Genomic DNA, 72,089 nt, shown 5'->3' with positions numbered 1-72,089 from the left:
AATCCGAGTTTGAAGTTATCACCGAGAGCAGAATGTTATTTAAGAAACGAATTAATACAAATGCTGTATAATCATTGTTCAATTATGTTTGATTACCTCCCTTTAATACAATCGAAACTCGTTTTCTCAAACTCCCAGGGACCGGCGAAAATACCTCGAGATTCAAAATATTCGAGCCAAGCCGGAATTTTAAATTTATGGTTAAATAAATTGATCCTTTAAATCCAGTTCGAGCCTTCGGGGAATTCGAGCCAAGCGAGTTCGAGCCAATGGGGTTCGACTGTATATCATATCACAATAGAAGCGTCATTATGGTTTTAAAAAATGTAATCCATGTAAACATATTATGGTTAATCAATATAAATTAAACATAGCAATACTATCGATGCTGCCTTCTTACATACACTTACACATCTTTGCATGCTAATGACGGATGGATTACCTTAAATAATATTAATTTAATTCATTTCATGAAAAAGTACAAACTACAACAAAAACTCAATATAAGCAAAACTTGCTGAATTATCAGAAGTTCAACGCTTATAAAGAACATGTTCTTTGGTATCATACAGTTTATTCCGTGGTTGTAAAAGCTGTACTCTCACAGATTTGCCGTTTTGATAACTTTTTACTTTTTGTCTTGGAATAAGTCAATTTTTGCGTAAATATCTGCAAGCAAGAAATAAAAGACTGCTGAAAAAAGATCAGATCGCAGATTTAGATATTTCCGTTTGATATTAATGTTTTATGGTAAAAAGCGTTACTAACAGTTTAAGAAAAATGCATAAAACATCATTTTTTTTTTAATTTTAAATATGAAAATCTGTGATCTTTTTTTTGTCAGCAGTCTTGTATCATTGGTTTCCATGCATGTTCGCAAAAATTGGCTCGTTCCTTAAACAATTGTCAAAACGTTTAATCTGTGAGAGTGCAGCTTTAAATTGATTTCGATTAAACATAAATCTGTATGTGTAAAGGTACATTACAGTTTCACCCACAGAATGTCGCCTGGCCAATTTGTGAATGCGTCTTTTATTTGTAGCTCTGTCATATCAAATACTTTGTGTGGCCTGAACGACCGCTCATAAAGATAATATAAAATGTATTTTCCTGATTCATTTGTATGGTGCATCCATTCCATCAAAATATAGCGGACGTCGACCTCTTTGAAGAAAGAAAAGGCTCCCTTCAGGGCCAAACCTTCATATCCTTCGATGTCAATTTTCATGAATACAGGATTATCACCAAACATGTTCACAATTTCATCGAGCTTAATGGTTATAATACTGTTTTCTGTATCTTTTGGTTCGCCTTTGGATGACTTTATGATTCTTGTCCCTCCAACATTGTCATCTACTTGCTTCAGGTTAACATACGACGTTTCATTCGAGATTCCGTTCCAGATCAGCGTAACATTATCTCCTAGTCTACCATATCGCAATGACGTTGATAGCATCTGTAGATTGACTTTGTTCGCATCTACGGAGGTTACTCGTCTTCCTAGTTTAGCTATTGGAATCGTAAACACACCTATGTTACAACCAAGGTCTAAAAACTCCATCGAAGCGTTATCCTCCATCAGCATCCACACGCGCTGCACATTGGCCTTCTCCCAGAATCCATCCGTAAGGATTGAATGAGAGATTACCGTGTCCTCTTTTGAATCGTACACACAGATTGGCGACTGCGATTCGTCCGGATTTCGAAGGTATGCAATATTGCAATCATTTGCAAGAGAAGCTTCTGCACTTGCCATATCAAAAAGTCTGATGTTAGTTTCTTTTCTTACTTTTGCTAACCCCATACTTTGGTTTTCAAATTTGGTGTGTGTTTGGTGTTCTTTGCTTGTATTCCTTTTCCCTTCACTGGCCCTCGTAATTTGGTTTTCAAATTTGGTGTGTGTTTGGTGTTTTTTGCTTGTATTCTTTTCTCCTTCACTGATTGAATCAACTTCTTTAAGCTGCCTTTCTGTTTTTATTTCTTGTATTCGCTCTAATATCTGGTAAGGAATGGCATTCGAACTAGGCGTCAATTGTTGTATTACAAGCACTAAAAATATGCACGATAAAAGTATTCCGAATATTGTCTTTTTAAAAGTGGACATTGTTGGATAATATTCAATCCTGTTTATTTATTTCGATATGTTTCAAATATACAACACTAAATAATAAATGAATGATATTTCAGAGATAAAGTTTAAAGAAAGGTGTACTGAAATCACAAAAATGAATGTGCACGCCTAATGGTCATCATTTATGAATCCGGAAATGAAAAGACAATTTTGACAACCTTGACAGCGTTTATGCCCCATACCCTTATGTAATCTATTGGTCAGCGTATCGATAAGACTTCTAAATTAAAATCGATTTCCACACACATGGATGGCGGGTTAAACAGTATAATTATTTATTGAGTAAATAAATATCATTAAATTTAACTAGTTATTATTAAAGTGACTCTCATATTCAAAATAAATACATACACATGTATAACAAACATAAATGTTGAGTGATAAACTTTAACTATTTACTTAATAATGTATTTATGGAAAATATTAATTACTGATAACAATATTGTAACAGTGTATTTTATAGCTGAAAAAAAAGTAAACGATTGGTACTGTGATGTACTATCGTCTCATAAGGTAGAAATAACGAGTTTTCTTCGCATTTCTTTCAACTCGGAATCCTTCATAAGAACCATTGTTATCGACATTTAGTCATCCTTTCAGGTATACAAATGTATTAATTGTGATAAATCTTATTTGAGTGTAAGAGTGCCTCTTTAATGTACAGGTCCCGTTACAAAATGATTTTGTGGCCACGTAGCTGTTAACTAAAAACATTTATTAAGGTTTTTTTTATCTGTACTTAAATCGTATGCTTTTGTTTTGTTTTGTTTTGATAATTTTAGTTGAATAAGTTAATCATGAAAGTGCATTAAAAGTGAAAATGCATGACCCAGTTCTTTCTTGCGAAACTCAGCCTAAAGATGGAACGAAAGGTCGACTGGTTTATTGAAAATGAACGCAATTTTTATCGTACAGATAATCAAGTGCGAATGAAAATATAAAGACGCATGCATGTCAAACAATAAAACATTGTTTTTTCCTCCCAACTTAATGGAAAATGACAACAATATGAAACAAACGCATTTACCCAAAAGCTAGATTTCGAAAGCTACAAAGTCGTTTTTCAGTTTTTTTCCCATATATGGTTAAATGCTACTTTATTTTATCACTATTTTAGAGGCTCAAAAATGGATAGATCCTTCCAATGTTTGGATAACAGTTACTTCTCTCATACATAGGGTTAGTGATGATGCTATGGATTGAAACATCTCAATGGCGATACTTTTTTGGTTTTTCAATATGGGTAGATTCATAGTTAAAATAAATTTGGATAGGGAGATATTTTTTTCCAATTTAAGATCCATGTAGAAAGCTTATAACCACAACTTTCAGACTTGATTTTCACCAACTCTCAAATCAGTTGATATCTTAACCAAATGCTATCGTTGTAAAACATCACAGCATCAGTTTAAAGACAGTTTACTTTGTTTTGCAAATGCTGTATATCCGATAGTGTACAGTTCGTGTCTTGTTTATGCACCAGTCAATTGTTACCACGTCTACCCCCCCCCCCCAAGCCCCCCCCCCCCCCCCAGGTCCGGGGGTATACCGGGGATAGCCAGGGAAATGGGCCGTGTTTTTACCTTTCAGGTGGCCCCGAAGGGCCGGGTGAATGTTTTGTCTTCGCGCCAAATATAGCGGGGAATGGGATTTACCTAGGGTCCCTGGGGTGTTGGGGCATTTGGCGGGGATTTTATCAGCAGTTTGTCCCCGCAGGGCGGGGATTTTACCCGGGCTTTGCTTGACCGAAAGTCAAAGACCCCGCTATTCCCCGGACCTGGGAGGGCCGTGGTTACAATTGATTGGTGCATTATATACTTTGATAATTGGAGAAAGTAATTTACCCTTAATAATTTCTTTTTGAAATGACAAAATGGTATATTGAAAATGAATGATATAATTTTCTAAAGTATCACACAAACACGTAATGTAATATTTCAAAATGTTTTGCCTTTATTAGAAAACTATCATAAAAAAAGTGACGGCATCGCTGAAAAACTATAAAAACATTGTAGCAAATAATACCACTTATTCGAACGTTATCTTCATCGTACTAAGATCTGAACCCACGATATCCAAAACATTGTTGAAAAAATGATGCAGCATAGACACAAGTTTATTAAGTTGAAATTTTGCACACGCGGGGCTGGTGCATATGACGGCCATAGCCATCTATAAACGTAAAAGCCTACGTGACATCAACATGTGTACCTGAAAACAACAACATTGTCCCCACTACAATTGCAGAAAATCAAATGCAATTAAGTGCGGTTCATATTACATATGTTTACAATAAGTATACTGTTAAACATTTAGTAAGGATCACCAGGCCTATCTGTACAAATAATACTATCACATGAAATAAAAATTTGTTCATGATAGCTATAGAATGAAATATATAAACCTTTCCCTATGCACAACGGTTCAAAAACGTGTTTGATTTTAAACAGAGTTTTGAATTAGCACAAGGACTTTTCCGAAGGTGCTCATTTCTATTATATGATAAATTAATTAGTGTCTTAATTTAAACTCATTTATTTTACAACGATTGTGAAACAAGTTATTACAACACTATATTGATCACTCTCGTTGACACGATATTACTCGAGAGTGTGGTCTTGTGTTGTGGGGGAAACCGGAGTACCCGGGGAAAACCCACTTGTCCGGCTTGTAGACCACAAACCAAACTCACATGCCCCCAGGCCGGGAATCGAACCCGTGTTGCCTAGGTGAGAAACGAGTGCTCTATTCGGACAACCGAAGTAGTAACTGCTTACTGCTGTTCACGCTGGTCTGATTGGTAGAATTTTAAGAAAATTCAGAATAAAATAGTCACATTAACATAAAAAAGGTCGTATTCGTACCCTTCTTCTTGTAAATTGTTTCTAAAAAATATAATACAATGAATTATGATAAATTTTATAGACTACCGCAGCTCTATAGAATTATGAACAGTGTAATCATCCTAAACAAACCAGGGTTATAGGTTATCTAATCAAGTGCATTATTTAAGCACTGGTTACACGGCATTTTTCGTCATTTCTAATATTGTATTACTAAAGTAGTCATGTTCGCTAACATCCGAGCTTTGATATTTGTTTGCGCAATTGCATCAACCAGTATGTTAAATTATTTAAATTTTATTTTTACTTAATTAAAATAAGTTTAAATTAGTTTTGATGAAAATAGTTTGTTTGGGGGTTACAAGCTCCGTTCCATTCAGCGTCATCTCAATTTTATACTCGGAAGGATTCACAATCGACTGATATAGCTATCAACATCTTTTAACATGTATAACATAAACTACAATAAAACGTGTGTTTTTATTTCAGTCAATACGGTCAAGCTCCAAGGTAAGAATACATACGTTCTAGTTTAAGATAAATCGGAAATTAGATAAACAAGTCATTTTAAAGTTTGAAAGGGATTTTTTTTTCACACTTTTGCGCACAAATGGGTTTCTTTTCCAACAGTACGCAATACTTCTAAATAATGTTGAATTAAGACCAAGAAGGAAATATGTTCAAGCCTTTCTACTCAGTGGTGAAAAGGGGATCATCTTAACGTGAGAATGTACATTGGCAGCCAATGTGTTAGTTTAAACTTAATTTATTTGACAAATAGCATACAAACATACATACGGTATATGTATAGAAATGATTTACATCAATGTGTTCGAAGATCAGAAAACAATATATAACTTATACTAATTTTGTTCCTCTACTTAGATAAAGTGCATAAAACAGATGATACATGATATATGCTACGTTGACAATAAGTATAATTGATATATATTTTTTCTTCTTAACATTATCTAAAAATGATAAGAAATGAAAATGCAGATGTGTTAGTAGGGAATTGAGGATAATTCACTTGACAAATTCAATTAATTCATTTATTGTTACAGACGTACATATTTTTGTATGAAAATTGGAATGATCATAGGGAAATGCGATTTTTCTTTTCGAAATGCAAAAGTTTATTTGAAATTACTTATTTGCGATTTCCCCACATTTCCCTAAATTTCCTGTAACATCACGTACCGGACCATATATAACATTCGAATATTATCTCATTCGCGTTTCTGCCGCTTTCAAAATGTCAATTCAAAGCAAGATTTAAAAGTTGCATGCTGCAATAACTCGTCGTAGCTTCAGTCGCAAGAGAGCGTATTTAACAGAACATGTGTTCTCATTTAAAATAGAGACAGTTCTTCGGGGTCCGAGCGATGGAAATACTGAATTCACATTTGATAAATTTGATACAAAATACACGGAATCTTTTGATCGCGTTATAATACAAACTATTGCCTGATACATGATCTAAATACTGAGATTAGCGGGGAGGGGAATGTTGATTGATTGACATCGATTATTACAATCTTTTTATGTGATCACAGAAAAAAGTATTTTCGTAATCATCTTAAAAAAGAAATGTCAGATTTCATGATGGAAATAGGAAACAGGATTGGTTTGACGATTTGTGTAAACATAAGTATGAAATATATAAAAATGCAGTACGTCAATTTAATCTACCCACTCTAATATTGATAGGGCATTTTTGTATCACTCGAAGAAAGACTTAAAGTATCAGTTTCTCAAGTCTAAAAATATATTTAACTTTGCACGTTGTCGTTAAATGAATGATCTCAGACGAAAGACCCTAAGATAATTTCGGAAGATATTTAAACCATCGAAAATTGTAAATGGTGCCGGTAATATCACTAACGAGGAATTTCGGACTTTTTTTAGTAACCTCATGTCAGGTGTTGACTCTCGTGATAATGAACACTATGACTTTTGTTGGCCAGTTTGATGCAGAGATAGAACATAATGTTACGTTTGATTCGTTGGATGCACCTATCACAAATGATGAAATTAAAAACACAATTTGGAAACAAGGCTGAAATAAGGCAGCCTCTATTGACAATTAATTACACGAGTATTTTAAGGTGTCAGTTCCACTAATCATTGGGCCATTGAATTCCTTTTTTAATCTTATATTGGACATGTGGTAATTTCCAAGTTCTTGGCTATCTGGTGTTATTTTCACAATCCAATAAAAAGGTGATCAATCAGATCCAAATAATTATTGGGGGATAAATCTTACTAGCTTTTTTTTCAAAGTTTTTCACTGTTATATTGAATGAAAGACTAAAAGCGTGGGCAGAGAAAAATAGTATATGAACAGACGCGCAGTTCGGGTTTAAAAATAAGTACAGTTCTGTGGATCCTGTTTTTATTTTGAACTCATTTATTCAAAAGCAGTTTGAAAGGAAAAAGAAGCTGTAATGTTGTTTTATTGATTATATAAAAGCTTACGATTGTATTGATAGAAAAATATTCTGGAATAAATTTATTAAGTTAGAAATAGATGGTAAAGCTTTGTCCCTAGTTAGATCAATGTATAATGAAATGAAATTCTGTGGAAAAACGCATAATGATCAGCTTTTTTAATAGTGACATTGGCCTGTTTCAAGGAGAGATAACCTTGTCGATTTGCTTTTGCTATTCCTTAATGATATTGAAATGCATTTACAAGAAAACCCTGCCGTCGGAATGAACATTGACCATATTTCAATTTATTTGCTTAAGTTTGCAGACGATGCGGTTATTTTATAGTAGACTAAGGCAGGATTGCAGAATTCTCTAAAAAGTTTACATTCATACTGTTGCAAATGGAACATCACTGTAATCATCGATACAACTAAGATAATGGTGTTCAGGAAGGGTGATAGACTAGTGATTAATGATAAATGGTTTTATGACAACAAGGAAGTTGAACTTGTTAGCTCGTTTAATTATCTAGGAATTGTATTTAGTAGTGGCGGTGCGTTTATTCAAGCTACAAAAACTTAAGCTGGAAAAAGGTTGAGATCACTCGACTCTTTGCATCGGATGGCGCTAGTCCGTAATATTAAAGTTCCAATAGACATACTGTTAATTCAGTTTGATGTATACGTATTATCAGTCCTTAACTATGCTTATGAAGTCTGGGGGTATATAGATTTGAACCTGGTAGCAAGAGTCCACAAAAAGTTTTGTAAATGGGTTTTAAATGTGAAACAGTCAACCAATATTTTGGCTTTGTATGGAGAGTTGGGCACGTTTCCATTGCATATCGAAAGACATGTAAGAATGGTATTTCTTAAAACTTCATATAGTCAAGAAAAAACATTGCATTTTAAATGTTATATTACAGGATCATATTTATAGTGTTGAACATCATTCTTCTACGAACAGGGCATCAACGGTTAAGAAGATTATCCAATCATGGGTGTTACCCTGGGTCGGTAAAAATGGACGTATTTGTTTCCGTACTAAAAGTAAACTCTTGGAAGTAGCAATTGGGTGTCGGGGTTAGACTTGTCTTCGTCTCTAGATGTGTTCAAAGAAATGAAGACAAATTTTGAACACTCCTCATATCTCTGTCTTGTTAAAAATACAATAGAAGTATTTTATCTAAACTATGCTTATCATCCCAAAAACTTGATGTAGAAATAGGTCGACACAATATGGTTTCTAGGAAAGAAAGAAAATATACACTCTGTAATTTAAATGATATCGAGGTCGAGTTTCATTTCGTCCTCAAATGTCCAGTATATGCGGACCTTAGACGTCAATATATTCCGAAGTATTACTACACTCATACGAGTTTGATGAAATATATTGTTAAACTGGAAAGTAATAACCAAACCATCCTAAGGAAGCGCTTAACTGTGATAGGTCCTTCAAATTACGAGATTCCTTAATAAAGTATTACTATTTGCTATGTTTTGCCCTCTGTGTACTGTTGACTGTATCATTAACTGTAGTGGTAAAACTTAAATCTGTAGATCCTTAGGGCATACGAGATGTACAAATAATCTTGTTTCTTTTGTGTTGTTGTTTGTTGTTTGTTTTGTTTTGTATTATTAATATCCTACTCAGTAATTAAACTCAGTGGAGAGAAAAAGCATATAGCATGGTCGCTCGTGATTATAGGTGTCTATCATATGTTTCCGGTTTGGATAGAAAATTTGGACCCTAGGGCACGCGCGTTAGCCGGTAACAAGGCTTGCGAAGTAACCCGCCATGAAGCGTGCCCGAGGGTTGGATTTTTTGATCGGAACCGGAAAAACATGATTGATATGTTTTCTTGCATATCTAAAATTTTCAATTTGTGGAAAATTGACGTAGAGAACGCACTTTTGTCCATTTCACTAAAACGCGCGTGCGACGTTGTTAACTGACGTAATAAAACGCAGTAATTTTAATCATTATTAACGTCAAATAGTTCCTCTAAAACTCGCGTTTTTACGACAATTTACTTTTAATTTTAATTAAAAGTATTGCATACTAATATATATTTGAATGCGCCTTATTGAAATGGCATAATATACTTTTCATAAACCATACAATAAAAATAAATAAGAAGTGGATTGTTATTGCGCGTGACTTATCTTAAATGGGGGGTGTAAGGCGGGGCTTTTTCAGCACTGGTCACATGACCGGAAAACTCGGTAAACTTCGTTTCCGCAAAATATCTTATCCTCGGTTTTGAATGCACCTATCTTACACTCTCCGCCATAGAAGATACTTTAAATATATGCAGTACTCAATTTCAACAAATTGACAGATCTGTTTTCGGAATCATCTTTTTTTGAAATCTACAACTGGCCAATCTGGTTTAAAATATTTTCAATAAACAATGTTTTTGGGTACAGAAAAGTTCTGGACAATTTAAATATTAGCCATTGTGTTCATTTCATTTCATAAGGTGATAGTGTGCTAGTGGTATTTGTGTTTGCGTCTTGACCAATAGGTAGTGTGTTTATGATCCACCAGTGATACTTTATCATAGCCTCCAAAACATTGGCTACCAGTACTACAATTTCAATCAAAGATGCATTATCTTTAATCAGCCATAAAATAAAAATGGTATGCTTCGGCACAATTTGGCATAAAGAAATTAACAATTATAGAATGTCATGATCTGGCCCCAATATCATGAAAATACTTAAGGCCAATCTCAATGTTAATCTCAACTCGTTGTATTGCATTAAAGCATAGTTTTATTCAAAATCTTACATTTTTTATACATTCTGAAAACTTATTTTCTCATAGAATGTGTTATTGAAAGATTTTGACAATATTTCAAAGAAAACTAACCCTAAAGCAAAACATATACTTGAGTAATTTTAAAAGGCAATGAATTGTACTCAAATACAGTTTTGACGGTAAAATATTTTTCACATGGAATCTTGACCAAAGGCCTTAATCAACATGTTCTATGATAGAATGCGGATTTAAAAGGCGTAAATACATATACGATTTTTAATGCTATGAGGTAAAATGAATTGAGTCTGAGATTGAGATTTGACTTAAGTATTTTCGTGATATTGGGGCCAGGTAGTGGCTTGTACTGGCGGTTCTCTTATAGATTCTAGGAGAGAACGCATATCGTTTGTCATGTAATTGTAATTCGGTTTTTTCAGCGTGTTATGATGACGCAGATTGCATCAACATCGAAGTGAGTTGTCCATGGTTCATAATTTGTATAGAAATAAGCTGTGTCTGCAGCTTCCACAAACGCCAATTGGGCAGCAGTGAAAAACACCAACTGAGCAACCGCGAAAAAAGCCAATTGGGACGCCTGGTAGCTTGAATGTTGTCCATTTTCGATGAGTAATAAAGTAACAAACATTAGATATCAAAGCTTACTTTTATACGTCCCCATATAGAATTTGTGTTACTCTCATCCCTGATAAGTAAACCATCTGGGTATTTGACCGTGCTGGAAATCCTTATCTTGCGAACGAGCAAAGAAAAAATATGTTGTATGTTGTTTATGTAACTAGTTGTTTTACTACGCACAAAAGAGTTACAGCTAGACAATACATTTAAACATTATTTTGATTAACTGAGGAGGGAGAAAAAGCATCTACAATAGCCACTCGTGTATGATAAGTTCATCCCAACCCTCGCGCAGGGTGTTTTATAGAATATCGGTAAATATTGTTTCCGCAAAACAATCTATGCTCGGGCCATGAAGGATATTTTTATCTATAATTTAAAAAAGGGACTAGTATACTAATGGCCAAAAGTCTTGTCCGGTCTACAACAACTAAAATATCCAAAAGTCTTGTCCGGTCTACAACAGCTAAAATACCCAAAAGTCTTGTCCAGTCTACAACAACTAAAATATCCAAAAGTCTTGTCCGGTCTACAACAACTAAAATATCCAAAAGTCTTGTCCGGTCTACAACAACTAAAATATCCAAAAGTCTTGTCCGGTCTACAACAGCTAAAATATCATAAAGTTTTGTCCGGTCTACAACAACTAAAATATCCAAAAGTCTTGTCCGGTCTACAACAACTAAAATATCCAAAAGTCTTGTCCGGTCTACAACAACTAAAATATCCAAAAGTCGTGTCCGGTCTACAACAACTAAAATATCCAAAAGTCGTGTCCGGTCAACAACAACTAAAATATCCAAAAGTCTTGTCCGGTCTACAACAACTAAAATATCCAAAAGTCTTGTCCGGTCTACAACAACTAAAATATCCAAAAGTCTTGTCCGGTCTACAGCAACTAAAATTTCATAAAGTCTTGTCCGGTCTACAACAACTAAAATATCCAAAAGTCATGTCCGGTCTACAACAACTAAAATATCCAAAAGTCTTGTCCGGTCTACAACAACTAAAATATCCAAAAGTCTTGTCCGGTCTACAACAACTAAAATATCCAAAAGTCATGTCCGGTCTACAACAACTAAAATATCCAAAAGTCTTGTCCGGTCTACAACAACTAAAATATCCAAAAGTCTTGTGAGGTCTACAAAAACTACAATATCTGTTTTGTTTTATATCGCACACTCATAAATTTGGTATCGATGGAAAGAGGACATTAATATGCATTCAATGGGAAAAGAATATTGGAATTTAAGCCAGTACTGCCGGTACAGTAATGTGTTGAAAATTGGCTTGAGGATTTGCAAGGCACAAATGAAACCCATACCGGACACGACTTATGGCCATTAATATATGTTAACATAATTACCAACAAGCTGTGTGATCTCATATGACAAACGGCATTCCGTGTTGAAAATTCCAGCTTGATCATTGACATTCGGCACTCGACATTACTATTGAACTGGCTCAGAATACGTCAATCAACAAATGACAAACTGCGGTCGACATGGAACCATAGGCTATCTATATGGGAGTAATCAATGACAATCTGCTGTCGACATTGAATGTCGAATAAGCCCGACAAAAGGCTATCTATATGATGGTAATCAATGTCGAACTTAATTAACAAATACGACATTTAACTGAAACTCTATGTCAAACTTGCTCGACAAAAACATCCGCCAATTAGAAAATGAATGTTGACTGGCTCCATAAACGACATTTATCATTCAGAAAACACTAGTAGTGATTAATTGTAGTGTTTTAACGTATATTTTGTATATCTAAGTTTAAATTGATTGCCAGTGAAATGTTTTATTGAATAAAGAATTAAGATTCCTAAGAATAAAGTCATTAAGTTTAACTGCTAAATTGAAATTATTAAGAGATACATCAATTTCAGTGTAGTTAAATATAAATCCGAGCTTGTTTACGATTGAAAATGGCCGAGGTGTTCTGAATGCTTTGCAAGTAAACATTTGGATTCATATAAGCTTGGATTTTTTCTTTTGGAAAAAAACGCTTTGATAATTTACAACATACGATAAATGCTTAAAAATGACAAAGAAATGACAAAATCAACATATAGACAAACATCAAAACACTGTAAGAAGTACACCTCATTTTAACTCTAGCACCAGGTTCGCGTCTAACAGGTGTGCTTATGAACATTTCTGATAACCAAACATATTTGGAAAAGTCGTGATGAAAAGTTCATAGCTTATAACTTTTTAATTTCGTTCACGGTATTGTCATTTAAGAACATTTTTAATTACATCAGAAATGTGCACTAAATAGAAGTACCAAGGGACCTGAAAACATGCACTTTTAACAATTTTACATTTGTATGACCTTTCTGAATAATAGGAACAGTCAGTTGCTTTTTCATCGTACAACACTCGGGATACGACATGATTCAAATCTGCTTTCTGGTTTCAAATATAAATTGTTCAGCTCTCGTTAATATAGCGTAGTCATTGGTTTTAACATGGTCGGTATGAAGTGTTATGTGGATCAAATCATTATCATTTCGCTACTGCTTCCTGTCAGAAATGCGATATGATCCACTTCTTAAATCGGTTGCTCAGTCCTAAACTGCTCCATGGCGCCGTATTAATAGCCTACGCCGGATATAGCTTACGCGGACCAGAATACGTTGACTATAAAACCGTGCACAGCTTACACCGAATACAGCTCACCGTTAGTACACGTTAAGATGTTGTATATAGCTCTCCGTATATAGTTCTAAATGATGATGATAGTGGTTGTTCAACGATGGAATGTAGGGGATCAGCCACAATGATATGTCAGCATTCGGAATGGCAGGGAGCCACGACTAACGGCGGTTTTTGTCACGTGCGCAAGCGGATATAAGGATACACATGGATACTATTTTGTTCAATATAAAACGATTAATTGTTCGTTTCAGTGTAACACCCGTTGGCTCGATATCGCTTGGCTCGATTTCCTCGTTGGCTCTAACATGATGTAAAGAAAAAATGTAAATTCTCACTCTATGTTATTCCTGCTTGTCTCGATATTCGCCAAGCTCGAAGTATTTTGGCCGGTCCCTTTGATATCATGCTTTGATATCGAGCTAACGGGTTTCTACTGAACAAATAGGTCGGGAATACAAATATGTTTTGTGTCAAAATGATTAAGACTACCCAATAAACAATGTCTCGTAATTTCTTGATGATAAGAACACTACATGTATTGACAACAATGGTAAAAAATATTGAACTTTAATTAAGATAGCGGCTAAACTTTTCGCCAGAGGGTTAAAATATGTTTTTTGGTGCAAAAAGGTGCATGGACATGTTCTTTATTAATACAATTACATTGATGGTTAGCTCCATGATTTATATTAGATTTGTGATTATATTTGCTATATATGCTTGCGTTAAACAGACTCGCTCATGTCTTGTAAAATGCACTTTATGACGATATAAAGTGTTAAAAATCATTAGAAGTGTTAAAACTAAAACACTTACGGCTGGGACCCTTCAATAATTGTTGATAGATGCGCAAATATTGTCTATAAAGTCCACGGTTGTGAATAAGTCAAGGTAAAATAATCCCTGAGCTCAACGTATGTTAGAGTCCTTGTTGGCGAGCTGTTTTGTTGTTAGTTTTGCCTTCGGAACTCCTCGGCCATTTTTTTCAAAAACAACCTCGGATGTATGCAGGTACATCAGATGAAGTAGTTCGTAAAAAAATAAATTATATCATTAATTAATTGTAGTGTTTTAGAGTTGTATTTATTGATCTAAGTTTACATTGATTACCATTGAATTGTATTATTGAATCCCAAGAGTTAGGTCACAAAGTTTAACTGCTAAATAAAATTACTACGCGGTTTACTTTCGGCGGACTTAAACGTACCACTTTTTGAGTATGTAAACCGTCCAAATACATCCGAGGTTGTTTTCGATAAAATGGCCGAGGAGCTCCGAATGGTTAGTTTTGTTATTTTTTCTTGACTACACAGACGTGGGTTCGCTCCCCACTACAACCAATGTATTTTTTTATACTTAACTACTTATTCTAATTGTTTTGCAATTTCGGTACCAAAGTTTACACTATTTATGATCAAACAGATAAATTACCGTGAAAAAAGTTAGTCCTAAACATGAGCTCGTTCCTTCAAACGATAATTTTGTTTTGTTCTGTTCATAAGATCATGTGTATGATATAAGTTTACGTTATTCGTCACATTTTCAAGCGAGCCAAATAATACAAAGAATTCAAACTTGTTTGTCCCCTTTTATGATACAGCATATAGACACAGTTTGTTGAGTGTAATTTCGGCATACGTGGCGCTGGTGCATACGACGGACATCTATGAAAATAAAAGCGTACGTGACAACAACATGTGTACCTGACAAAAACATTGTTCCCACTATAGGTCAGAAAAACAGACGCAATTCTGCTGTTCATTTGACATATGTTTACAAATAGTATACTGTTCAACGTTTACTAAGGATCAACAACCAACAACGCACTTGCATATCTGTACTTTGAAACTTATTAAAGTGACGCTCTCAATACATACACATGTAAAACAAACATCACTTGTGACTGATAAACCATACCTACTTACTAAATAATGCATTTATGGAAAATATTGATTACTGATAACAAGATTGTAACCGTGTGAATATTAAATGGTTGGTGAATGCTCAAAGATTTACTGTAGTCTTCTATATTCGCATAAGAAAGAAATACCGCGTTTTATGCTCATTTCCTACGAACTAAACTCGGTATTCTTCATAAGAACCATTGTTTTCGACATTTATTCATCCTTTTTGGAATATTAAAAGAATGCTATTAATTGTGGTAAATCTTATTTAGGAGTAAGACTGCATCTTTAACTAAAACATACATAAAATACAGTCGAAACCAGTAGGTTTGACATTCCAGTGACTGGCTAAAATGCTTCTAGCCTCGCGAATATCAAGATAAGCGGGAATGCTTACATACAACAACTTTGTCCTTTACATCAAGTTCGAGCCAACAAAGAAATCGAGCCAAGCAATATCGAGCCAATGGGTTTCGATTGTCCTATTATAGCTTTTAAACACATGAAACAAAGGGAGGGAAGAGAAGTCTATTGGAATACATGCCTGTCACCCAATACGTTGTGAGCTAGAACCATGAGTAATTCACCATGGCTTATCACGAAAGGACACCAGTACTCGTTTCGACAAAAAACGGACTCTAGAGTGATTGGTTTCTTCACAATGGAGCCAAAATAATTTCGTTTAAAATAAAATAAGTGCAAGGACGCTGCGAAGATGCTTATTTTTGTACATTATACACGTGTTAGTATATACTTTGTTATAGTTAAAGATTTTAAGTATGTACTAACAAAAATATATAGCTTAATGCCACACAGTTACATAACCAATTATTCTGCGTAATTTCACACTAAGTATGATGGTCTACATACTTTTATGTAAACCATCCACTATATGGGCCAGGCACTGTGTATCTCTACCGGTTCACCTGATTTAAATCAAGAACGGATACTGCTGATTTACTGATTGAAATGAGTTGCACATTGAAGTATACAGCCTTCTCATTGGACAAAACAAATGTTGAACACTGACTTTTGATTTGCTGGTCCGATTTGTAGCATTGTAAGAAAATGAAGAAGAAAACAACATTTTAAAAAGATCCTGTAAAAACTCTAATAAAAAAGTAATGATTAAGTTGATACAATTATCGTTTTCTATTATTTTTTTGCAAAGTGTAATCCACAAAAACAAACCAAGGTTGTTGGTTATCTAAGTAAGCCAACTATTTAAGCACAATTAACGGAATCTGTCTTCATATCTTAACTTTTACTAAACGTTGTCATGTTCGCTGAGATCCGAATCTTGATATGTGTTTGCGCAGTTGTATCAACTGGTAAGTAAAATTAATTTAAGCATTAAGGGAATGAGTGTTCTAAAAGATTTCAACAAACGTTTCGTGTTTCAGTAGATCTACTTTCCATTTAGCACATTCTTTATTATTGAATTGTTTTGTCGGAAGCCTGCATAACTTACAATATTTGTTATAAACATCATGTATTATATAACACCAAGTCTTTTGTTTTGTGTTTGTATTTCAGTTCTGGCCCAGAGTTGCACGATGCTATCTGACTGCCAGCAGGAGGAGTGTCCTTCGGGTCACATTATAAGATGTGAAGATGGTTATTGCATATGTATAATAGAGCACGGAGCAGGTAATAATGAGAATGTTTTATTTTTTATAAATAAGATTCAAGTTATTTTAGAGTTTACAGTTTGGTATCCAAATTGAATTCCTCAATAGTACGCAAATACACATTTATAATATCTCTAAATACTCTTGAATTTATAATCAAGTGTACGGTGGATACCTGCTCAGTACAGTCGGAACTCCTTGGCCATTATCTAATAGATATGACCTCGGAAATAATACAGTTTAAATATTAAATGGGCGGCGCCCATATAAGAAGCGTGTTGTCTGTTTGGTTTTCAACAGTCCAGGGGCATATTTAAAAATGTTTTCGGAAGGAAGTAGTGATGCTATACGTTCGTGTTCGAAATCAAGTTTTTCCAAAGAGTAATTAAAGGAGCTCACTATCGGTTGAGATAAAGACACGAATCGAAATCATTATTTTTATTATATTTTTTTTTCCGCCAGCGTACTGATAATTGAGTCAATCGCTATGAGCGGCCTCGTAAATTTTCATTTATCTTGAAGCATATTTGCGAAGTATATCCCGCAGCTTGCCGGAGATTGCCGAGTTGCTTCTCAGTGGTGAAGAGGGAAACATCTTTTCAATTAATCGGGAAGTTGGAGGATTTTAAGTTTTTTATATATAGGTTTTCATATATATATTTCAGTTTTACTTACGCAAATGGGATAAAAATCGAACGCTTTCCTTATTTATATATATAAACATTTCTTAAAGTTGCAAGCTGTCAAAAACTTACTTCTAACTGTTCAAGCGATTTGCCATGCTTTAATTTAAAAAAGGAACTATTTTTCTTTAAAAATGCAATTAACTTGAAGAAGAACGAGTCCCCTTAACCGATCATGTTTTGATGTAAAAGACTCGCGATTTGGAATAGACCTATGTTAGTAAAATTCATCAAATGAGCAGGTTTTTGTCTATTCAGCGCCCTTAAAGTATATGAAGACGATGTTCTATTGTAAAAAACTAATAAACCGTCTAGCAGACAGTATTTTCGGAATCATTATTTTTTGGAATCCAACAATTGGCTAATCTGATTTGTTTTTAGATATGGCCTTTTATAAACCTTATTTTTATTTGTTCAAATGTTTAAATATACAATTTTTAATAAAGCAAACAACTAGACAGGGTTGATATAATTCATTTTGTCCATTTCATTTATAGTGGTATTTGCGTTCGCCTCTTACCTGAGATATAGTGGGTTTGAACCCCATAATGCATACTTTTTCATGGCCTTCCAAAATTGGACATCAGAATAACTACCTATATTCAGCTATAAAATAAACGTAGTCCCGTTCGGCACAATCGAGTATAAAGAAATTAGTATGAAAACAATATACTATCGTGATCTTGGTGTGGCTAGTACTGGCAGTTCGCTTGTTGATTCTAGTTGAAAACCCTTATAGTTTAACATATAATTGTTATCGGTGTTTTCAGGTTGTTCGAACAGCGCAGATTGCTACTTTATTATTGTTGTGAGTTGTCCATCCGGCTGGGTCGTAATTTGTATACATGGACGCTGTGCCTGCAGCTTACACAAACGCCAACTGGGTAGCCGTGAAAAAAGCCTATTAGGACGCCTGATAGCCTAAATGTTTTCAATTTTTGATGAGTGATAAAGTTACAAACATTAAATATCAAAGCTTACGTGTATACGTTTCCATATAGTATTGTGTATCTCCCACCCCAGATAAGTAAATCATCCAGGTATTTGACCATGCTGGATTCCTTATCTTGCCCACGAGCAAAGATAAAAATGTACTTATGTGGGAGAAAAAGTATTTACCATAGCTGATCGTGTAAGATAGGTTCATTCCAACCCTCGTGCATGGTGTTTTGTGGACACTCGGTAATCCTCGTTTCCGCTAAAAACCCTACGCTCGGGACAGGGTTTTTTATCTTAGTTTTTAATGTTAAAAATTGATCCTTCATGCGTTAAACAGAAAATATAATTCTTGGGGTCAATTTTCAACGGGGTCAAAATTGAATGTAACACCGGCGTTAACATAAAACACACTAAGATAGTTAGCATTGCATAATGTGTTTAATTTTTTTTCTGTTGACATTTCAACAACATGATTCAATCTGAATTGCATTGATTATAAATAAACACAATCATTGAATCGTTTCTATAATCTCATCTCTCACACACGCACACACATGCACGCACGTATACGCCCTCATACTTGTGCGCACGACCATACACACGCACGCAATAAGATAAAATATGTATTTAATATGGTTAAGATGATGAACTTAAAGGGGTTGCACGTGCGTGCCTGCGTGCGTGACTGCCTTTTTGTGTGTGTGAATGTGCCTGTGTGTGTTTGTAGCAACAACCCTTAACAAAATGAGCTGATAAAAACTATTTAATATTATATAAATATTGACTGCCTTGAGGGTGACAGTGCATATTGTCAACCTGAGGTAAATACTGTCGACCGAGGCGAAGCCGAGGTTGATAGGGTTTTCCGAAGGTTGACAATATGCACTGTCACCCTCAAGGCAGTCAATATCTATTTTATTATACCGATCAAAAACTGTAGTATTTTAAAGACTAAAAATACCATTTTCACTGAAAGCTGCAAATCTTGCTGCCATTTTGGCAAAAATTGTCGGCTGGTAAACAAAGCGCTCAGGTGATATAGACTTTAAGTAAAATACTATCAGTTAATCCCGTATTCGTACCGTATTACCAATTTCATATGTTCTGTAGAAGTGAGGTTTTATAATTAGTGCATTTTAAGGTTGCAATGCAAGTTTTATATTAATCATAATGTTTCACATACAAATCCAACATGGCGGCGTATTTGTAGCGTATTTTCAATTTCATGACGTCAGAGGGTGATAGTGCGGGGTGATAGTCGAAAATATTGCCCTGGCGTTTTTACAATATGTTCTATAGAAGTGAGGTATAATAAGTTCATTTATAATCAGTGCAATTCTGATTTACTCATGTCTTCCATTCGGATTTCAACAGAAAAAGAGATAGTTGAATTATTAATCGAATAAAAAAGTAACAACAATTTATCAGAGTTTTATACAGAACTAAACCCTCTCAAGTTTCTAACATAACCATCTTATAAACATAAACAATAATTATTTCGATTTCAGTCAAACTTTGTAATACAATAGGTCTTAAATTAAAAACAGGTATAGGAGTAAGATTATTTGATGTTGCGCGTCGGTAAGGTACACATTTCTTGATGTCAGGTTAATTGTAATAAAATTTTGATTAATATATATTTATAAAAAAATAATTGAATAAGCAGTTTTTCAAAAAAATCAGCGAAACACCGCGCCGTTGACATTTTAGATGCATTTAAAATAAAACACGTAAAATAAGAGAAAGAAAAACACATGTCCGTGAACGTTTTCACAGGACGCACATGAGGATGAAATTACATAGCGGAAAAATCTAGTATGCAAATATCGGTTATTGTAGCTGCAACGCAAAAAAATGAAATACGTCTCACAATATTGACGTGAAGACTCGTAGCTTCAAAACTGTTTAGAGTATTGAAAATGTAAAACAGTCCCTAATTGGAATTGGACATATACTGTTTTGTGTATACCAATTTTAAGACATTAACTCGAAAATTCGCTCTGGGTCGGCTCACGTTCCACCTTAACATAAGCAATCAAGCAAAAAACAACGTCAAATGACTCCGAGTCTAACGCGGCTGTTTATATGCCGACCCTTTATATGGACTATACTTGACCTTGGTACGTAAATCATTTCTCACATTTGTAATAAGGTGACTTCTACGCTCATTTGGTCAGTTGCAGATAATCGTTACTTCGACCCTGTTGTCCCAACTTAAGACAAATGGCAATTTTACAGTCAGGGGAACTTGTCCATGATTATTTGGAGCTAGCATTGACAAGCTCATCTTTAGTTCCGTAATCAAATTCTACTTTTATCGTATCGCGTTTTGAACTTAAGCAATAGACACATTCCGATTTGCAACATATGAAGACAATTTAAAATCAAACGACGTAACATTTCAGTGATAAGCTGACATTTACATGTTTAGTTTTGTAATCGAAATCCAGTTAAGCGTATTTCGGTTTGGAAGTAGGCGTTAGACATATGGCGGTTTGGAACATGTTGAAATAAGCGAGCCTAATACAGACAATGTCAATTCAAGAATCATGGAAAACGAAATATAAATAACGATATTACACTTTATTACAACGAATTAAACTATGCATGAATAGAATGTATTGTAAGACATTATAAATCAAGCAAACTAATGTCAAGAAATTGCCGACTTCATTTTTGAACCAAATACCGCTCCATAATTCCTGAGCTCAAAATATGTGAGAGTCCTTGTTGGCGAGCTGTTTTGTTGTCGGTTTTTTTTTCTTGACTGCCCGACGTAGGTTCGCTCCCCACTTAAACCAAGTTTTTTATACTTACTTCTTTTTTATATGTTTTGCAATTCCGGTACCAAAGTTGACATTAATTATAATATAAGAGTTTTAGATAAATTACCGTAAATAAGTTGGTCAGAAAACATGAGCTGGTCCCTTTAAAGATGCACTCTTACTCCCAAATAAGATTTACCACAATTAATAATATTGTTTTAATATTCAAAAAAGGATGAATTAATATCGAAAACAATGGTTCTTATGAAGGATACCGAGTTTATTTTGAAAGAAATGAGCATAAAAGACGGTATTTCTACCTTATGAGACTATAGTGGACCACAGTAAATTTATACTTAATAAACTGTGTCTATGCTGCATGATGTAATTGGACAAAAAAGTATGAATTCTTAGTATTATTTGTCTAGGACATACATGTGTAAGTATCTACTAAGTTAAAGATTGTAAGTATGTACCTACAAAAATGAATGGCTTCATGCTACATAGTCGCATAACCTATTATCCTGAGTAATTTCACACTAAATTTAGTGGTCTACATACTGCTATGTAAACCATCAACAATATGGGCCAGGCACTGATTATCTCTACCGGTTCACCTGATTAAGAACGGCTGACTGCTGATTTACTGATATAAATGAATTTGCACATTGAAGTATACTGCCTTTTTATTGGACAAGACCTATGTTGAACAATAAATTTTGATAACGCTGCTCCGATTTGTCGCATATTAAGAAAATTAAAATACATACTTAAAAAAGGTCCTGACAAAAATATAATAAAAAAATCATGATTTAGATGATACATATATCGTGTTCTTTGTAATTTGGCAAAGTGTAATTAACAAAAACAAACCAAGGTTATTGGTTATCTTAATAAGTCATCTATTTAAGCATCATTAACGGATTTAATCTTCATATCTTAACTTTTCCTAAACGTTATCATGTCCGCTGACATCCGAATCTTGATATGTGTTTGCGTAGTTGTATCAACTGGTAAGTAAAATTAATTTAAGCATTAAGGGAATAAAAGTTAATAATTTTAACAAACGTATCTTGTTTCTGTAGATCTACTTTCCTTTTAGCAAATTCTTTATTATTTAGTTGTTTTGTCGGAAGCCAGCATAACCAACACTTTTTGCTATAAACATCATGCATTATAAATAATGTTAAAGTATAACACCATGTCTTTGGTTTTGTGTTTGAATTTCAGTTCTGGCCCAGAATTGCACGATGGACTCTGACTGCTTGGATGTGGACTGCCCTTCGGTGACATGAGGATATGTGAAGATGGTTATTGTATAATAGAACACGAAGGAGGTAATATTAAGATATTTTTTATCTTTTATTAATAATAACTTGGATTGACAAGTTATGTTACAGTTTACAGTTTGACATCCAAATGGAGATCCTTAAAAAATATGCAAATACACGTTTATAATATCTCTAAAAAATCTTGAATCTTAAATCAAGTGTACGGTGTATACCTGCCCAGTACAGTCGGGAACACCTCGGCCATTATCAAAAAGATATGACCTCGGAAGTAATACGGTTTTAATAATATATTGGAAACGTGTGGTTTTAAACCGTCCAGGGACATATTTAATGTTTTCGGAGGAAAGAAGTGATGCTATACGTTCGTAAATTGTTCGAAATCAAGTTTTTCCAAAGTGTAATTGAACGGGCACAATATCAGTACAAGTTAAGACACGAATCAAAATCGTTGATTTCATTACATTGATTTCGTTAGCGTAATGCACCAGTCATTTGTAACCACGCCCCCCCCCCCCCCCCAGGTCCGGGGAATAGCGGGGACTTTGACTTCGGTCCAGCCAACCACGGGTAAAATCCCCGTCCTGCGGGGACGACCAGATGGTAAAATCCCCGCCAATTGCCCCCGCACCCCAGGGACCCTAGGTAAGGCCCATTCCCCGCTATATTTTTGCCAACACAAAACCACCGCATTCACCCGGCACAGCGGGGCCACCTGCAAGGTAAAAAAAACACGGCCCATTTCCCCGGCTATCCCCGGTATACCCCCGGACCTGGGGGGGGCGTGGTTACAATTGACTGGTGCATAATGATACTTGAGTTAATCGCCAGCGGCCTCATCATTTTTTTATGCATCTTGAAGCATATTTCCGAAGTATATCCCGAAGCTTGCCGGAGATGGCCGAGTTGTTACGATTGCTCAAGGCGGATTTATCTTTGTTTTTCATTTAATATCTTAAACCCTATTTACGTGGTCTATCCCGAAGCTTGCCGGAGATTGCCGAGTTGCTACTCAGTGGTGAAAAGGGAAACATCTTTTCAATTAACCGGGAAGTTGGAGAATTTTAAGTTTTATATAAATTAATATATGTATTTTTAAGTTTTGCTTACGCACATGGGATTAAAATCAGGGCTTTGTACATATATATATCAACATTTCTTCAAAGTTGCAAGCTGTCAATAACTTAGTTCTAACTGTTCATGCGATTTGCCATGCTTTGTTTTTAATAAAGGAACTATTTTTTGTAAAGTAAATAAGAACGAGTCCCCTTAACAGAACATTTTTGTATGTAAAAGACTCGCGAATTGGAATAGACCGAGCTTAGCATTCAGCAACTGATCAGGTTTTCGTCTATTCGGCGCCCTTAAAGTATATGAAGACGATGTTCTATTGTAAAAATCTAATAAACCGTCAATTAGACGACATTTTCGGAATCATCAATTTATGAAATCAAACAATTGGCCAATCTGATTTGTTTTAGATATGGCCTAAAACAAACATTATTTTCAATTGTTCAGTTGTTTAAATATACAAAGTTTTTTAGTAAAGAAAAGTACTAGACAGTCGTATTTGCTTTCGCCTCTTACCTGAGATCAAGTGGATTCAAACCCCATAATGCATACTTTTTCATGGTCTCCCAAAATTGGACATCAGAATAACTACCTTCAGCCAAACCCCGTTGGCTCGAACTCCCAGGGACCAACGAAAATACATCGAGCCTCGAAAAATTCGAGCCAACCGAGATTTTTTACCTTCAGTTTAAAGAAATCGGTCCTTTTCATCCAATTCGAGCCAACGAGGAATTCGAGCCAAGCGAGCTCGAGCCGACGGGGTTCGACTGTATATTCAGCTATCCGATAATCGTAGTCTCTTTCGGCACAATCGAGTATAAAGAAATGAGTATAAAAAGAATATTCTATCGTGATCTGGGTGTGGCTAGTACTGGCAGTTCGCTTGTTGATTCTAGTAAAAAAACGCATATAGTCTATTATATAATTGTAATTCGGTGTTTTTCAGCGTGCTCGATTAGCGCAGAAAGCTACTTTATTATTTTCGTGAGTTGTCCATCCGGCTGGGTCGTAATTTGTATAGAAGGACGTTGTGCCTGCAGCCTCGACAAACGCTAACTGAGCAGCCGTGAAAAAAGCCAATTACGACGTCTGATAGCTTGAATGTTGTCTATTTTTGATGAGTGATAAAGTTACAAACATTAAATATCAAAGCTTACTTTTATACGTCCCCATATAGAATTTGTGTAACTCCCACCCCAGAAATGTAAATCCAGTTAATTGGCCATGGTGGAAATCCTTATCTTGCCCACGAGCAAAGATAAAAATGTACCCTTATGAACTAGTTGTTTTACTAGGCACAAAAGAGTTCCAGCGAGAAAATACATTTTAACGTTATTTTGATTAACTGATGTGGGAGGAAAAGCATCTACCATAGCCGGTCGTGTAAGACAGGTTCATTCCAACCCTGGGAGGTACTTATCATCTTACACTCTCAGCCATGGAGGATTTTTTTTAATCTCGAATTTAAAAATGGAACTCGATGCAATAGTATGTAAACATAATTAGTTAATTACCAACAAGCTGTGTGGTGTTATTTGACAAACGGCATTCGACATTACTAGTAGACAGGCTCAGAATACGGCATTTAGAAACTGACAAACTGCAATCGACATTGAATGTCGCATTGACCCGACAAACGGCATTCTACCTCAAGAAAATGAATGTCGAACTGAATAAATAATACGACATTTAACATTAAGATAATCTATGTCAGACTGGCTCGGCAAAAGACATCCGCCAAATAGAAAATGAAAGATGACTTGCTCCATAAACGACATTTATCATTCAGAAAACAAGAGTTTTGATTAAGTGTAGTGTTTTACAGTGCGTTTTGTATATCTAAGTTTAAATTGATTGCCAGTGAAGTATAGTATTGCATAAATAATTACGATTCCCAAGAGTAAAGTTATAAAGTTTAACTGCTAAATTGAAATTACTACGCGATCTACTTGCAGCGTAGTAAAATATACATCCGAGCCTGTTTACGATTGAAAATGGCCGAGGTGTTCTGAATGCTTTGAAAGAAGGCATTTGGATTCATTTAAGCTCGGATGTTTTGCAACATAAGATAAAAGCATAAAAATGACAACATCTACCTATAGACGCACACCCAAACACCGTAAGAGGTACACCTCATTTTTATTCTAACACCCGTGCTAGAGGTTTGCGTCTAGCAGGTATGCCTCTGAGTATTTCTGATAACCAAGCCGACTTAGGACAAGTCGTGCAATTGGATTGATTAAAGCTCGGATATTTGCAACATACGATGAATGCCTATAGAAAAAACATGACAGCATCTACCTAAAGACGCACACCCAAACACCGTAAGAGGTACACCTCATTTTTACTCCAGCACCGGTGCGAGAGGTTCGCGTCAAGCAGGTATGCTCAGGAGCATTTCAGATAACGAAGCCAAATTATGCACCAGTCAATTGTAACCACGGCTCCCCCAGGTCCGGGGAATAGCGGGAACTTTAACTTTCGGTACAGCCAAGCCCGGGCAAAATCCCCACCCTGGGGACGAACTGCTGGTGAAACTCCGGTGCCCCCGCACCCAAGGGACTCTAGGTTAGGCCCATTTACCGCTATATTTGCCCCCCCCCCCCCCAGGTCCGGGGGTAAACCTGGGATAGCCGGGGAAAGGGGCCGTGTTTTTACCTTCCAGGTGGCCCCGCAATGCCGTCAAAGTCAAAGTCCCCGATATTCCCCGGACCAGAGGGAGGGGGGGGGGCGTGGTTACAAATGACTGGTGAATAAATTCGAAGTAAAGCAGAGACTCCTCATGATTCACTATGCTTGTTGTGTCAATATGGATGTATTAGTAAAACGAAATTAAATAACAAACAAACCCTAGTTAAAGCGATAACCATGTTATGAAACCGTGCTAGGTGCGTATCAATGTAGAACATTTGTAAGTAGCTCCACTGTATTACGGAATGCCGTTAGGGCCATCGCTTGTGAATGTGTTGATCTGAAACGCGATAGTAGACAATCGAGTCTTTGTTGCAATATATTACGGAATGCCGTTAGGGCCATCGCCTGTGAATGTGTTGGTCTGAAACGCGATAGTAGACAATCGAGTCTTTGTCGCAATATATTACGGAATGCCGTTAGGGCCATCGCCTGTGAATGTGTTGATCTGAAACGCGAAACTCGACAGTACGATGATAAAAACGCGATAGTACGACGATGATGAAAACGATATAGTACGATGATGAAAACGACGATAGTACTATGATGAAAACGCGATAATACGATGATGAAAACGCGATAGTACGATAATGAAAACGCGATAGTACGATAACGAAAACGCGATAGTACAATGATGAAAACGCGATAATACGATGATGAAAACGCGATAGTACGATAATGAAAACGATATAGTACGATGATGAAAACGATATAGTACGATGATGAAAACGCGATAGTACTATGATGAAAACGCGATAGTACAATGATGAAAACGCGATAGTACGATGATAAAAACGCGATTGTACGATAATGAAAACGCGATAGTACTATGATGAAAACGCGATAGTACGATAATGAAAACGCGATAGTACTATGATGAAAACGCGATAGTACTATGATGAAAACGATATAGTACGATGATGAAAACGCGATTGTACGATAATGAAAACGCGATAGTACTATGATGAAAACGCGATAGTACTATGATGAAAACGCGATAGTACTATGATGAAAACGCGATAGTACGATGATGAAAACGCGATAGTACTATGATGAAAACGCGATAGTACGATGATGAAAACGCGATAGTACGATAATAAAAACGCGATAGTACTATGATGAAAACGCGATAGTACTATGATGAAAACGATATAGTACGATGATGAAAACGCGATTGTACGATAATGAAAACGCGATAGTACTATGATGAAAACGCGATAGTACGATAATGAAAACGCGATAGTACTATGATGAAAACGCGATAGTACGACGATGATTAAAACGATATAGTACGATAATGAAAACGCGATAGTACTATGATGAAAAAGCGATAATACGACGATGATGAAAACGATATAGTACGATGATGAAAACGCGATAGTACTATGATGAAAACGCGATAATACGACGATGATGAAAACGATATAGTACGATGATGAAAACGCGACAGTACGATGATGAAAACGCGATAGTACTATGATGAAAACGCGATAGTACGACGATGATGAAAACGATATAGTACGATAATGAAAACGCGATAGTACTATGATGAAAACGCGATAGTACGACGATGATGAAAACGATATAGTACGATGATGAAAACGCGATAGTACTATGATGAAAACGCGATAATACGACGATGATGAAAACGATATAGTACGATGATGAAAACGCGATAGTACGATGGTGAAAAATGAAAACGCGATAGTACGATGATGAAAACGCGATAATACGACAGTACGATGATGATAATGCGATAAACTATCGTGTTTTCACCATCGTATTGTCGCGTTTCACCATCGTAGTTTCGTGACTTCGCGTTTTCACCATCGTACTATCGCGTTTTCACCATCGTACTCTCGAGAATCGCGTTTCAGGCCAACATATTTACAGGCGATGGCTCTAACGGGATTCCGTACTGTATTGCGACAAAGACTCGACTGTCTTCTGAATGCAAGCGGCGTTATCAGGTGCATGTCGAGCTAGAACGCTTTTAGGTTGAAATGTGTGACATAAGTTCACAGCCACTACAAATTTAAACTTAACAGAAAATTAGTATCAAATATCCAGTTTTGTTCGCAGTTTAATTGTGAGGAAAGCATGATATGCTAGGTTTGATCATGTGCAGTATCAGTTGTATGGTCGAACAGGACAAATTCAAAGCTGTATCAGGCCTCCAGCATGAATGACGCAACGCCATTGGTCCAGGACTGGTCACGCGGTGACCCCACATATTTCTATATTGGGTCAGTAAATTTTATATCGTTCCAATTGTCACCAAGCGGGGTTTTTTTCCACGTCAGTGGCGTAGCTACATATAGGACTTGTAGGCATAGGCCTACAACTATTTTGAAAAAGGACAAAATTTAAATAACCCAAAAATACATTAAAATCTAATTTCAACTCAAAAGTTGTATGTAACGTTATTATAACAAAAGCAAGTCTGGTGTTTATTTAAAAACTATGTGCTGGGTGTATTGCTTGATTTTATTGTAAACATTGTTTATATATTTAAGTTTGTGTGCATATCAAATGAATGTAATTGTGCTTTGTGTTTTTATCTAGGAATGCTCCAAAATCGCACTATGTTGCTTCTAATTTAGTAAGAAATCTTTGGGGTGGGTATCCTCGAACTTACCTTGAACCATCGGGTGATTAATATAATGTTGTAATAACTCGTTTCACAATCGTTGTAAAATAAATAACTTTATATCGTTCCAAAATGGCGTCTTTTTTCCGATTCCGGCAAATGAATGAAACAATACCAAATAGTGTTTGCATCTTGATCAACGTAAACAAGTTGTATATTTGTTGTATTGACTTTATATACTTATATACGTTACGGGTTAAGTAAGTGACCCGACATTTTCACACTTTAAGTAAATACATTTGAATTAAGTCGATCATTTGTTTTCGGTCGGGTTCGGGAGTGGTAAATTTTGACATTTTATTTTACACCTTAGTAGCTGTTGTATTAGTATATATGACCTTTCTATCAGTACTTATATATAATCAGTGCCATACTTCAGAAATGGAGACAGTTACCAAATACGGCTTGTTTTGACCCAAGTCATTATCACCATTACAGAAAAAGTCTGGCCTCGTGGGAAGCGGTGTCAGTTCGGATCTAGGTTTTCTGCGGGCATAATGGCTAACGTTTCTCTGACATTTCTTACATTCGCTGTGTTCGCCTGTGTCCTCGTGGCAGGTTTGTGAAATATTAAGTAGAAAAGAAAATATATGTTAATGTTAAATTATGTTGCTGTTTTATTTTGCTGCTGATGTTGGTGTTGTTGTTGTTGATCCCGAAGTATTTTGGCCGGTCCTTAGGATATTGAGCCAACGGATCTTGACTTCTTTAACAACTTTAACCGTGCATGGGCGGGAGTCAGACGTTTTGGGTTTGCATTAATATTGCTGTAATCTTTGATACCTGATGCCGAATGTCAAAGCAAAAGCTTAAGTTTCAGATAATACATTATTATAGTGGCGTCGAAACAGGAATTCGAACCCATGTCTCCTCGCGCCACAACTCATAAAATTATAATAGTGGTGTCGGACCGGAATTCTTACCCATGTCTCCTAAAACCACAACTCATATAATAGTGGTGCCGGATCGAAATTTGAACCCATATCTTCTCGCACCACAACTCATATAATAATGGTGCCGGACCGGAATTCGAACCCATATCTCCACGCGCCACAACTCATATAATAGTGGTGCCTGCCCGGAATTCGAAACCATGTCTCCTCGCGCCACAACTCATATAATAGTGGTGCCGGACCGGAATTCGAACCCATGTCTCCTCGCAACACAAATCATATAATAGTGGTGCCGGACCGGAATTCGAACCCATGTCTCCTCGCAACACAAATCATATAATAGTGGTGCCGGACCGGAATTCTAACCCATGTCTACTAAAACCACAACTCATATAATAGTGGTGCCGGACCGGAATTCGAAACCATGTCTCCTCGCGCCACAACTCATATAATAGTGGTGCCGGCCAGGAATTCGAAACCATGACTCCTCGCGCCACAACTCATATAATAGTGGTGCCTGCCCGGAATTCGAAACCATGTCTCCTCGCACCACAACTCATATAATAGTGGTGTCGGACCGGAATTCGAAACCCATGTCTCCTCGCGCCACAACTCATATAATAGTGGTGCCGGACCGGAATTCGAACCCATGTCTCCTCGCATCACAACTCATATAATAGTGGTGCCGGACCGGAACTTTGACCCATGTCTCCTAAAACCACAACTCATATAATAGTGGTGCCGGCCAGAAATTCAAACCCATGTCTCCTCGCACCACAACTCATATAATAGTGGTGCCGGACCGGAATTCGAACCCATGTCTCCTCGCATCACAACTCATATAATAGTGGTGCCGGACCGAAATTCTAACCCATGTCTCCTCGCACCACAACTCATATAATAGTGGTGCCGGACCGGAATTCGAACCCATGTCTCCTCGCACCACAACTTATATAATAGTGGTGCCGGACCGGAATTCTAATCCATATCTCCTAAAACTACAACTCATATAATAGTGGTGACGGACCGGAATTTGAACCCATGTCTCCTCGCGCCAAAACTCATATAATAGTGGTGCCTGCCCGGAATTCGAAACCATGTCTCCTCGCGCCACAACTCATATAATAGTGGTGATGGACCGGAATTTGAACCCACGTCTCCTCGCACCACAACTCATATAATAGTGGTGCCGGCCCGGAATTCGAAACCATGTCTCCTCGCATCACAACTCATATAATAGTGGTGCCGGACCGGAATTCAAACCCATGTCTCCACGCAAAACAACTCATATAATAGTGGTGCCGGCCCGGAATTCGAAACCATGTCTCCTCGCACCACAACTCATATAATAGTGGTGCCGGACCGGAATTCAAACCCATGTCTCCTCGCGCCACAACTCATATAATAGTGGTGCCGGACCGGAATTCGAAACCATGTCTCCTCGCACCACAACTCATATAATAGTGGTGCCGGCCCGGAATTCGAAACCATGTCTGCTCGCGCCACAACTCATATAATAGTGGTGCCGGCCCGGAATTCGAACCCATGTCTCCTCGCATCACAACTCATATAATAGTGGTGCCGGACCGGAATTCGAAACTATGTCTGCTCGCGCCACAACTCATATAATAGTGGTGCCGGCCCGGAATTCGAACCCATGTCTCCTCGCATCACAACTCATATAATAGTGGTGCCGGCCCGGAATTCGAAACCATGTCTCCTCGCATCACAACTCATATAATAGTGGTGCCGGACCGGAATTCGAAACCATGTCTCCTCGCGCCACAACTCATATAATAGTGGTGCCGGACCGGAATTCGAAACCATGTCTCCTCGCACCACAACTCATATAATAGTGGTGCCGGCCCGGAATTCAAACCCATGTCTCCTCGCACCACAACTCATATAATAGTGGTGCCGGACCGAAATTCTAACCCATGTCTCCTCGCGCCACAACTCATATAATAGTGGTGACGGACCGGAATTCGAAACCATGTCTCCTCGTACCACAACTCATATAATAGTGGTGCCGGACCAAAATTCTAACCCATGTCTCCTCGCATCACAACTCATATAATAGTGGTGCCGGCCCGGAATTCGAAACCATGTCTCCTCGCGCCACAACTCATATAATAGTGGTGCCGGACCGAAATTCTAACCCATATGTCCTCGCACCACAACTCATATAATAGTGATGACCGACCGGAATTTGAACTCATGTCTCCTCTCGCCACAACTCATATAATAGTGGTGCCGGACCGGAATTCGAAACCATGTCTATTCGCACCACAACTCATATAATAGTGCTGCCGGACCGGATTTCGAACCCATGTCTCCTAAAACCACAACTCAAAGTGGCGCCAAACCGGGAATCGAACCTATGTCTTCCTGCACCACAACTAAGAACTCTAGATACGATTAAACGAAGAACGCTTACGAAGAATTCACGGTAAATATTGACTGTATTGCAACCTCATTTTATTCATTTCAGTCCTTGCCGAAAAAAATAGTGACTGTACGGCATCCTCATTTTTATTTAATTCAGTCCTTGCCGAAGTATGCACGGTAAATAGTGACTGTACGGCATCCTCATTTTTATTTAATTCAGTCCTTGCCGAAGTATGCACGGTAAATAGTGACTGTACGGCATCCTCATTTTTATTTAATTCAGTCCTTGCCGAAGTATGCACGGTAAATAGTGACTGTATGGCAACATCTTGCCTGTCTGGATCCACCTTGATTTGCCAGCATCCGGATGAAGGTGGAGTCACCACTAATGGAGGGTTCTGCACGTGCTCAGGTGGAGGAGATACAAGTAAGGTGTTGTTTTTTTTAAGTGTTGACTTTTAAAAATACACTGAATACGGTTGCGAAGGGGGTGGGGGTCGGGGGGGGGGGGGGGGTAACACGTTTTATTGCGCTCTTGTATGTACGCTGACATATCTTATATATATCAGCGTACTTACAAGAGCGCAATAAAACGTGAGATTCATCTGTTAGTAAGCGAGCTTACTCACATATAATTTCGACGAATTGAATAGATTTGTTCATTTCAGCAATGAATTGCGGGTTTGATGTCATTATCGGGATATGAACGCAGTTGGGCTGGTTGTGTGGCTGGTGTGTGGATTTCGACATGCTTTCTTTAACCAGCCCAACTGCGTTCATATCCCGATAATGACATCAATCCCGCAATTCATTACTTATATTTACGCCAATAGTTCATTTTTTCATTCAAGAATTGTTTAAAAAATGCTTCATTTCATTTTAAAAACCTTACAGCAATTCTTTTCCACCCAATCTATAAATAGAGCGAACCGACCGTAACCGGAAACAGTTTATCGAATTACGTCACTATAACGCGCGAAAAGATAAATAAATAAAAAATAAACATTTTTCAATTTTCATGTATTTTGTTATGCGATGATTCGCGATCGAAACATATCCGAAGATGTTACGTTCATCGGAAAATATTCGCAATTTCCGAAAAACAGTTCATTTAAGGAATGGAAGTTGAGGTGTAAAAATTATAGAATGACGAGGAGTGTCACATTATTTGTTTCACATGCTTTACAAAATAACAAGAACAGATCTCCCAGTTACACCTACGTTGATGTTGAGCCAGATATCAGAAGCTGACAAAGCAGTGTCCAGTTATGCACCAGTCAATTTTAACCCCCCCCCCCCCCCGGGAATAGCGGGGACTTTGACTTTTGTTCCAGCCAACCCCGGGTAAAATGCCCGCCCTGCGGGGACGAACTGATGGTAAAAATCCCCGCCAAATGACCCCGCACCGCAGGGACTCTAGGTAAGGCCCATTTTCCGCTATATTTTGCGCAAAGACAAAACCACCGCATTCACCCGGCACTGCAGGCCACATGAAAGGTTAAATCACGGCCCATTTCCCCGGCTATCCCCGGTATACCCCCGGACTTTGGGGGGGGGGGGGGGGTGGGCGTGGTTACAATTGACTGGTGCAACACACCCTGTTAGATAACGGAATATTTTTTTATTTTTTTAAATTTATTTTATTTTTCAAATTTTATTCAACACATACACTAAAACAACAATGTTATAATACATGAAATGCACTAAATCAGTCTGTAATTAGTAAATGACATCATTTCCTGTTTAAATATAGAATTTGACGCACGTTCCTGTTATGAATTAGAAAGAAAACTAACTACTTTGATAATTATCATAAAAAATATGAAATAGTGACTTGCTGGAATATTACCAATTTTCTATTTAATAGTTTACAAACATACGGAATGATGATGTTATATAACACATGTGTAATTATAAATACAGAAATTACGTGACATGTTATATCATAATGTTGTTAATTTCATATGTGCCCAATTATTTGTCCGAGCTAAGCTGTATTTGCCTGAGCCCGAAGGGACAAATAACTAGGCAAATACGAAAACAACAAATTATTTTTTTATTTTTTTTTCTTATGAATTAGCTATTAGAGCACTGTACAGTCTTTATTTTGTAAACGTTTGCCAAAAGTTCAAAATGTTCACCTTTCCTTGGTTATCTTGGCGGTTTTAAAAAGATTATCGTTAAAAAAGGTCAATACGGTACACCCTGATGTGGTGGCGAGTTGCTCACAAGCTCCACGTCTGTGACTCAGCTCCACGTCTGTGACTCAAAGGTCAAGATCACGCTTAGAGGTCAAAGTTTGAATTAATATTTTTTCTGCGCATTATGTTGACAATGCATTATAGGATTTTCAAAAACTTGCCATTTATGTTCGGACTTAGACTTAAGACAGTTCGTAATCGTTGCATAATTATATACAGTCGAACCCCGTTGGCTCGAATTCACAGGGACCGGCGAAATATCACGAGCCTCGCAACATTCGAGCCAAGCGGGAATGCTAACATTCAGTTTGAAGAAATCGGTTCTTTTATATCAAGTTCGAGCCAACGAGGAAGTCGAACCAAGCGAGTTCGAGCGAACGGGGTTCGACTGTACGTCTTTGCTTTATATGCAAAATGACAGATGTACGAGGTCGATATCCGACTTACGCTTGCCCCATTTGTATTAGGCCGTAATCAGAACAACAGAAAGTTGAATCAGTACTTTCCACAGTGTTTATAAACCATATTATCATTTTAAGAAAATAAATTATATCTTCTTTGGTTTGTTTATTTTTTAACAGTTTATCAATTGTTTTTTTAATATGTTTCGTTTGACAAATTTATTTTTAAATTAGCAGTTGGAGAGAATCACTTTAAGCTCTGTTTTCGTTTAAATTCGATGCAATTTATCATGTATATAATGCTTAACAGTGTTACATTAGATGATATTTATGTTGAATTAATGCACTAGTCAATTGTAACCACGCCCCCCCCCCCCCAGGTCCCGGGGAATGGCGGTCCTGCCAAACCAACTGCTGGTTAAATCCCCGCCAAATGCTCCCGCACATAAGAATACCTTGAGAAAGGCCACCTGGAATTTGAAAAACATGGCTCATTTTGCCAGTATACCCCCGGACCTAGGGGGGAGGGTGTGTGGTTACAATTGACTGGTGCATAAATATGTTCAACTAAATAAGCCGCCATCGGTCGCTGGATTGGCGGTCCGTCATAGTGTCAACTAGACATATCCAACGGCGTCATTTTTCACAATTAATTGGACTTAAATACTTTTTGGAGACTTATGGTACTTTATTTAAAGTATTTCTTTTTGGCGTATTTTGCTTGTAGAAATCTGATTTATTGTAGGTTGTGGTGGCAACCGAACTTTGTGCTTTGGAAACCTAGCTCCGAATCTCCAATGTCCGGACAGCGACAGGCACTGTTACGATGGAGTGTGCATCTGTTCCCGATTTCCAATTGGCAGAAGATGAGCGTTGGCATAAATTCCTAAATGTAAAATTTTTATGGTAATAAAGCAACTGTGGCTCCATGTAGTAATTTTTCATTTGTTTTAAGTGTTGTGTTTGTTCCGTTTGTTGATGTTTGATTTAGTTTAAACATTATATATTTTACAACGAGTGTGAACATAGTATGGGAACGGACACCGGATATAGCTCAAAAAGTGATAAGTAAACAGACAATTATGAAGTTGTTTTTCTTTACCAGAGGTAAGATCTTGCTGTGTAAGGGCATATCTACCGTATCCACAAATGAAACAAGTGTTTGGACTAATAGCTGAATGCTAAATTTGGCCTATGGTGTACTTTAAAGTTCTTACAATTTAGCAGACCTCGAAAAATGTTTCTTCAAAACTGAGATGATCACCTCGAAACTTACAGAATTTCGACAAGTATTGTTATTTTTAGGAAATATATCGAATAAATAAAAAATCTGAATCGAAGGATTTCACAAGCATAAGCTCAACTATTTTGATTGTAAGAACTGGCAATGTAACTTTTAAACTGTTATAGATATACCCTTAGATATGATCACAGTACTGTACTGGAGCCGTATTATGTACTGAGGATAGTTTCAAAGTTGAGAAATGTGTCTTGGTGAAAACATGAAAAATGGGACAAAATTGATGATAACGCTGTTAATATACAATAAACATGTATGTCTATTTCCAACTTTCAAATAATCTGCAAAAAGTGCGAGTACAATTCGATACAAAATTATTGAGCAACTTAAGAAAACAATGAGTTTGATCCATGCTCTCCTAAATGAACATATGTATGCAATCTGCTTAATTTTCAGGGTTGGTCACAATACATACTTTCTCACTGAAGTGAACGAGCAGAGACAATTATTCTGTTCTAAGTAATAGCAACATCGACCCAAGCTTAGAAAAAAGCTTCCCGTGTCCCAAATTTGATCACAATATCTCGTACTCCACTGATGGCTTTATGTGTTTAAAAACATACATACTTGATTTACAAAGCAATACTATATATTATATGAATAACAAACACCACATAAATTTTACGGCCTTATGTTTTGTGTTCCTCAATAAATCAGATTACCGGCGCATTTCAAATATTTAGATATTTGCGACTCGAACGTTGATGTTTGTAAAAAACACATCATGGTTAACTAATCTGTATGAATGAAACAGTTTTAAGTGCATACAGATACAAAAACAGCAACATTTATTTGCTCTCATCCCTGGATATTGACAACATCAAACAATTTTCCTCGAGCTCGCGTATAGGTAAATGGCCGTGACCATTAGCACAGTCTCTTTATTCTAAATACATCATTACTATCCTCAGTCCACGTAATAGCTATCCCCTGTGCAGTTATTTATTTGCTTCATCTATCCCCAGTACACCGCCAGGGCATCAAAAGGTATGAATATCTCCGTAACAACAAAACATATCGTATTGATATCTTACACATTACTAGATAGTGTTATTACAATGAAATCGCTCGATTCAGTTTTTATTCTGATTTTCAATTTGTTGATTTATGTTTGAAATCGTACCACATAAATGAACATTTTTTAGCGATCATGCAACTTTCGGCGAGAATTGGGCTATTATACAAAAGAGCAGACACATTTTCATCATATTCGTATATTGCACAGGATCAAGTTATTCGAAACTCTTTGATTTTGATAAATATATAACCATGAAATACAAAAAATGATAGAAAACGTTCCATGTGTCAAAATCAAACGCTTATCGATTTATCACTTTTTGAGCTATATCTGGTGTCCATTCCCCCACAGTGGTGAAGTGAGTTATGATAACTTATACTATGTCCCTCTCGTTGGCACGATATTGCGCGTGAATATGGTCTTGTGGTGCAGGGGAGACCGGAGTACCCGGAGAAAACCCACTTGTCCGACTTTGTGACCACTAACCAAAGTCATGTATGCCCAGGCCGTGAATCAAACCCGGGTAGCCTTGGCGAGAAGCAAGTGCGCTAACCACTGCGGTAAACGGACAACCTATTTATTTGATTTCAAAATTGTTCAAACGTTTTTACCTGAATTTGATATCTTATGAATCGAATTATGTTCAGCCGCAGTATCGGGTTTCTTTCTTTATTAAAAGTATATTTCTTTGAGAGATGTATTACCAATTAATGATTGTAATTGCCACCACGGAAAATGCACAAATAATCCTTTACCGGTCTAAAACAACGAGGTGAAGTGTATCAAAAGGCGCCATTCGGAACACCTTTGCCATTTTCTATCGAAAACAACAACGGAAGCATGCTGGTACTAGATGTATAGTTCTTAATATTTAAATAATAGCATAATCTAATTGTAGTGTTTAATGTGTATTTTGTATTACTACGATAAGATCAATTGGCAGTGAAGAGACTTATTGCATTAATAAATACGCTTCCCATGAGTAAAGTCAGAAGGTTGATTCTGCTTTATTGAAATTACTACGCGATCTTCTTGCAGCGTAGTTAAATGTAAGGAATCATGACATTGTAAACCGTTCATATTCACCCGAGGTTATTATCGAGGGAAAATGCCCAAGGAGTTCCGATTCACAAAGAGCTTCTGGTGGATTAGGGATTCTTAGATGCAAATTTCGATCCCTAAGTTCAAAATAAAATTAATCTTACCTTTGAAAAAGATCGAATCAAGCATCCACGATTATTTCGACCATAAATGATAACGTGAAAAAAATCCTCAAGCACTCAACATGATATGAATATAAATTAAAACCAGATGTATATCTCTTTATCCGGTACGAATCAAATTATATATAATGCGTTGTTACAGTGTATATTTATTCAACTCAACTCAACTCAACTTTATTCAGTACATAAAGGTCTCCGGCCCAAAATACATACTATAATATATACATCATTAATTACACTACAGTGGTGTCATTGCTTAATACAAATTGTTTACAAATTTCAATCTGCCATTATTAACAAGTAAAAAATAAATATTGCCACTTGTCGAATAACAAAACTATTATCTGACTTTAGGAGTCTGTAAAAGACATGTGGGTCAGATCGACCCGTGTACCAGCTAAATAAAAACTGATTTCTTACAGTAGAGAACCTTGGGCATATGAAAAACACATGAAATTCATCTAATAAAAGCCTGTTCTCGTTGATTAAGCAGGACGCACATATTCTGTCATTTCTGTCTATGTTAAGATGTCGGCCAACTTTGATATTTAACCGGTGACTTGAACACCTAAATCGCGCGAGCACACGGACATATTTATGTGACAAGTTTATGGAAAGATATTTTTCCGGATTTAGTAAGGATTTAACATGTTTATAGAGATCGCATCTTGAAGATGAATTAACGGTATCGTGCCATTCCTGAGTCATACAGTCGATTAAGCAATGTTTAAACTGCGCGTTGAAAGTATTGATATGCACCAGCATATGAACAGTTGTGTTAGAAAAATATGCGTTTACCTTAATTCTTTGTATAATATGTATTGTTGTTGTTATCGGTCAATGGCAAAGAAACTAGCAACGCCCCGACATTCCAGGCGCGCCAGCCTTGTTTGAATATTGCCACCGCCGAGTGAGCAATCATTCCACAGGGATGAAAGTTATTACAAATGCTACACAAAGCTATCTACATTTATTATATTCAGATTTCATTGCTCACAAACCTGATAAACTTGGGTAAAGACACAGAAAATCAGACTTGAATATCCACGTGTTCATGTAGAGAAGATTGTTTACTTACTTTTTCAATAGTTCACGATCTATGACGACGCCATCTTGGATTGGCTGTCAGCCAATATATTTGGGTCATTTGATAATAATAATAATAATAATAATAATAATAATAATAATAATAATAGTAATAATAATAATAATAATAATAATAATAATAACATCTTTATTTAAAGAAGGTAACACACCAACTACCTTAAACAGTTTGTAAAAACAAGTATATTAAATAAACAAGACTGAAGACAAGTAAGTGATATTTCAAATAAGTTGATAAAATAACGATAACCCTTAAATACTTTTGAAATATATACCTGCATAATTGAGCCAGTCGCATATCTGAGGGCAAGCAAAACTTGGTCCCGAACTGTGAGGGCTCTTGAGCGACTGGTATTCCGCTCCAGCTCATTTCCAATCAGTTGAGTAACAAGTTTAATACCATTTGGTCCAAATCTGTACCGCCTACGCATTTCTATTTCATCAATGTCCATGTTGATGGTAATATTTCTAGAAATCCTTTTTTTCTGCGAATATTGACCATTGCTCCTATTATTGCGGCCATTTTTAACGTCAACAACTTTTTTTAACGTCAATGCTAACGTTGGTCCAGACCAACATCAGAGGAGTCGTTTAGAGTCTTAAACAACCGGGCCTACGTGTATCGACATAATTACAGCGTCAACTATAAAACATATTTCTATATGGCCTTCTAAAACAAAACATTATGGCATACAGGTTTACATAATTCACACATGTATATATATACTTAGTCACTATTATTCAAATATCATCAACAACGATAAACAACAAGTAACATAAAGCATTAATGAATAAATATTTACACCACAACTTCCATTCCTTAAATGAACTGCCTTTCGGCAATTGCGTTTATCAATCGATGAACGCAACATCTTCGGATATGTTCGGATCGCAAGTCATCGCATAACAATATACATGAAAACTATCAGAGCACGACTAAACGGTAAAATGTGAATCTGTCCTATGAGTTCATTCGCGTAGCCATGATCATTTAATCGTGTGTAATGAGAGTGTTTTAAACTGACTGAACATGTACGCAGAACTTGTTCCACAATAGGTCAAGCGTTCCTGTGAATTGAAGTTGCATGATCTACTATCACGGTTTACGCTTATTATAACTGATACGACTTCTGTGTGCCTAATAGAGTTTCGTTGATAGCAGTTTAAGTGCATGCAATTCCATTAATGGCATCGACATTTCGCAATGTGTGACTGACCTCCCAAGGTATCTGAGGTATAAAAATATTCAAAATGTTTTCGTTTTATCGCGCCATTGGCCTTAAAGCTGCACAATCACAGATTTACCGTTTGGACAACTTTCTTATTTTTTTTTTTGTCTTTGAACTAGCCAACTTTTGCGTAAATATCTGAAAACCAATCATATAACACTGCTGACTAAAAATCAGATCGCGCTAAAAGCGTTTCTTACGCTTTTAAAAAATGCATGAAACATCAATATTTAACGTACATATGAAAAAGAGCGATCTGATTTTCGTCAGCAGTCTTATATAACTGGTTTCCATGCATTTTCCGCAGAAATTGGTCTGCTATAAGACAAAAAAATTGTCAAAACGTTCAATCGGTGAGAGTGCAGTTTTAAGGTTAAGTCTTATATCCTGGTATCTTTGGAAGAAAAGATATTACTATACTAATATGTAGAATAAAAACCGAAAACGCATAATAGAGTAAATTATTGTATATTGTGTTATATGTTCTTTATTTCGACTGAAATCAAACGTGAATTGATTTGAATTGAATGGTTAATCCAACTTTCATGGCCAAAATACCTTATGTGTGATATTGTTTTCGGTGTATGATTTACATATTCTTCCTCGTACCAAACCAGGGGAGAACAAGAATAGACGTTAGAGGGGGCATAACTTAGAGACGCAACATTTTGACATGCGACCCTCCATCAGAACTGAAATTAATATGGTTTAAAGTGTTAGCAGTGGGATGTGGGTACATATTTTATTGGTTCTTTTTCCCTCCGATATTCACATAAAAAGTAAACTTGGATTTTTTCATTTATTATTTTAATTTTATTATTTATTTATTATTTTGTTTATTTATATTTTTTTTGCGAGGTGGGGGGGGGGGGGTGAATACGCCGGTTGAAGCTCCATTGAAAGCAAACCTTTCAAATGATGCAAACTAATATTTGATCTGACACCAAAAATTGTAATTATTTTACATCAGATACCTTAATGAGGACAGTTACCAGATTTGGCGAGTTGTGCGCTATCAGACATCCATAAAAGAACGGGTCACACCAACATTGCGTTCAGTTTGGGCGATATCTTACCATGGACAGCGTTACTCTTTCTCTCCTTGTTTTCAGCTGTGTTGCAGCGGCAGGTTAGTGATTATCTTAGTGACTGTATTTGTTTCGTAATGATGTTAATTTTTTTTGTGTAAAATCCCACCCCGTCTCTCTCTCTCCCTCTCCCTATCTCCCTCTCTTTCTCTCTCGCTTACACGCACGCACGCACGCACGCACGCACGCACGCACGCACGCACGCACGCACGCACACAAACACCCCCCCCCCCCCACACACACTCTCCCTATCATTAGTAGTTCGTATTTTTCAATAATAGTATTAATTAATTATAGTGTTTAACATACAGTTTGTATTACTAAGTTTAAACGGATTTCCAATGAAGTGAATTATTGAATACATAATTCATATTCCTATGAGTAAAGTCATAAAGTTTAACTGCTTAATGGAAACAAAACTACGCGATCCACTGACAACGTTATTAGATGTAAAGATTCATGACATTGTAAACCGACCATATACACCCGGCCGAGGTGTTCCGAATGACGAGCGTTGGTGTTCGCTTTGCCACGCTCTTGTTTAAAAATTATAGCCCCAATTTTTCGAACAATCTTAAATCCCTTAAAAAATTCTCAAGCTTAGCACACTATATTTGCTTTGGTATAATCTGTGTTAAACTTAAATTCTTAAGTGCTCTTGAACTATAAATGAAACTTTCTTTACGATAATATTGATAAACTCATTTTCACTTAATCAATTCATGATTCAAGTTTAAGTGAGGAATTCATTAAGAAATGGCTAAATGAAATATGCTTGTAACGTTTTACAACTTGCAAGAAAATGGGGCTTGGTCTTCTTCAAAATCAGTCTGATAGCAGTGGCGGATCCAGGATTTGACAGTAGAGGGGACGAAATTTAGGGGCGTAAGCGTTTGAGTTGCGCCCCTTTAAATAGTTTAAAATATTGTAAGATTAAACAAAAATTAACACTTTCTAGTCCGAAATGGTGCAATTCATGCGTATAATATTACTTTTTCTCCTATATAATAATTTTATAATACAAAATAAACTAGGACGATGTAAGAGGGGGCTCGCGAAGGGTGCCCCCACCATAGAGCCGCCAGTGGATAGTACAGATCGAGTATTTTTTGGTAAAAAGTACATGAAAATGAAATAATACAGTGTATGATGGTATGATTTTTATTGTCTATACACTTATAAATGTATGTATACCCGTGTTCAAATATGTTTTAACACCTTCAGTTCTCGGCGAAATCTGCACGGTGAACACTGATTGCGTTGTATCAACGGTTTGTGCTACTGGATCTACAGTGATTTGTCAGCACCCTGATGGGCAAGGTGTCAATACAAATGGCGGCCTCTGCACGTGCAGCGGGGGAGGAGCATATGGTAAGGCTTCACAGTTGCGTTGCATCACGGGAGTTTAAGAACTGAAACAAATACTGGTCCGGGTATCCCGTCCCCTAACCTTTCCAGTGTCCGCCTACCTACCCTACCTTTTCCTGGGCAAGATGTAACCCTAATCGCCCCCTTATTATGGCCTTGTTTCAAAATCATTGTTAGTGTTTGTATACCAGGTGACAACAAACGTCTTATATGATATGTCGGAATGCAATATTTCGTTTAAAATAAAAACTTAAAACAGAGAAACTTTTCTTTTTTCTACACCATTTTAAATGAAACTAAGTGCAGTCTATGAGGGTTAAAGAGCCCCGCCTTCGTTTTATTACCGGAGTTTGATTAGTTGATTAGTTTCTTCAACCACTTCGACAAAACTGTTTCAAAAATAATGTGCTTTATCAAATTGCGGTTTTGTATAAAGGTTTGTCGAAGAAACTAAACTCTCATTCATACTCTGGTAAAATATAGAAGGCGGAGCCCTGTTGGTGGCGTAGACTGCGCCATGTTTCATTTCAATTGGTGATCAAATAGTAAAGTTATCTTTGTTTAAAGTCATTTATGACGCAATTTATACACACACTGATTTTGTAGCTCTAGATCAGTGTGTGTATACCACGTTAGAGATAACGTCATAAATGCTCCGTCGGAAGGCAATATTTTCTTTGAATGAAGACTTTAAACAAAGATAACTAAACCATTTCTTCACCATATTGAATGAAATCTAGCGCAGTCTTTGTAGCTTAAAGTCAGTCCCACATTCGGTCTTTTACCAGAGTTTAATTAAGAGTTTAGTTTCTCAAAACACGTTTACAAAACTTTTCACAAAGCCGCCGTCTGTAGGAGCACAATCAAAACAGGTTTGTCGAAGTTTTGAGAAAACTAATCACCTTTTTTTCGAACTACTTCGAATGATGTACCGACATACCTCCGTGGTTGTTTTCGATGGAAAATGGCTGAGGAGTTACGAATGCTCCAGCAAGCTTCGGAATAGTTAGATATGTTGCAAAGTAGCCGAGGGGTTCCGATTGCATGTGTTAACGCCGTACGATGACCTACTTATGAAAAACGCCTGTATTTTCCAGTTTAGATGAGCGTGGGAATTAAAATTACCACAAGAGAAATGGCATGTGATGTGTTATAACACATTTCACTTATACTGACAATCATCTGTTTATTCCAGTATGCGTACTCGCGAACGAGTGTTATGCGGCTACCGGTAATGCTCCAAACCTTAACTGTGAGGACAGCAGACGACATTGCTACGATCAACAGTGCATCTGCTCCCGATGGCCGGGTTTCGGGAAACGTGCGCTTGAATGAAACTCATTTACCTGTATGCATTTGATGATAATAAACGCAAATTAATATAGGAGAACACCAAACCGTTCATACATGATGTTAAAAAAAGAAAACCCTACCCCCATACCGTTTTCAACATAGGCCATTATGACAAATTAAACCAACTCGAAAGTGGCTACTTATTGTTACATGCCTTATTTCTTTTAATTAACACATGACAATGATCAAAAGCATGGGTATACCATCTCAGACCTTTGGTAAACTTCCATATTTAAAGGCTTTGAAGCTGAATGATTTGTGATTTAAAACAGACAGGCTAAACATGCTTGATCTACTCGATCTACTTTTTTTGTTTACATTTTCACATCATTGTCTGCAAGCAAACATCGGACATGGTCATTTTACCGAAAACACAGTGGTAAAGATCAACTTTTTAATAAGTCTGACAAAATTATTAGTTGTATGTAACCTTCATTGTTTGTTGCTCCCCCTTTTTTATAACGCTGATACAGTTTATACACAGCGATATTTCAGAATGACTTGTACGACATAGAGTTGTTTTCATTAGCCTCTTTTGTTAGAATCGGGTAGCAGAAATGTGAATAACATTCTTAAAACAGCAATTAAACTGCGTTTATGTTTATCCAATCGTCTCATTGATTGATTTCATCATAGTTTTAGACGCTTATAAGAAAGTGAGATCTTGTCGGACAGTCTATTTTTAAATTTGTAAAAGGGAATGCAATTTGATAAAGTTATCTTTATGAAAATAAGGAGGAAAGTTTAGTAGTGTTTTTAGTCATGAAAATAACATTTCATAAAGCTTTTCCAGTCGATATATTTAATCAAGGTCTAATAGCCATTTGAAATATATAATTTAACAAAATTTATCAGTTTGTAAACCAGAAGTTGAAAGGTGATATCCCTAAGATAGAGAACAAATGGGCACGCAGGGGCGTAGCTAGGGAAAAAAAAACACTTGCATGCCCGATGGTTCTTGGTGAGTTTGGTGATACCCCCCCCCCCCGATTTCTTTCTAAATTAGAAGCAAAATGGTGCAATTTGGAAGCATTCCTGGAGCAAAACAAAAGACCCAATTACATCCATCCATCCCAGACCTACAAGGCTTATATGTAGCTGCACCACTGGCTCGTCCTTAGTCAATATAAAGCGAGATTTTACTGTGAGTACTTATTGGCGGATCCGTGGTCAAGTGGTAACACACTTGACAGTCAACCAAGGGGTCGCAGGTTCGATTTCCCGACGCACCATTAAACAAATACTAATCATCTTCAGGGAGGGACATCAATAGGGGCCCCCGTTTGACAGTGATATACACTTGTGCACGTTAAACAACTAAGGTAGCTCTAACCGGGTTACATTCTGTCTGTGCACTATGATCCAAAAACATAATATGATTGACAATCTTATCGGAGCAATTGCCGAATGGGAAATGCCCGAGTGCGAGAATAAATAAGTTTACACACCATGAGTAGCTAAAATTTTAAAGTTAAATTGGAAGTGTGGTGGAATGGAGTAGGATCGAGTAAGAGGGGTTTGTGGAGATGTCTACACGAGGTCTGATGGCTCAATATGGTTACAGCAAACTTGGTATTCAGGGATCTTCTCTCAGTCAATGCGAAAGTGCAATGGTCCTTCGATGACACGTGTTACTGACGCAACCACCTGGTATTTAGGTCGTGTAATAAATATATCTGTAAACTGATTGGTTGTCACAATCCGTGGAACACACTGATAGGCTTTGTTATACATTTAATTTACTAGATATCGGGTCGTAGTAATGTTACCATTCACAACTTTTGTTATCCTTAAAAATCTGAAGTCACTTAACTGATCAAATATAAATAATCCTATTTTACATCTTTCGAAACTTTAAACCATACTGAACATGGCAATTCTTTTCTACATTTTCTCCAACCAACGGAATTCAACTACAAGTTTGCATAGCTTGCAACACTATATGGGACCATCTAATGCACCAGTCATTTGTAACAACGGTCCCCAGGTTAATTAAACAAACAAAAAAAATTGAAGTCCAAAATAAAACAACTCATCCTTAACGACTTTGCATTATGATGAAAAATAAAATAAAACTATTTTAATGAATGGCCAAGATTAAAACACCCCAATCACGCTTGATGCATTTTTTTTCTATATATTTAAATACTTATTATGTTTTATTCATTTGTCTTTCAAGCCGCACTCTCACATATTGAACGTTTTGACAACTTTTTTTTTTTTTTGTCTTGGAATGAGCCATTTTATGCGAAAATCCATGGACACCAGTTATATAAGACATCTGACAAAAAATCAGATCGCAGATTTTCATATTTACGTTCAAAAATTGATGTTGAATGCATTTTTCTTAAACCGTTAGTAAGACTTTTAGCCATAAAACATTATTTTTCGAACGAAAATATTAAAATCTGCGATCTGATGTTTTGTCAGCAAATTATTGGTTTGCAGATATTTACGCAAAAATTTGCTCTTTAAAGACAAAACATAAAAAAGTAAAAAAAAAAAAAAGGTTTATCTGTGAGAGTGCAGCTTTAATATGTGTGCTTATTTTTCTAACGATTAAATTCCAAGGTCTCATAATTATTTTGGAAGCACGTGGTTTTCAAAATCTCCCATCATGTTTCCCGCTGGCCTGTAAGAGGCCACGACGTAGATGGATCCGCCCTTAGCCTTAGCCCAGGCCATGCCCAGCTCGGTGGAGCCTTTCCAAACAACCTGGGTGAAGTGACCTGAAATATTGGAAAGTAAATAACGATATATGATTCAATCCCCAGTATACGATTTTCACCACTGGCAATGGATTTTGCAATTAATTCTAAACTATTTTTTGAAAAAAAAAAACACCCAAAACTAAAAAAACAAGGTTGGTGGTGGTGTGAAAGCTTATTTATACTCGCACTAGGGCAAGGTCCATTCGGCAGGGGCTCCGATAGGATTGTTAGTCATTAATTATATTGTTTGTTTTATACAACATGATTGAACGATGTTGAAAAAAGCTTTATTGTCATTTTTACCATCAATGCTTTCAAAGAAAAGAAATTTACATTGAAGTTAGTATTTGAGTTTGATTCTTGGGTTTATTTTTAGGGTTGATACTATTTGTGACCATGAGCACTGGGCTGGCATTCAATATTGGTCTTAATTGGATCTTAGAACGATGTAGCTAATCGGATTACTTGTTATTACTATCTGACCAATAGAGTAAAAATAAGATAATGATGAATGAACTTAAGTTGAATATTGAATACCACCCCTGATACCAGTAAATGAAAATAAAATAATTATGTCTACAACATACCTGTGTCCATCGCAAAATCAGGTTTGCTGAAGTCGTAGTCCTTGATTTCATCATACCATGACTGAACGGCGTCTGACGCTAAAACAGAACAGATTATACCATGACTAAACGGCGTCAGGTGCTAAAAAGGAATAACTATTTTCATCATATTAACATGACGGAACGACTGAACGGCGTATAATGCTACACATAAATGAATCAGATTATGACTGAACGGAGACTGATGCTACAAATGAATAAATCATATCATGATTGAACTGCGCCTACTGCTACAAATGAATACATTATATCATGACTGAACGGCGTCGGATGCTACAAATGAATAAATCGTACCATGATTGAACTGCGCCTAATGCTACAAATGAATACATCATATCTTGACTGAACGGCGCCTAATGCTACAAATGAATAAATCATATTATGACTAAACGGCGTCTGATGCTACACATAAATAAATCATATCATGACTGAACGGCGTCTGATGCTACAAATAAATAAATCATATCATGACTGAACGGCGCCTAATGCTACAAATTATTAAATCATATCATGCCTGAACGGCTCCTAATGCTACAAATGAATAAATCCTATCATGACTTAACGGCGTCTGATGCTACAAATAAATAATTGCTATCTTGACTGAACGGCGTCTGATGCTACACATAAATAAATCATATCAATCATGCTACAATGTTGAATAAATCATATCATGACTGAACGGCGTCTGATGCTACACATAAATAAATCCTATCATGACTGAACGGCGTCTGATGCTACAAATAAATAATTCCTATCATGACTGAACGGCGTCTGATGCTACACATAAATAAATCATATCAATCATGCTACAATGTTGAATAAATCATATCATGACTGAACGGCGTCTGATGCTACACATAAATAAATCCTATCATGACTGAACGGCGTCTGATGCTACAAATAAATAATTCCTATCATGACTGAACGGCGTCTGATGCTACACATAAATAAATCATATCAATCATGCTACAAATGAATATATCATATCATGACTGAACGGCGTCTGATGCTACACATAAATAAATCATATCATGACTGAACGGCGTCTGATGCTACACATAAATAAATCATATCAATCATGCTACAAATGAATAAATCATATCATGATTGAACGGCGCCTAATGCTACACATAAATAAATCATATCAATCATGCTACAAATGAATAAATCATATCATGATTGAACGGCGCCTAATGCTTCAAATGAATAAATCATATCATGACTAAACGGAGTCTGATGCTACAAAGTTTCATTTTAAAGTAATAACATGTTAAGTTTGGTTGTTTTAAAACTTTCACTGAGAGTTATTTTTATAAAGATAGTATGCTTTTAAAGAAACTAATTGATAAAACTGCCATATAAGCATAGTATAATTTTGTTGAATGACCTCCCTTTAATATAGCATATATCATAAAAGCTGCGTCATCATGGTATTATTCAAAAATGTTTTCAATACAAAGAAGATGAAATGGTTAATCAATATACATTAATCATAAACATAATATCTATGTTAATATCTAAAATGCCATGACACATATTTGCATCCTATAAATGACGGATGGCTAACCTTAATAAAAGCATACTTTTTAATACAAGCTACCAACCATTATATTTTCGAGTAAAACCACACACAATAGAAAAACAAGGTTGGTGGTGTGTGTAAGCTTATTTATACTCGCACTTGGGCAAGGCCAATTCGGCAAGTGCTCCGAAAAGACTGTTATTCATTTTAGTTTTTTTGGAGCAAAGTGCACAGACAAAATGTAACTCCGGTAAGAGCTATCCTGGGTTTTTTTAATGCGCGCCAGTATATAGCACTGTCACACTGAACCCCAATTTAACCTCCTTCCCGGAAAACGATTAATATTTTATGTACAGTTGTGCGGCGGGGAATCGAACCAGCGAGCCCTGAATTGACTATCAAGTGTGTTACTACTAGTACACGGATCCAGAAAAACACCAACATAAATCTCACCTTTGACTCCGGCTTTGGGATCACTGGACCAGCACATGTATAGGTTTTCCCCGACACTTCCCCCTGAGGGCAGCTTACAATTGCTGTGTTCCATTGTGTCGCGGGCGGCGAGGTTATCTGCCCATTTCTGTGCGTAGACGTTCAGGTCATCGGCTAGAGTCATTGTTGGTGCTTGGTGTGGTTGTCTGGAATATATATATGTACATGATCGCACTTGTACGTTCTTTTTTTTGACAGTATAAGGGACTGTGAACCACCGTTCGAAATTGCCAGGGCCGTGTTCAAATAAAGATCGCAAGGCTTCAGATCGTAAATATCCATGGTTTAAACAGCGCCGTAGCCACACTGAGGCACACCGAGGGAGTTGCCTCGGTAAAAATTTGGAGAGCAAATAAATAAAAATAACAAATAAAATGAAAATTAATAAGATTGACCTCTAAATTCGTGAAACGACAACAATGTTACATTTAATTATGAAAAATGCCGTAGCAACAGATATTGAGCCAGAACGAGGCATTTTCTTTGCTATCATTTAGCACTGCCGGGTCTCTGTACAATGTAATGCGTTTTTGCTCGCGCATTGAGGGCACGCTCTATGTAGAGAATGGCACTCCGTATTATTCAATTGATTCCGCATGCATTTCAAATATTTCATATTTATAATAGCCTAGACAATATACACAAATTTTATCAACGAATTATCGCATGTTCCATGGACATTATATAAGTTGTTATTAAACGTTTAGCAGGGGGAATTCCTCTCAGAGGGAGATGGTCCAAAACCGCGAGAACGGAAATAATAACTTCTTTATGAACTGGATACGCACATATGATGAAAAACTTTCCTAATCCAATGTTGCGCAGTTTATATCGCTGCAGCCAATAACAATGGGACATAGTCCTAACAATTGTTGAGAGAAAGTTTTTGATGGGGCATTCATTAATTGGCGTTCAGGCTCGGATTACTGACGTTGATCTTCATGCTAAATAATTTATGTCATGCATTGTCGAAATCATTGTTTAAATCCAGTAGTTGTCTCATCATGCACCCAGGTTACATCGATTTGCAATTTTATGAACACATGAACATACTTTCTCTTTTCACAACTACGCAAAATAAACATGCCATGTAAATGCGCAGTGTCTGACGTTTTAGCCGACCCACCATAGTATGAGGAGGAAACGACTATTAGTCATGTTTCAGTGGACGTCAAAAGGACAGACTTTCCCGATTCCCTCGGTTACGAGATGGTTATCAAGAAAGGATTCCATTAGAACCCTGTCCATTATGAACATATATTCATCACATTTAAGATATTTTTAACGAACAAGATGCGGCAAGTTATTTGAAGTCAATTGAAAGCGGTATATAATTGCATTTATAAGACTATTTTATAGAGATTTATGACAGGTCAGTTATAATAGCTATACAAATATATATATCACCAAGGAAACCAGACCAAATCAAAGGGATAATGATGGCGTAAATACATCAGTGACGAACCATTATAAGCTTTATCACTTCTGTCCATTTTAGACCACGTAATACAGCACTTTACTTCACCTGAACAATTGGAACACGTTAAAGAGGGGACATATTTGTTACCTGGAACTCATGACCATCTTCTGTTAAGCTTTGAATACAAAATCAGTCAAACATTTTTAAACGAACTTCCTTTTTTCAAAAAACAACCTCGGATGTATGCCGGTACATCAGTTGAAGTAGTTCGTAAATTTTTGAATAATATCATTAATTAAATGTAGTGTTTAAGAGTTGTATTTATTGATCTCAGTTTAAATTGATTGCCCGTGAAGTGTTTTAGTGCAAACATAATTAAGATTCCCAAGAGTTAAGTCATAAAGTTCAACTGCTAAATAAGATTACTACGCGATCTATTTGCAGCGGACTTAAACGTACCACTTTTTGAGTATGTAAACCGTCCAAATACATCCGAGGTTGTTTTCGATAAAATGGCCGAGGAGTTCCGAATGCAAATTTCAAACCAATGTAAGAAGATGGAAACACTCCTGCGTCACTCAAAGAAGGATTTAAAATGTGTGACGAAAACGACTTCCCCGCCATTGATGCAATCTGTAAGTTAATTTAAAGATTACCTGTGGGTTTCTGTTTGTGCGAACGTAGTTTTTGGCGCAATCAGAAGACTCAAAACATGGAAACGATCAGCCATGTCAGACGCTTGTCTTAATCGTTTGGCTTTCATATTTGTTTATAAAAATATTCCAATAGACTGCACGTAGACTCTGTGATTGCGATTCCGGACATCGAAGTTTTTTTTTTGCTTTTGAATCAGCAAACAAAATTAAATGTTTAATATACATATATGTGTATCTTGAATCAATGTTTGCTTACTTTATCACTAAACCCCGCCTTTTCCACTGAGCTCGTCCCTGGGTCATAATACCAATATATAAATCAATTAAATTATTTTCTTTACGCTCGCTTATTAAAATGAGAATGTATATAAAGTGCCAATTATACGAATTTAACGGTGGTTTTATAGGGCCGAAGTGTCGTCAAGTGGCAAACTAAGAGAAGTCCAAGAAATAAAATAGGAGGGAGCGTGCATGGGCTGCCTCGGTTTAAATGTGCCTCTTGCTACGGCACTGGGTTACCCTCGTTTTTGGAATTAACAGCGTTAAAAAACTACAGTTGAACACCATTAATCCGAAATCGAAAGGACCCAACAAACTACTTCGGAATAGCGGTGTTTCGGATTAACAATTTTCCGCAACTGACGGCGATCGCGAATTATAGATAATACTAAGTTGTGAAGATAGCAATGTCGGTTATACGTTACCAATACGATACACTCGGTTTGAGATATCTTTCGTGAAATGTATATAAAAACTATAAAAAAAATAGTTAGGATATGTTTCGCATAGATTTTGCCCGTAAATTTACGGCAGTTCCCGCGCACTATTATGCAGCGTAAGGTTTACGTATTACATAACTAATATGCAAACGGGGGGCAGGAGTGTATTTTTATCAGTACAAATGTCTTTACAATCCAGAAAAAATATTTACTGATATTAAGTTATTTAGGTGCGTGTATAAGAGTTGCTGATTTATACACATGACTAGTACGAGCGTAAGTTGCCTGTATAAATTTTGCTGATTAATAAACATGATTAGTACGAGCATAAGTTGCGTGTATAAGAGTTGCTGATTTATAAACATGACAAGTACGAGCGTAAGGTGCGTGTATAAGAGTTGCTGATTTATAAACATGATTAGTACGAGCGTAAGTAGCGTGTATAAGAGTTGCTGATTTATAAACATGACTAGCAGGGGCGTAAGTAGCGTGTATAAGAGTTACTGATTTATAAACATGACTAGCAGGGGCGTAAGTAGCGTGTATAAGAGTTACTGATTTATAAACATGACTAGCACGAGCGTAAGTAGCGTGTATAAGAGTTACTGATTTATAAACATGACTAGCAGGGGCGTAAGTAGCGTGTATAAGAGTTACTGATTTATAAACATGACTAGCAGGGGCGTAAGTAGCGTGTATAAGAGTTGCTGATTTATAAACATGACTAGCAGGGGCGTAAGTAGCGTGTATAAGAGTTACTGATTTATAAACATGACTAGCACGAGCGTAAGTAGCGTGTATAAGAGTTGCTGATTTATTAACATGACTAGCACGAGCGTAAGTAGCGTGAATAAGAGTTGCTGATTTATAAACATGACTAGCACGAGCGTAAGTAGCGTGTATAAGAGTTGCTGATTTATAAACATGACTAGCACGAGCGTAAGTAGCGTGTATAAGAGTTGCTGATTTATAAACATGACTAGCACGAGCGTAAGTAGCGTGTATAAGAGTTGCTGATTTATAAACATGACTAGCACGAGCGTAAGCTGCGTGTATAAGAGTTGCTGATTTATAAACATGACTAGTACGAGCGTAAGCTGCGTGTATAAGAGTTGCTGATTTATAAACATGACTAGCACGAGCGTAAACTGCGTGTATAAGAGTTGCTGATTTATAAACATGACTAGTACGAGCGTAAGCTGCGTGTATAAGAGTTGCTGATTTATAAACATGACTAGTACGAGCGTAAGGTGCGTGTATAAGAGTTGCTGATTTATAAACATGACTAGTACGAGCGTAAGCTGCGTGTATAAGAGTTGCTGATTTATAAACATGACTAGCACGAGCGTAAGTAGCGTGTATAAGAGTTGCTGATTTATAAACATGACTAGTACGAGCGTAAGCTGCGTGTATAAGAGTTGCTGATTTATAAACATGACTAGTACGAGCGTAAGGTGCGTGTATAAGAGTTGCTGATTTATAAACATGACTAGCACGAGCGTAAGGTGTGTGTATAAGAGTTGCTGATTTATAAACATGACTAGCACGAGCGTAAGTAGCGTGTATAAGAGTTGCTGATTTATAAACATGACTAGCACGAGTGTAAGGTGTGTGTATAAGAGTTGCTGATTTATAAACATGACTAGCACGAGCGTAATCTGCGTGTATAAGAGTTGCTGATTTAAAAACATGACTAGCAGGGGCGTAAGGTGTGTGTATAAGAGTTGCTGATTTATAAACATGACTAGCACGAGCGTAAGCTGCGTGTATAAGAGTTGCTGATTTATAAACATGACTAGTACGAGCGTAAGCTGCGTGTATAAGAGTTGCTGATTTATAAACATGACTAGCAGGGGCGTAAGGTGTGTGTATAAGAGTTGCTGATTTATAAACATGACTAGCACGAGCGTAAGGTGTGTGTATAAGAGTTGCTGATTTATAAACATGACTAGCACGAGCGTAAGTAGCGTGTATAAGAGTTGCTGATTTATAAACATGACTAGTACGAGCGTAAGGTGTGTGTATAAGAGTTGCTGATTTATAAACATGACTAGCACGAGCGTAAGGTGTGTGTATAAGAGTTGCTGATTTATAAACATGACTAGTACGAGCGTAAGCTGCGTGTATAAGAGTTGCTGATTTATAAACATGACTAGCACGAGCGTAAGGTGTGTGTATAAGAGTTGCTGATTTATAAACATGACTAGTACGAGCGTAAGCTGTGTGTATAAGAGTTGCTGATTTAAAAACATGACTAGTACGAGCGTAAGCTGTGTGTATAAGAGTTGCTGATTTATAAACATGACTAGTACGAGCGTAAGCTGCGTGTATAAGAGTTGCTGATTTATAAACATGACTAGCACGAGCGTAAGGTGTGTGTATAAGAGTTGCTGATTTATAAACATGACTAGCACGAGCGTAAGGTGTGTGTATAAGAGTTGCTGATTTATAAACATGACTAGCACGAGCGTAAGGTGCGTGTATAAGAGTTGCTGATTTATAAACATGACTAGCACGAGCGTAATCTGCGTGTATAAGAGTTGCTGATTTATAAACATGACTAGCACGAGCGTAAGGTGTGTGTATAAGAGTTGCTGATTTATAAACATGACTAACACGAGCGTAATCTGCGTGTATAAGAGTTGCTGATTTATAAACATGACTAGCACGAGCGTAATCTGCGTGTATAAGAGTTGCTGATTTATAAACATGACTAGCACGAGCGTAAGTAGCGTGTATAAGAGTTGCTGATTTATAAACATGACAAGCACGAGCGTAAGGTGTGTGTATAAGAGTTGCTGATTTATAAACATGACTAGCACGAGCGTAAGGTGTGTGTATAAGAGTTGCTGATTTATAAACATGACTAGTACGAGCGTAAGGTGTGTGTATAAGAGTTGCTGATTTATAAACATGACTAGTACGAGCGTAAGTAGCGTGTATAAGAGTTGCTGATTTATAAACATGACTAGCACGAGCGTAAGGTGCGTGTATAAGAGTTGCTGATTTATAAACATGACTAGCACGAGCGAAAGGTGTGTGTATAAGAGTTGCTGATTTATAAACATGACTAGTACGAGCGTAAGGTGCGTGTATAAGAGTTGCTGATTTATAAACATGACTAGCACGAGCGTAAGGTGCGTGTATAAGAGTTGCTGATTTATAAACATGACTAGTACGAGCGTAAGGTGTGTGTATAAGAGTTGCTGATTTATAAACATGACTAGCACGAGCGTAAGGTGTGTGTATAAGAGTTGCTGATTTATAAACATGACTAGTACGAGCGTAAGGTGTGTGTATAAGAGTTGCTGATTTATAAACATGACTAGCACGAGCGTAAGGTGTGTGTATAAGAGTTGCTGATTTATAAACATGACTAGCACGAGCGTAATCTGCGTGTATAAGAGTTGCTGATTTATAAACATGACTAGCACGAGCGTAATCTGCGTGTATAAGAGTTGCTGATTTATAAACATGACTAGCAGTGGCGTAAGCTGCGTGTATAAGAGTTGCTGATTTATAAACATGACTAGCACGAGCGTAAGCTGCGTGTATAAGAGTTGCTGATTTATAAACATGACTAGCACGAGCGTAAGCTGCGTGTATAACAGTTGCTGATTTATAAACATGACTAGCAGGGGCGTAAGCTGCGTGTAAAAGAGTTGCTGATTTATAAACATGACTAGCACGAGTGTAAGCTGCGTGTAAAAGAGTTGCTGATTTATAAACATGACTAGCACGAGCGTAATCTGCGTGTATAAGAGTTGCTGATTTATAAACATGACTAGTACGAGCGTAATCTGCGTGTATAAGAGTTGCTGATTTATAAACATGACTAGCACGAGCGTAAGCTGCGTGTATAAGAGTTGCTGATTTATAAACATGACTAGCACGAGCGTAAGGTGTGTGTATAAGAGTTGCTGATTTATAAACATGACTAGTACGAGCGTAAGGTGTGTGTATAACAGTTGCTGATTTATAAACATGACTAGCACGAGTGTAAGGTGTGTGTATAAGAGTTGCTGATTTATAAACATGACTAGTACGAGCGTAAGTAGCGTGTATAAGAGTTGCTGATTTATAAGCATGACTAGTACGAGCGTAAGTAGCGTGTATAAGAGTTGCTGATTTATAAGCATGACTAGTACGAGCGTAAGTAGCGTGTATAAGAGTTGCTGATTTATAAACATGACTAGTACGAGCGTAAGTAGCGTGTATAAGAGTTGCTGATTTATAAGCATGACTAGTACGAGCGTAAGTAGCGTGTATAAGAGTTGCTGATTAATAAGCATGACAAGTACGAGCGTAAGTAGCGTGTATAAGAGTTGCTGATTTATAAACATGACTAGTACGAGCGTAAGTAGCGTGTATAAGAGTTGCTGATTTATAAGCATGACAAGTACGAGCGTAAGTAGCGTGTATAAGAGTTGCTGATTTATAAGCATGACTAGTACGAGCGTAAGTAGCGTGTATAAGAGTTGCTGATTTATAAACATGACTAGTACGAGCGTAAGTAGCGTGTATAAGAGTTGCTGATTTATAAGCATGACAAGTACGAGCGTAAGTAGCGTGTATAAGAGTTGCTGATTTATAAACATGACTAGTACGAGCGTAAGGTGCGTGTATAAGAGTTGCTGATTTATAAACATGACTAGTACGAGCGTAAGTAGCGTGTATAAGAGTTGCTGATTTATAAGCATGACAAGTACGAGCGTAAGTAGCGTGTATAAGAGTTGCTGATTTATAAACATGACTAGTACGAGCGTAAGTAGCGTGTATAAGAGTTGCTGATTTATAAACATGACTAGTACGAGCGTAAGTAGCGTGTATAAGAGTTGCTGATTTATAAGCATGACTAGTACGAGCGTAAGTAGCGTGTATAAGAGTTGCTGATTTATAAGCATGACAAGTACGAGCGTAAGTAGCGTGTATAAGAGTTGCTGATTTATAAACATGACTAGTACGAGCGTAAGTAGCGTGTATAAGAGTTGCTGATTTATAAACATGACTAGTACGAGCGTAAGTAGCGTGTATAAGAGTTGCTGATTTATAAGCATGACAAGTACGAGCGTAAGTAGCGTGTATAAGAGTTGCTGATTTATAAGCATGACTAGTACGAGCGTAAGTAGCGTGTATAAGAGTTGCTGATTTATAAGCATGACAAGTACGAGCGTAAGTAGCGTGTATAAGAGTTGCTGATTTATAAACATGACTAGTACGAGCGTAAGTAGCGTGTATAAGAGTTGCTGATTTATAAGCATGACTAGTACGAGCGTAAGTAGCGTGTATAAGAGTTGCTGATTTATAAGCATGACAAGTACGAGCGTAAGTAGCGTGTATAAGAGTTGCTGATTTATAAACATGACTAGTACGAGCGTAAGTAGCGTGTATAAGAGTTGCTGATTTATAAACATGACTAGTACGAGCGTAAGTAGCGTGTATAAGAGTTGCTGATTTATAAACATGACAAGTACGAGCGTAAGTAGCGTGTATAAGAGTTGCTGATTTATAAACATGACAAGTACGAGCGTAAGTAGCGTGTATAAGAGTTGCTGATTTATAAACATGACTAGTACGAGCGTAAGTAGCGTGTATAAGAGTTGCTGATTTATAAACATGACTTGCACGAGCGTAAGTAGCGTGTATAAGAGTTGCTGATTTATAAACATGACAAGTACGAGCGTAAGTAGCGTGTATAAGAGTTGCTGATTTATAAGCATGACAAGTACGAGCGTAAGCTGCGTGTATAAGAGTTGCTGATTTATAAACATGACTAGTACGAGCGTTAGGTGCGTGTATAAGAGTTGCTGATTTATAAACATGACTAGCAGGGGCGTAAGCTTCGTGTATAAGAGTTGCTGATTTATAAACATGACTAGTACGAGCGTAAGGTGCGTGTATAAGAGTTGCTGATTTATAAGCATGACTAGTACGAGCGTAAGGTGCGTGTATAAGAGTTGCTGATTTATAAACATGACTAGTACGAGCGTAAGTAGCGTGTATAAGAGTTGCTGATTTATAAACATGACTAGTACGAGCGTAAGGTGCGTGTATAAGAGTTGCTGATTTAAAAACATGATTAGTACGAGGGTAAGGTGCGTGTATAAGAGTTGCTGATTTATAAACATGATTAGTACGAGCGTAAGTAGCGTGTATAAGAGTTGCTGATTTATAAGCATGACTAGTACGAGCGTAAGGTGCGTGTATAAGAGTTGCTGATTTATAAACATGACTAGTACGAGCGTAAGTAGCGTGTATAAGAGTTGCTGATTTATAAGCATGACTAGTACGAGCGTAAGGTGCGTGTATAAGAGTTGCTGATTTATAAGCATGACTAGTACGAGCGTAAGGTGTGTGTATAAGAGTTGCTGATTTATAAACATGACTAGTACGAGCGTAAGCTGTGTGTATAAGAGTTGCTGATTTATAAGCATGACTAGCACGAGCGTAAGTACCGTGTATAAGAGTTGCTGATTTAAAAACATGACTAGTACGAGCGTAAGGTGTGTGTATAAGAGTTGCTGATTTATAAACATGACTAGTACGAGCGTAAGTAGCGTGTATAAGAGTTGCTGATTTAAAAACATGACTAGTACGAGCGTAATCTGCGTGTATAAGAGTTGCTGATTTATAAACATGACTAGCAGGGGCGTAAGCTGCGTGTATAAGAGTTGCTGATTTATAAACATGACTAGCACGAGCGTAAGGTGTGTGTATAAGAGTTGCTGATTTATAAGCATGATTAGTACGAGCGTAAGTAGCGTGTATAAGAGTTGCTGATTTATAAGCATGATTAGTACGAGCGTAAGTAGCGTGTATAAGAGTTGCTGATTTATAAACATGACTAGTACGAGCGTAAGCAGCGTGTATAAGAGTTGCTGATTTATAAACATGACTAGCACGAGCGTAAGTAGCGTGTATAAGAGTTGCTGATTTATAAACATGACTAGTACGAGCGTAAGTTGCCTGTATAAGAGTTGCTGATTTATAAACATGACTAGTACGAGCGTAAGTAGCGTGTATAAGAGTTGCTGATTTATAAACATGACTAGTACGAGCGTAAGTAGCATGTATAAGAGTTGCTGATTTATAAACATGACTAGCACGAGCGTAAGTAGCGTGTATAAGAGTTGCTGATTTATAAACATGACTAGTACGAGCGTAAGTTGCCTGTATAAGATTTGCTGATTAATAAACATGATTAGTACGAGCGTAAGCTGCGTGTATAAGAGTTGCTGATTTATAAACATGACAAGTACGAGCGTAAGGTGTGTGTATAAGAGTTGCTGATTTATAAACATGACTAGTACGAGCGTAAGGTGTGTGTATAAGATTTGCTGATTTATAAACATGACTAGCACGAGCGTAAGTAGCGTGTATAAGAGTTACTGATTTATAAACATGACAAGTACGAGCGTAAGTTGCGTGTATAATAGTTACTGATTTATAAACATGACAAGTACGAGCGTAAGTAGCGTGTATAAGAGTTGCTGATTTATAAACATGACTAACACGAGCCTAATAGAGACATTTAAAAAAAAAACTTAATCATCTATAGAAATGGCATAATTGTCAAATACGACTTCAAAAGTGGTATTTTCACTATTGTCATTCAATAATATTTCAATTGTCAGTTTTTGGACTTTCATTGAATACACTTTCATGTATTTGTAAAACGATTGCGTAATAATAATACATGGTTACGAACGGTCATTTTGAAATGATCTTATTAAATTATTTATAAGGCTGTATAAGTACTGACAGATGACCTAAAACTGAATAATGGCAATTAATCCTCTTAAAAGAGAAGATTATATGAGAGCGCAAAACTAAATATACGGAACACTCAATCAAAAAATGAATCACATGTATGTCTTTGAAAATATTTTTAATTGAAAGTAAATATTTTATTCGACTATACTTTACAGCTTAAACGTAGTATCGGATGATTCCTCGTAGTCGGGATTTTTAATCAACCCGTGGGTGAGATCCTGAGCCACTCGAGAAATTTTGACTAGGTAGACTTGGCTTGAGATTTTTAATTCCCTGGCCCCAATTTCTCGAAATTTCTTAAGCTTAACAGGCTTAAGTCGCTTATTTCAATCAGCCAAAATACATATTGAAAATGGATTTTGATCAATGAAAAATGGTTAATTCTGATAATCATACAGATTATTCCTACATACTTTCTAAAAATTCTTGAAGAAGTAAATATAACACATTTTATAGAACAACAAACATAGTGAGATTAGCTTAATCCTGTTATAAGGGACTTAAGAAGTTTCGAGAAATCGGGGCCAGAATATTAAATGGTACACTACGCATATCGGGGAGTATAAACAATCGAACCCCCTTGGCTCGAACTCCCAGGGACCGGCGAAAATACCTCGAGCCTTGGGAAATTCGAGCCAAGCGATCATGTTAATCTTCAGTAGAAAGAAATTGGTCATATCGAGCTAACGGCGTTCGACTGTATATATATTTACTGGATCAGAAATTATGTTGAATTGGTCAATATAAAACGAACCTCAATCTGTTATGAGCCTCAAGTCCCTCTTTCAAAAACTCCCCAACACCTTCGTTTGAAGAACTTTTTGCTGGGGTCGATTTTGTTTGTTGTTTCTGCTGCTCTTGTGGTTGTTCTTGCCGTTGTTGCTGTTGCTGTGGTTGTTGTCCTTCCGGCGCTGCAGCTGACGATGATGATCCGCACCCCATTTCGTTTGCCTTATTTAACTTTTTTTAATTGAATACTTATAAAAATGCGTCCGCTTGACACATTTAACTAAAAATCTCCCTAGTTAGTTCTTAAATTGTAAGGAGTTGTTTAGCTTAAGATATAAATATAAATATCCCAATCACTTTATAGAACATAAGCCCAGAAACTGATGTTTTAAGACTAAAATAAAATTGGTATTTTATTAGTCCGTATGCAGTTTTAGGTTGATATAAAAGGTGGACAAACTTTCATGTTTATCGAATATTGGAGACTAATCCATTTTCAATACAGATCAAAACAAGATCTATTAATACCTAGTATGTATTCAATCGATTACATTTTTAGTATTTGTTATGATTTTAACCAACTTTTAAGATCGTCGCAGGTTTTGCATCACTGTTTATACGGACTGTGAATGAATTTAAGGTTTATTAATTTAAATCTCGGTTTTTGTTTTTGTTTTGGATAATATAAAAAAGATAAACAACATAAAATAACATAACATAAAATAACACATAACATAACATAAATAACATAACATAATATAACATAATATGAAATGATATAAAATAAATTAAAACAAAATGAAATAAAATAATATAATATGGCTTTTGTGAAAATAGAACTAGATAGTAGTTTGTTTTGTTTCAGCTAAGCATATATTAAGTAAAGTATAATATAGTGTGTGTACTGGGAAACCTGAAGCTTCTTAGTGTGTTTTTTTTCAACCTGGGAGAAGAATTGCTAAAGTTTTCGAATTTTTAACAAAGTTTATTTTAAATATTCCCCTTTTTTCATTTAAATTTATTCATATGCCTTTACTATTTGGGTATTTTTTCTTGCATAATTTCACATTCTAGGTGTAAAACATAGTTAAATATTTAAATTTTAATACAGACAAAACTCATTGTTCATTCAGTTTAAATTTTACTGTTACTTAACGTTCTTCATCTGTGGGCTCCATTGATCCATTTAATGATTTCATATTAATTCTACTCGCTTGCGTTTTTGGGCCAAGGAAGAGTTTCCCAGGTCATGCATCTGAACACTCTATTATATCATTATTTTATTCTATGATATCGAAATGGCAGGTTTCTAGTGTTTTGTATCTTAGTTTTAACCCTCCTAATGATTTGCAACACTTTGTTTTGTCATATAAAGAAAGTGTATCTTTACTAAAATAAGAGAAAGTTCCTTTAAGGTATCCAATCTTATATTTCGCTTGCCATTTCCACAAGTCAATGGAAGAAGCAGTAAAACATTAGACAAGGGCGTGGCTGGACTGAAAACAATGTGAAGGCTGAGTTTTCCGAGATTTTGCGGTTTCGGGTGGTATTCAATATTTGTCTTAATTTAATCAAAGAAAGGTGTAGCTAATCGGATTGCTCAGTAAAAATAACGGACCTTTACAGTGAATGGAGTAAATGTTAAATGAGCATAATATTGACTAAAGTTGCATATTTGAATACCTTCCCTGGTTACACATCTTCTCAGGATTGCTGTATGTCTTATAAATGAAAATGTGACCGTCTACGCCATCGTTATTTCGGAAAAAGGTGTAGGCTAAGGCCATCATTACCTTAAGGTAGCTACGCCCCTGGCAGCCATTTTTATATAACACCTTCAAAAGTTGTTTACAATCTATTTTAGACTAGTTTGCACATTTAGATGAATTAATTGGTTAATTATTTTTTGGATAAATACTGACCAATCTAAAAATATATATTGGCTTACTCTGACCAAAACATAAAATAAACTTTTTTTCTGCAGTTGGCTACTGATAACCCCATATAATGATGGCATCGTGTGCATGAGTATGCCGAAAATATTTCTTAAATGAATAAAGGTAGTGCTGTTTGTGTTTTTGGTCGTTATTTCAATTGAAATTGAACGTAAAAATGGCCTTTTTGCAACATTTAAGATCAAGAAAAATTGTTAATTTGTTTGAACTATGTTTGCATAAGAAATCCTTTAAAATGATACTTAACTAACGCAGGGTCATTGGGCGTCAGAAAATCACGTTATTGTTCATCGGACACCTGAAAGGGGCTAGACACCCGATGGTTAAACATTTGCCAAATACAGTATTTCCTCAAAACAAGCCTAGAATTGTCAGTGCGAGCAAGTAGGTGGCCGATAATACATAGAGGGTAATTGTTTGTTTCAATGTTTCACCGAGTGAGCACCAAATTTTATATTTCATGAGTGGCGCAGCCACGATTGAAATATTTACTTTTGGTGTTCACGAGGTGGAATATATTGCTATCTTCCACTGAAACAAACTAATAGTATACTAATTGCCTAAAATTGGAATTATTAGTCATTTAATTACATTTTTTTATAGAAAACGCGTCAATTGGTAGGCGCACGTAACGTAATTTCGGAAATGACGTCTTTGAAATTGTGTCCCGGCCCTGTGCGCGATGACGGTTGTTTTGAAACTGAGAACGGCCTTAAATTTTAAAACTTTGAAAACTAACAATTGATATTTTCTCTGTTTCAAACAGTGAACTATCAGATTTATTTCATTGATAAATCTTTTTAAACCATCGGAAAGCTAATAATAAATGATGAAAAGAATGAACGCAACAATCATGCTGCTGTCTCATCTGAGTTTATCCGTTTAAAAATAGTGCATAGAGGTTTTCCAGTTTAAATATCTTTTTTAAAAGTACAGACAAGCCCAGTAAATATCGCATCGGAAAAAAGCGCAAAAACTGTGAAAGATGCATGTGTCGTGAGCGATGTGATACACCAGTAAGTAAGATGTAATGCATTGTACACAACGATGTGAATTTTATGTAAGTTTCTGACAATTTTCTTTTTTCTTGCAACTGTATCATCTGGTGTCTAGTCCCTTTAAAGAATGCTATTGTCTTTCATAAAAGACAAAATTTGGCTGAGCACCGAATATTTCGTTCGGACCAAGAAGAGACATTATCTATATTTGTATACCAAGACCGACCGCTTTATTTTTGATTAAATACAATACCATTAAACTATTGTCACCCGATAAGAAACATAATATTACATTGTGCTCATGGTGTATAGCACTTAAATTTCAATAGACCTTCAGAAAATACGTCATAAATAAGCTAGGGAATAAAACTTGAAATCGCCTGTTCAATACGATGTATAACAATACACTATACTTATTTTCCGATATCGATCTGTCCTTGAAATAGTACAGCAAGTGCATGTATACTGTAGTCTTAAAAGGCAGAATAAAAACGAAGACTGTTTATAAACACATATTTATTTTGTTTCACAAATTAAATAAACACTTAAACAATACTTTAAATAACTGACATTGTTTATTCTTAAAAATATATACAGCGTCTTTAAAATGCCTACAAATATTCGTTTTTTCAAAAATGAAAATTCAATTTTTTTTCTTAAAACATAATTTAAGCTCTTATGTTTAGAAATGTGCATTACATTTATAAAAAAATAAAATAAAATGTGTTGTTTCATATTATATAGTTCATATTGTATTGTTTCATATTAGACATTTTTTTCTTAAAACATAATTTAAGCTCTTATGTTTAGAAATGTGCATTACATTTATAAAAAAATAAAATAAAATGTGTTGTTTCATATTATATAGTTCATATTGTATTGTTTCATATTAGACATTTTAATCCAGAGGATTTGAATTAGTCTTTTGTTTGTAAATGAAAATAAAAGACAAACTTCAAAGAGCCATAACTCTGTAATAAATATACGAAATTGAGTTTGTTATGTTTAAGATGATGTATCACATGACTATACCACTTGATATAAAAAAATAAGTTAGTATTGCTACTCCAGTGTTTTTTGTTGGTACAGCAATTGTGTCCTTATTATAATTCATACATGATACTAATATCAGCCATAAGCCCACCCCCTCCCCCCCAAAAAAATAAGAGAAAGTATTAATATATGATGTGCGTGAAGTTAGCACCGTAGCACCGTATCACCATATCACCGCGGTGATGCGGTGCTAGCACCGTATCTCCATATATTGTCAGATCAGTATACTAGTAGTATTAAGAGTCTCTTATTCCTGGATATGATACATATAACACTGTGGGGGCAAGACCTAACCATAGGTAAAAGTTGAATGTGAATAACCTAGGATTTTAGGCCGGCAATGCCGTATTTGAATATAGGCACATAATGGCTATTTGCCACATAGTCAGTAAAAAAACACGCCGAAACGTTGGTTTATAATTAAAAGTAAAGTATACGTGTTATTTTTTGTGTTACTCAATTAACCACATAGTCAGTAACTCATATACAGGGGAAACCTTAAAATCAGCGATGGGACCATAGCGATCAATGTCACCGTGTGGCCAAAACATGGCCATGGGTGATAGAACATGTTAATTTCCTAGGAATTCAGGCTGAATAAGCGGAATAAGGAGATGACATAGGTTCCAAATGACTATTTATCGCATAAAATGGTATAACTATGGTGCGGAAACCTCAAAATGAGCATATAGACCATAACGACCTATGTCATCGTGTAGCCGAGGACTAGGCCTAGGTAATAGTATTTGTGAATAACCTAGGATTTTAGACAGGCTTTGCGGTAGAGGAACATAGAATAGACCCCCAATGTCTATTTGCCGCATATTCATTAACTGGTTATGACACGGACACTTTAAAACAAGCAAGGGGACCATATCGACATATGTCACCATGTAGCCGAGACCTAGTCCTAGTTGATAGTACATATGAATAACCTAGGATTTTAAGCAGGCTATGCGAGATACGTACATGGAAAAGGCTCCCAATGCCTATTTGCCTCTTATAAATGACATGTTATGGTGCAAAAAACCATAAAACGAGAAACGTGACCAAATCGACCTATGTCACCATGTAGCTGAGACCTAGTCCTAGGTGATAGTACATATGACTAACCTAGGATTGTATGCAGGCTATGCGAGATAGGGACTTAGAAAAGGCTCCCAATGTATATTTTCCTCATATCCATTACATGTTATGGTGCAAAAACCTTCAAACAAGCAAGGGGACCATAGCGCCCTATATCAGTGTGAATCTTAGACCTAGTCCTAGGTGATAGTACATATGAATTACCTAGGATTTTAGGTAGGTTATGAGTGATAGGGGCATGGAAAAGTCTCCCAATGGCTATTTCCCTCATATTCATTACATATTATTGTGCAAACACCTTAAAACGAGCAAGGGGACAAAAGCGACCTATGTCAGCTTGTTACTTAGATCTTTTTCTCCCAATACCTTTTTGTCTCTTATTATTACATGTTATGGTGCATTAACCTTAAACGAGCAAGGGGACCATAGCGAACTATGTCAGCGTGTGGCTTAGACCTAGTCCTAGGTGATAGTTTATATGAATTACCTAGGATTTTAGGCAGGCTATACGAGATAGGGACATGGAAACGGCTTTCAATCCCTTTTTGCCTCATATTCATTACATGTTATGGTGCAGAAACCTTAAAACGAGCAAGGGGACCACAGCGACCTATGTTAGTGTGTAGCTTAGACCTAATTCTAGGTGATAGAACAAAAGAATTACCTAGAATTTTAGGTAGGCTATGAGTGATAGGGGCATGGAAAAGGCTCCCAATGCCTATTTTCCTCATATTCATTGCATGTTATTGTGCAAAAACCTTAAAACGAGCAAGGGGACCAAACCGACCTATGCCAGTTCGTTGCTTAGACCTATTCCCAGGTGATAGTACATATGAATTATATAGGATTTTAGGCAGATTGTGCGATAAAGTGACATGGAAAAGGCTCCAAATGCCTATTTTTACCTCATATTCATTAAATGTTATTACATGGTATGGTGCAGAAACCATTAAATAATTAAGAGGAAGGGGACCATAGCGACCTATGTCAGCTCGTTGCTTAGACCTAGTCCTAGGTGATAGTACATATGAATTACCTAGGATTTTAGGCAGGCTATGCGATATAGGGACATGGAAAAGGCTCCTAATGCCTATTTGCCTCTTCTTATTACAAGTTATGGTGCATTAACCTTAAAACGAGCAACGGGACCATAGCGAACTATGTCAGTGTGTGACTTAGATCTAGTCCTAGGTGATAGTATGAATTACCTAGGATTATAGGCAGGCTATACGAGATAGGAACATGGAAAAGGCTCCCAATCCCTATTTGTCTCATATTCATTACATGTTATGGTGCAGAAACCTTAAAACGAGCAGCGACCTATGTTAGCGTGTAGCATAGACCTAATCCTAGGTGATAGAATATATGAATTACCTAGGAATTAAGAAAGGCTTTGCGAGAAAGGGACATGGAAAAGGCTCCAAATGACTGTTTTTACCTCATATTCAATAAATGTTATGGTGCAGAAACCTTAAAACGAGCAAGGGGACCATAGCAACCTATGTAAGCGTGTAGCTTAGACCTAATCCTAGGTGATAGTACATATGAATTACCTAGGATTTTAGGCAGGCTATGCGATATACGGACATGGAAAAGGCTCCCAATGCCAATTTGCCTCATATTATTACATGTTATGGTGCATTAACCTTAAAACGAGCATGTGGACCATAGCGAACTATGTCAGCGTGTGGCTTAGACCTAGTCCTAGGTAAAAGTACATATGAATTAGTTACGATTTTAGGCAGGCTATACGAGATAGGGACATGGAAAAGGATCCCAATGCCTATTTGACTCATATTCATTACACGTTATAGTTCAGAATCCTTAAAACGAGTAAGGGGACCACAGCGACCTATGTCAGCGTGTAGCTTAGACCTAGTCCTAGGAGATAGTACATATGAATTATCTAGGATTTTAGGCAGATTGTGCGTGATAGGGACATGGGAAAGACTCAAAATGCCTATTTTACCTCATATTCATTACATGTTATGTTGCAAAAACCTTAAACAAGCAAGGGGACCAAAGCGACCTATGTCAGCTCGTTGCTTAGACCTAGTCCTAGGTGATAGTACATATGAATTATCTAGGATTTTAGGCAGGCTATGCGATATAGGGACATGAAAAAGGCCCCTTATACCTATTTGCCTCATATTCATTACATGTTATGGTTCAAAAACCTTAAAACGAGCAAGGGGACCATAGCGGCCTATGTCAGCGTGTAGCTTAGACCTAGTCCTAGGTGATAGTATGTATAAATTACCTAGGATTTTAGGCAGATTGTGCGAGATAGGGACATGGAAAAGACTCTGAATGCCTATAATTACCCCTTATTCATTAAATGTTATGGTACAGAAACCTTAAAACGAGCACGGGGACCATTGCGACCTATGTCAGTTCGTTGTTTGAACCTAGTCCTAGATCATAGTACATACAAATTACCTAGTATATTAGGCAGGCTATGCGAGATAGGGACATGAAAAATGTTCCAAATGCCAATTTGCCTCACATTTATTACATGTTCTGGCGCAAATAATTAAGGGGATCATAGCGACCTATGTCAACTCGTTGCTTAGACCTAGCCCTAGGTGATGGTACATATAAATTACCTAGGATTGTAGGCAGGCTATGCGATATAGGGACATGGAAAATGGCCTCTTATGCCTATTTGCCTTATTTTCATTACATGTTATGGTGAAGAAAACTTAAAACGAGCAAGGGGACCATATAGACCTATGACAGTTTGTTGCTTAGACCTAGTCCTAGGTGATAGTACATATGGATTACCTAGGATTGTAGGCAGATTGTTGTACGAGAAAGTGACATGGAAAAGGCTCCAAATGACTATTTTTACCTCATATTTATTAAATGTTATGGTGTAGAACCCAAAAAAACAAGGGGACCATAGCGACCTATGTCAGCTCGTTGCTTGAACCTAGTCCTAGATGATAGTACATATGAATTACCTAGGATTTTAGGCAGGCTATGCGAGATAGGGACATGAAAAATGCTGCCAATGCCAATTTGCCTCACATTTATTACATGTTATTGTGCAAAAACCTTAAAACAATTAAGGGGACCAAAGTGACCTATGTCAAGATGTAGCTTAGACCTTGTCCTATGTGATAGTACATATGAATCACCTAGGATTTTAGGCAGGCTATGCGAGATATGGACATGGAAAAGGCTCGCGGTGCCTATTTTTACCTCATATTCACTAAATGTTACGGTGCAGAAACCTTTAAACGAGCAAGGAGACCATACCGACCTATGTCAGCTTGTTTCTCAGACCTAGTCCTAGGTGATAGTACATATGAATAACCTAAGATTTTTGGCAGGCTACGCGAGATAGGGACATGGAAAAGGCTCCCAATGTATAATTGTCTAATATTCATTACATGTTATGGTGCGGAAACCTTAAAACGAGCATCGGGACCATATCGACCTTTGTCATCATGCAGCCGAGACCTAGTCCTAGGTAATAGTACATATGAATAACCTAGGATTTTAGGCATGCTATGCGAGATAGGGACATGGAAAAGGCTCGCAATGCATGTTTGATTCATATTATATACATGTTTTGGTGCGGAAACCTTATAATGAGCAAGGTGACCAAAGCGACCTATGTCACCATGTAGGACAGACCTAGTACAAGATGATAGTACATATGAATTATCTAGGATTTTAGGCAGTCTGTGCGAGATAGGGACATGGATAATGCTCTCAAGGTCCATTGTCCTAATATTCATTACATGTTATTGTGCAAAAACCTTCAAACGAGCAAGGGGACCATACCGCCCTATGTCAGCGTGTAGCTTAGACCAAGACCTAGGTGATAGTACATATTAATTACCTAGGATTTTAGGTAGACTATGGGTGATAGGGACATGGAAAAGGCTCCCAATGCCTATTTCCCTCATATTCATTACATGTTATGGTGCAAAAACCTTAAAACGAGCAAAGGGACCATAGCGACCTATGGCAGGTCGTTGCTTAAACCTAGTCCTAGGTGATAGTACATATGAATTACCTAAGATTTAAGTCAGATTGTGCGAGAAAGTGATATGGAAAAGGCCCCAAATGCTTATTTTTAACTCATATTCATTAAATGTTACGGTGCAGAAACCTTAAAACGTGCAAAGGGACAATAGCGACCTATGTCAGCTCGTGGATTAAACCTAGTCCTATGTGATAGTATATATGTATTACCAGGATTTTAGGCAGGCTATGCGAGATAGGGACATGGAAAAGGCTCCAAATCCCTATTTGCCTCATATTATTACATGTTATGATGCATTAACCTTAAAACAAGCAAGGGGGCCATAGCGAACTATGTCAGCGTGTAGCCGAGACCTAGTCCTAGGTGATAGTACACATGAATTATCTAGGATTTAAGGCAGGCTATACGAGATAGGGACAAGGAAAAGGGTCCCAATCCCTATTTGCCTCATATTCATTAAATGTTATGGTGCAGAAACCTTAAAACCAGCAAGGGGACCACAGCGACCTATATCAGCGTGTATAGACCTTATCCTAGGTGAAAGTACATATGAACTACCTAGGATTTTAGGCAGGGTGTGCGAGATAAGGACATGATAAAGGCTCACGATGCCTATTTTTACCTCATATTCATTAAATGGTATGGTGCAAAAACCTTCAAACGAGCAAGGAAACCATACCGACCTATGTGAGCGTGTATCTTAAACCTAGTCCTAGGTGATAGTACATATGAATATTTAAGATTTTAGGCAGACTATGCGAGATAGGGATATGGAAAATGCTCCCAATGCCTATTTGTCTCATATTCATTGCATGTTATGGTGCGGAAACCTTAAAAGAGCATGGGGATCATATCGCCCTTTGTCATCATGTAGCCAAGACCTAGTCCTAGGTGATAGTACATATGAATAACCTAGGATTTTAGGTATGCTATGCGAGATAGGAACGTGGAAAAGGCTCCCAATGTATATTTGATTCATATTCTATACATGTTTTGGTGCAGAAACCTTAAAACAAGCAAGGGGACAATAGCGACCTATGTCACCATGTAGCAGAGACCGAGTCCTAGATGATAGTACATATGAATAACGTAAGATTTTCGGCAGGCTATGCGTGATAGGGACATGGTCAATGCTCTCAATGCCAAATTCATTAAATGTTATTGTGCAAAAACCTCAAAACGAGCTAGGGAACCAAAGCGACCTTTGTCAGCTTGTTGATTAGACCTAGTCCTAGGTGATAGTACATATGAATTACCTATAATTTTAAGCAGGCTATGCGATATAGGGACATGGAAAATGGCCCCTTATGCCTATTTGTTAAATGTTATGGTGAAAAACCTTAAAACGATCAAGTGGACCATAGCGCCCTATGACAGTTCGTTGCGTAGACCTAGCCCTAGGTGATAGTATATATAAATTACCTAGGATTTTAGGCAGGCTATGCAAGATAGGACATGGAAAAGGCTCCCATTTTCAATTTGTCTAATATTCATTACATGTTATGGTGCAGAAACTTTAAAACGAGCAAGGGGACCATAGCGACCTATGTCAGCTTGTATCTTAGACCTAGTCCTAGGTGCTAGTATTTATGAATTACCTAGGATTTTAGGCAGATTGTGCGAGATAGAGACATGGAAAAGGCTCCCAATGCCTATTTTTACCTCATATTCATTACAGGTTA

The 72,089-nt window shown here is 36.8% G+C and overlaps 4 protein-coding genes and 1 long non-coding RNA gene across 5 annotated transcripts; 3 read left to right on the top strand and 2 right to left on the bottom strand.

The window, feature by feature from the left end:
• Positions 1-982: 982 nt before the first annotated feature.
• On the bottom strand, positions 983-1,756 carry LOC128204656 (uncharacterized). The gene has a single exon (XM_052906056.1). The coding sequence runs from the start codon at positions 1,754-1,756 to the stop codon at positions 983-985; it is 774 nt and encodes a 257-aa protein (XP_052762016.1).
• A 3,427-nt stretch (positions 1,757-5,183) lies between these two features.
• LOC128205633 (uncharacterized) lies at positions 5,184-10,706 on the top strand. The gene is made up of 3 exons (XR_008256297.1): positions 5,184-5,250; positions 5,464-5,484; positions 10,608-10,706. It is a non-coding gene; the product is annotated as an uncharacterized LOC128205633 (long non-coding RNA).
• An 18,848-nt stretch (positions 10,707-29,554) lies between these two features.
• LOC128205029 (uncharacterized) lies at positions 29,555-35,920 on the top strand. Its single transcript, XM_052906422.1, has 3 exons — positions 29,555-29,662; positions 32,669-32,812; positions 35,733-35,920. Exons 1-3 carry the CDS (start codon positions 29,602-29,604, stop codon positions 35,855-35,857), a joined length of 330 nt encoding a protein of 109 aa, XP_052762382.1. The 5' UTR covers positions 29,555-29,601; the 3' UTR covers positions 35,858-35,920.
• Positions 35,921-41,908: 5,988 nt separating this feature from the next.
• LOC128204237 (uncharacterized) lies at positions 41,909-44,719 on the top strand. The gene is made up of 3 exons (XM_052905625.1): positions 41,909-41,990; positions 43,174-43,320; positions 44,513-44,719. The coding sequence occupies exons 1-3, from the start codon at positions 41,939-41,941 to the stop codon at positions 44,650-44,652; spliced, it is 339 nt and encodes a 112-aa protein (XP_052761585.1). The 5' UTR covers positions 41,909-41,938; the 3' UTR covers positions 44,653-44,719.
• Positions 44,720-47,191: 2,472 nt separating this feature from the next.
• LOC128205055 (Golgi-associated plant pathogenesis-related protein 1-like) lies at positions 47,192-61,749 on the bottom strand. Its single transcript, XM_052906460.1, has 4 exons — positions 61,344-61,749; positions 49,983-50,167; positions 47,969-48,046; positions 47,192-47,399 (listed from the first exon to the last, which is right to left on the bottom strand). Exons 1-4 carry the CDS (start codon positions 61,529-61,531, stop codon positions 47,251-47,253), a joined length of 600 nt encoding a protein of 199 aa, XP_052762420.1. The 5' UTR covers positions 61,532-61,749; the 3' UTR covers positions 47,192-47,250.
• Between the last annotated feature and the right edge of the window lie 10,340 nt (positions 61,750-72,089).

The sequence above is a fragment of the Mya arenaria genome, chromosome 10 (assembly GCF_026914265.1).
Source record: "Mya arenaria isolate MELC-2E11 chromosome 10, ASM2691426v1".
Classification (NCBI taxonomy): Eukaryota; Metazoa; Mollusca; class Bivalvia; order Myida; family Myidae; genus Mya; species Mya arenaria.
This window is presented reverse-complemented; position numbering and strand designations above follow the sequence as displayed.

Coding starts and splice junctions, on each gene's coding strand:
- LOC128204656 (XM_052906056.1), bottom strand. CDS start 1,756: ATGGCAAGTGCAGAAGCTTCTCTTGCAAATGATTGCAATATTGCATAC.
- LOC128205029 (XM_052906422.1), top strand. CDS start 29,602: ATGGCTAACGTTTCTCTGACATTTCTTACATTCGCTGTGTTCGCCTGT. Junction 29,663..32,668: donor CGCCTGTGTCCTCGTGGCAG/GTTTGTGAAATA, acceptor TATTTAATTCAG/TCCTTGCCGAAGTATGCACG. Junction 32,813..35,732: donor CTCAGGTGGAGGAGATACAA/GTAAGGTGTTGT, acceptor GATTTATTGTAG/GTTGTGGTGGCAACCGAACT.
- LOC128204237 (XM_052905625.1), top strand. CDS start 41,939: ATGGACAGCGTTACTCTTTCTCTCCTTGTTTTCAGCTGTGTTGCAGCG. Junction 41,991..43,173: donor CAGCTGTGTTGCAGCGGCAG/GTTAGTGATTAT, acceptor TAACACCTTCAG/TTCTCGGCGAAATCTGCACG. Junction 43,321..44,512: donor CAGCGGGGGAGGAGCATATG/GTAAGGCTTCAC, acceptor TGTTTATTCCAG/TATGCGTACTCGCGAACGAG.
- LOC128205055 (XM_052906460.1), bottom strand. CDS start 61,531: ATGGGGTGCGGATCATCATCGTCAGCTGCAGCGCCGGAAGGACAACAA. Junction 48,047..49,982: donor TCCCAAAGCCGGAGTCAAAG/GTGAGATTTATG, acceptor GTTCTGTTTTAG/CGTCAGACGCCGTTCAGTCA. Junction 47,400..47,968: donor TGATTTTGCGATGGACACAG/GTATGTTGTAGA, acceptor CCAATATTTCAG/GTCACTTCACCCAGGTTGTT.